The 70,752-nt window shown below is 33.2% G+C and overlaps 5 protein-coding genes and 1 long non-coding RNA gene across 9 annotated transcripts; 2 read left to right on the top strand and 4 right to left on the bottom strand.

Moving 5' to 3' along the window:
• Window positions 1–18,536: 18,536 nt before the first annotated feature.
• On the bottom strand, window positions 18,537–25,333 carry LOC115709557 (glutamate receptor 2.1). Its single transcript, XM_030637690.2, has 5 exons — window positions 24,984–25,333; window positions 21,096–22,456; window positions 20,228–20,540; window positions 19,672–20,078; window positions 18,537–19,192 (listed from the first exon to the last, which is right to left on the bottom strand). The coding sequence occupies exons 1-5, from the start codon at window positions 25,318–25,320 to the stop codon at window positions 18,638–18,640; spliced, it is 2,973 nt and encodes a 990-aa protein (XP_030493550.2). The 5' UTR covers window positions 25,321–25,333; the 3' UTR covers window positions 18,537–18,637.
• Window positions 25,334–29,210: 3,877 nt separating this feature from the next.
• Window positions 29,211–34,671, bottom strand: LOC115718766 (glutamate receptor 2.8-like). The gene is made up of 5 exons (XM_061105748.1): window positions 34,479–34,671; window positions 31,645–32,960; window positions 30,879–31,191; window positions 30,016–30,422; window positions 29,211–29,771 (listed from the first exon to the last, which is right to left on the bottom strand). Exons 1-5 carry the CDS (start codon window positions 34,669–34,671, stop codon window positions 29,211–29,213), a joined length of 2,790 nt encoding a protein of 929 aa, XP_060961731.1.
• Window positions 34,672–43,299: 8,628 nt separating this feature from the next.
• Window positions 43,300–50,047, bottom strand: LOC115709680 (glutamate receptor 2.1). The gene is made up of 5 exons (XM_030637847.2): window positions 49,788–50,047; window positions 47,336–48,708; window positions 46,602–46,914; window positions 46,030–46,436; window positions 43,300–43,975 (listed from the first exon to the last, which is right to left on the bottom strand). Exons 1-5 carry the CDS (start codon window positions 50,005–50,007, stop codon window positions 43,400–43,402), a joined length of 2,889 nt encoding a protein of 962 aa, XP_030493707.2. The 5' UTR covers window positions 50,008–50,047; the 3' UTR covers window positions 43,300–43,399.
• A 7,310-nt stretch (window positions 50,048–57,357) lies between these two features.
• Window positions 57,358–62,917, bottom strand: LOC115707493 (uncharacterized). Of its 4 annotated transcripts, none has more exons than XM_061105430.1 (7): window positions 62,248–62,371; window positions 61,581–61,614; window positions 61,429–61,495; window positions 60,770–60,877; window positions 60,152–60,355; window positions 58,300–60,074; window positions 57,358–58,082 (listed from the first exon to the last, which is right to left on the bottom strand). In XM_061105430.1, exons 2-7 carry the CDS (start codon window positions 61,586–61,588, stop codon window positions 57,551–57,553), a joined length of 2,694 nt encoding a protein of 897 aa, XP_060961413.1. In that variant the 5' UTR covers window positions 61,589–61,614; window positions 62,248–62,371; the 3' UTR covers window positions 57,358–57,550. The 4 variants fall into 4 exon arrangements, with proteins under 4 accessions (XP_060961413.1, XP_030491358.2, XP_030491342.2 ...); XM_030635498.2 differs by having other exon boundaries at window positions 62,253–62,323; XM_030635482.2 differs by having other exon boundaries at window positions 61,429–61,614; window positions 62,253–62,917.
• A 1,824-nt stretch (window positions 62,918–64,741) lies between these two features.
• LOC133031951 (uncharacterized) lies at window positions 64,742–65,165 on the top strand. Its single transcript, XM_061105747.1, has 2 exons — window positions 64,742–64,975; window positions 65,073–65,165. Exons 1-2 carry the CDS (start codon window positions 64,742–64,744, stop codon window positions 65,163–65,165), a joined length of 327 nt encoding a protein of 108 aa, XP_060961730.1.
• Window positions 65,166–66,642: 1,477 nt separating this feature from the next.
• LOC133032468 (uncharacterized) lies at window positions 66,643–67,058 on the top strand. Its single transcript, XR_009685099.1, has 2 exons — window positions 66,643–66,756; window positions 66,836–67,058. It is a non-coding gene; the product is annotated as an uncharacterized LOC133032468 (long non-coding RNA).
• Window positions 67,059–70,752: the final 3,694 nt, after the last annotated feature.

Raw genomic sequence — 70,752 nt, 5'->3', positions numbered from 1 at the left:
ACGAAAAAGATGAAGGAAAAGAGGGAGAGAGGTTTCGGCCAAGGTAGAGAGTGAGGGAAGGCTCAGTTTTTCTGAAGAGAGAAATTTCTGTCAGAAAGGCTTATGAAAACTTATGATTTGACTGAACCATCACTTTCTATTTATAGGCAACTTACTAGGTTTAAGTTTAGAATTATTTGGCATTAAAATAATAAAATAATAATTTGAAAAATCCTTTTAAATGGCCGGCCATAGGTGTTGTAATGGGCCCCACTTAATTTTGCAATTTTATCAAATTTTATCTCTATTTTCTCAAAAATGCCAATTTTCCAATTCTAACCTTTTAAATGCCAAAACTAATTATTTAATAATTAAAATACATTATTAAATAATATTGTCATTTAATTTAATTATTAATTAGACATATAAAGTCCATTAATAAATAAATAAACCCAGAAAACTCTTTTCCTTACAATTTCACCCCTGAATTAGTGAAAATCATAAAATCAGACATAGTCTAACTTTAGAATTATAATTGATCAATCACGAATCAATTAATGAGTCTTATAAGCAGAATGTTCTCAACTAGAATGGGGACCATGGATCTATATGCTGAGCTTCCAATAAGTGAACCAAATTTACCAAGTAAATTCCTACTTATTAATTCTTCGTTGAATCCACTCTTAGAACTTAGAATTGCACTCTCAGACTTATATAGAGCATATTGTATGTTTCACGATACCAATATACTATCTCATTTAACCATTGTTATAATCTTATTGTGATTTAAAGATCCTCTATATAGATGATTTACATCGAGATGGGATTTCTTTACCGTTCTCACCCCTCAATGTATTTTGCCCCTTAAAACACTTAGCTACCTGTAAATGGTGTTTAATGATCTAATAATTAGTCAGTTAAACAAGAGCTCATCCATTTACTTCTATTTGCTAAGCTCGAAGGGAATCATCACTTAACTTCTATACACCAGTAGAAGCTATAGATTCCATATTTATGTTCAGCACTCCCACTCAATCATACTTTCATGTTCCCAAAATATACGTATCACCCTGACCCAAAAGTAGGCTTAACTAATAAATCAAAGATCATGAATAGCACTCCTGAGTTGAGCCCAAGCATATCAGGATTTAGATTCTTTTCAATCTTAAGATCAACTACTGATATTGACTTGGAAAGATATGTATAACGGTAAGTTTGTAATATCTTAACTTAGTTGCAATATCGGTCCAGTCCAATGTATACTCCATACATTCGAAACTAGTATACTTTGCTAATGTCCTGGAAAGAACATAACACTTACTCCAAGTGTAAGTACACATCATCGCCGATTATCACATTAGTGTAAATCCAATAACACCGATGAAACAGGACCAAAACTTTTGATTCATATGATCACAATCACATTCCACTGTGTTGACGATACTGTAATTGTGAATAAACATATGATCTGGATTTAACTGATTTTGTGTGTATGAATGTAATAAACATATTAAACATATTAAACCATTAGCATGTAAAATTCATGCAAACATCAATCACTTCAAATTTCTTATATTGATAACTAATCAGATTGTAAAGAGTTTTATTTAGGGCATAAAACCTAACAAACTCCCACTTGCACTAATATAAAACAAACTGTGCAAATAGGTCAATCTGATGTCTTGATCTTTAGATCAAGTGTAGTATATTTGAATCCACCCAAACTTCTGGAAACTAGTTCATAAATACTCTTATGAAACATCCTTTACTATATGCTTTACTCATCAAGGGATACTGAAATCTTTACTGTTTTAAAAGTACATCTGAATTAACAGAGGACATATCTCTCATATTTTAAAATATGTAATTGAGATAATACAGTGTAGACTTTTCTTCAGTGATATAACTTTCTGGTATTTTCGAATAGACCAAGTTATAGTTCTTCTCTGGTAGAGCTTGAATTATTATACAATAATTCCTCCACCCCCAAAGTAAGCACCATCTCATATAAATCGAAATTAGATGGTGAGATACAAGGACAACTGATACACAGTTCCTTAATATCTGACATATAGATCACTTTCATAAATCCTTCTTGAATATCTTCTAATGTTCCCTATTTGATTACATCTCGTATAGCTCCCACTCAATAACGTATGTCCGGTTAAATAATACTTTTAACCTCTCGATTGTTTAGAGAGTTACCTAGTTGTGACTTTTGTATTAGTCTGAAACTTTAAGTCAAGACTAAGTCATCAACATAGCAGACTAGTATTTGAAGTGAAAAATACATGCCAGAGATTAAGTAATCAAAATTAAGATACCATCAAATTTTATGAGGATTAAGAATTCTATGTTCAAGTCATTTGAATGGACTGAACTAGAGTTCTTTATCTTATTCTCATAATTCTGATAAGCTATACCTATCCATGTGAATGGTTAGATTTGCTTTTCAGCAGTGTTCTTAAGTACCTATCACAATTATCAACCTAATGAAGATGGGTATAGAACTTTAAAATTCTCCCACTCAATTAAGGTAGTGTGAAACTTTAACAAAGAACTTTCAAAGGTATCAAACTCTTACTTACAACAGTAAAAACGAAATGGAACATACAATCAAGATCAAGAATTTATATTGACAATAGCTGACTCATTATATTACTTCTATGTTTAAACAAGATATGTGTTTCATAGGGAATTGTGGAATAGACTCCACCCCTAAGTATATAGAGATTATGATCCACCCCTAAAGGTTGTAAAGATCATTATTCTCTAAGTGTGATAGAGTTTATGTGGAGTTGAATACTATCCAGAGTTCATTAGATATAAAAGATCGTTGAACTGCATAGTTTTCTTAACTTTTCTCCACCCATATCAGATCATAAGATCCTTTTATTAAACAAATTCTTAATAATTGTATGAGAATGAACAATTATTGATAAACATAGAAATAATTTCTAGTGTTTATATAATATAACTCTATGAAGAGTTGTAAATATTATAGAATTTGTATCAATAATAAAAACACTTACACATACAAACATATAAATATAATGTGGTAATAATTGATGAAGATAGAATTAAATGAAGCTCAATCTCATAAATTGCAATAGGGAATTTCGAAAAAAAAATAAAACTTTATTAATAAAAAAATGTATTGCAACAATATGAGAAAACAGGGATAAATATCCCTAACTAAAATTTGAAATCCAAATTGTTTTTAAACAAAAACAATTAATTCAAAAAATTGAAGAGCTTCATCTTCATCTGGACGATTTCACCCTTGGTCCAGCTTGCTGATCCAACTTAATTGAGTTCAAGTAGCTTGGCCTATCAGAAGAAGAAAACAAATAAACAAAATTTAGTCCAGAATCATAAATCCAATTGGATAACAATTCACTAAACTCTTAAAGTTTATAAATGGAAATACCTTGTTTCTTTGCAAGAAGTTTAGGACACTGGGGTTTCCAATGACCTTTCTCATTGCAGTAGAAACACTTTCCTTTAAGTGTAGCATCACCAGAAGGAACAACCTTTTTCATGACTTTTGTTCGCTTCTTGGTGTTCTTCCACTTCTTCTTCGATTTGGGCTTTGAAGCAGAGGCGACATTTGCTTCAGGTTTTATCGTCCCATTACCATTACCAGGATTGTGAGGTTTACTCCCTTTCTTCTTGGGTCCTCCAATCAAATTTTCATAAGTTTGAAGGTCATTGACTAATTCATGAAAGTCAATTTCCTTCTTATTCATGACATAATTTGATGTGTATGGTAGAAATGCTGGAGTCAGGCTATTCAAGATAAGACTAACTTGAGTAGCACTGTCCATTTCAAACACCATGATCCCGGGCTTCTTGGAAATAACCGGACATGAGGAGAACATGATCACGCACGTTTTGATGAGGTTCCATCCGTGCGTTAATGTACTTCTTAGTCGCGTCAAAGCGTGATCGAAGTGATGCCTTACCGAATAGCTCATTTAACTTCGTCATAACTTCAAAGAAATTTTCCTCGCCTTTAGAAAACCGAGTTTTGAGGGTGTCAACCATGCTAGAAAGCATAAAGTATAGAGCTTTGTCATTTGCCTTCGCCAACGCTCATACTTTTCTTTCACAAATTTTGGATGCATTATCCCTGTGCACTTCAGGTGACGGCTCAGTTAAAACAAACAAGGCACTTTCTCCTATGAGAGCAATATTAATGTTCTCATTCCATTTATTAAAGTTAGATCCATTCAGCTTATTTTCAGTCAACAGTGATAACATGGGATTCATTTTGACAAACAGGATACTACAGAATAATAGAAATCAACAAATAGAAATTAATAATGGTTTAACACACAAAATCAATTCAGAAATTATAAGCACATAGCAAGTAGGAATGATATGAGAAAATACTTAAAAAAAATCAATCCTAAATAATTTCCAAGGTTTTCAACAAACTGATATCAGTGTCCCGTTTAGGCGAGAGTCAAAGCTATCATCCATTGAATAGAGTTGTCAGCTCATCTAAAATGTTAAACATTCTAGCAACCTTTTATTCGATCAAGATCAGAATCCAGCGTTGTCCCGTTTAGGCGAGAGTCAAGGCTATTCTATCTTATGAGCTTCTACCATTGTTTCGCAATTTGCAAGTCAAATATGGTCGCCACCATTAGGGTGATCTATACCATATAAAACACTTACAAACCGCTTATCATGCGAGATTAAACGGTGCGAAATTGCTAATGAACGTTCCTCCATTAGGGAGGATTACTCACTAAAACAAACGCGGTGTAAAACCCACAATGGAGATCGAATATCTTAATAATAATAAAGCTCATTGTTTAAAATGTATTTTCTTATTATTCTAATAAATAAATCTCATTAAATTCTATTTAAGAATTAAAATTCAAAAATAAGAATTTAATATAATATTTATAAAATTATACTAGATGGTGATTGAAATAAAATTAATTATTTCCATCTTAGTAATAATCTTAAATATAAATATTAAGGAAATTAATTTAAGATGAATTAAATAAATAATTAGCAACTTAAAAATTTCCTTTGAGAATATATTTATTGGGTTCGAAAATTAAGTATAAAAAAAATATACAATTTTCGAAAAATAATAAAAATAGAAAAGAAATACTTCAAGCAAAAATATCACCTATCTAGATATTCTTTTGACTAGTTAATTCAATTTCTAATAATATATATATTTTAAATTCACTTATTTTAAATTAATCTATTAAATGAAAAAATCATTGACTTGAGTTGGTCCAAGAATTAATTAAAATAATTAATTAATTTACAACTCAATCTATTTTTCAAAAAAAAATCGAAAATATTGCATAATTAAAATGCAATTTCGAAATTGATTAATAAAATAAAGAAAAATATATATTTTGAAAATTATTTAAATTTAAGTTGAAAAATTAAATTTCAACCTAAAAATAATTTTCGATTTAATTAAGTGTCATGAAAAATCAATAAATATTTAAGTATCATTATGAAAATCAACTTAGATATTTAGATTTTTCAAATTAATTAATTGTATTAAATTCAAGAAATAAATAATTAAGTGTAGAGAAGCCTTAATTATTAATTTCTATTTAATACTAGGAAAAATATACTTAATAAAATTGTACCAAAATTAATTATTTAAATAATTAATTTCACAAAAGTATAATATTTTCCTATATAAGTATTAGAAATAATAAGTAGTCTAGAAATTACTATCTAGAAAATATCTTATTTGACTAAGTATCTTTTCAAAATTTGAAAAATATCTAATTTAAGTTATATAGAAAAAATCTAAAACTTAAATAATTTCAAATCTAGATTTAATTAAATATCACAAATTAAGTTGTAACCACTTAATTTGAAGATATCTTTTAAAGTTAATATTTGAAAAGATATTAACAAAAATATCTAAGATATTCCATTTCAAGTTAATATTTGAAAAGATATTAACTTAAAAAATATCTTAAGAATCTTTAATAACTAATGCCTAAGATTCCTCAACTTGATTTAAAATTTAAATCAAATATTCAAATTTAAGTTAGTTAAGAAAAATCAGTTGATACAACTAATTTATAACTTAAATAGGAATATTTAATTAAATAAGCTCCAGAAAGAATCTTAGTTAGTTAAAATTCTATATTTAATTAAATACAAGAAAAATACAAATAGTTTATCTAGAAATAATATCTAAACTAAAAGTGTTTTTCTTAAAATTAACTTTAAAATATTAAAATGAAAATAAATTTTCATATATTTTAAAAGTTAATTATGTTGCTAATTCAATTTTATTAGGTCAAACTATTATAATTAACCTAGTACAGTTATTCAAATCAGGCAAATGGGCCTTCACAATTGGGGTAGTTCATGTGAGGGGGTGCTGGGTTCAGTATGTCGTACCCACTTCTATGGCACCCAACTCTCACACAAGGCCCAAAAGAGAGGAATTTAACCTTAAAATGAATAACTCTGTTATTAATTGAATAGGTTCAATAACTAAATGGACCTAAATAAAATCTATCATGGTGTGACATTTTATTTAGCAACAACCTATATGCATCTATATAATAAAATAAACATATATGCTCACACAGCACACTTTGGATGGATCCTATCATGTTGCTAGGTCATACACGTATGAAAGAAGATTGTAAAATTTACCTGTTACAAATTATTTACTTGACCAAGGGAGCCATCAGATCATTAGATCTGGCAAAAAGTAACCATGGCTATTTGCAATCAAGTAATAATAGGTTTTTAAAACTTACATACAAGCTAAAAACACATACTTCTGCAACAAGGTTAAATTTGGATAGTTGGAAGTAGGATTTATTTAATTTTAAATAAATAATTTCGAAAAATAAATAATTAAATAAAATATTTTAATTAATTTCGAAAAAAAAAAAATTAATTAATTTCGAAAAAATAAAATAAAATAAAAAATAAAAAAAATATTTAAAATTTCGAAATTATTTTAAAAAAAATTTAAAATTAAACCTACTATTTGAAAAATTAGGTTTCAACCAACCTAAATATCATTTCAAAATTTGCTAACTACTTTTTAAAAATTAAATGTTATTTTAAAAATAAAAATTAAATAAAAATTAGAAAAGATAAATAAAATATCTTTTCAGATTTTTAAATTTAATTTAAATAAATAAAATAACAAAATTTAAAAGTTAGCAAAATATCTTATATCTATTTAAAATTACATGATTATAAATATCTTATTTTAAATTTAAATAAGGTCAAAATATCTAAAAAGATTTAAAAAATCTTAATAGATAAGATATTTTTAAAATATCTTAAAAGATAAGATATTTTTAAATATCTTAAAAGATATTATAAATATCTTTAAAAGATATTATAAATATCTTAAAAGATAAGATATTTTTAAATATCTTAAAAGATATTATAAATATCTTAAAAGATATTTTAAATATCAAAAAATATCTGACCTTAAATTTAAAAAAAAATATAATCAAATTTAAAAATAAGATAGATTTTTAAGCAAAAAGATAAATACTAGTTCTATTCAAATTCAAATTACACTAATATCTTGAATTAAATTAATTCAAAATGATAATTAGAATTGAATTAGGAATAGTAATAGTATATATATAAAACCATACAAAAAATTGGAAGTTAATTCCATGAAAAGGTATGAAAAATTGAAGAAAATTGAAAAAATTCGAAACTGTACGGACAGCTCTGCGATCGCAGGAAACTATCAAGACAAAATTTCCGATTTTGTCAAATCTTCCAAAAATCATAACTAATTCAAATAAAATCCAAATTGAGTTCTGTAAAAGGCTAACTTGCTTAATTTTTTCCATACTATCCAATAAAAATAATTCCAGAACCGAAATAACAATTATTTTTCACGAAAAATCCATAATCATCAATCAATCATCAAATAACACTCAATACAACATAATACCATCCAAAGAACATACAAACAATCGTTTTAAAGTCCAAATTACATGCAAGTAAATCAATTACCATGGCTCTGAGGCCAGTTGTTGGGAATTATTTTACCAGGATCTTAGATCTACTCACAAGTATGTTTATTAACATCCTAAATATGAACTTTCTAAAACGATAAAATAAACACATATAAAGTTAAGAAAACCTTACATTGATGCAGCGGAATAAATGTCTCCTTCCACTCAGATCTCTAACCCTTGATTCCTTTCTGTAGCAGAGTATAATCAAGATCTGAGCCCGAATCTCCTTCTTCTTCAAGCTTTGATCCTTCACAGTCTTCCAATCTATGATTGAGTTACTGCTTACTGTGTGTGGGCACTTACTCTTTCACTAGGGTCACGAAAAAGATGAAGGAAAAGAGGGAGAGAGGTTTCGGCCAAGGTAGAGAGTGAGGGAAGGCTCAGTTTTTCTGAAGAGAGAAATTTCTGTCAGAAAGGCTTATGAAAACTTATGATTTGACTGAACCATCACTTTCTATTTATAGGCAACTTACTAGGTTTAAGTTTAGAATTATTTGGCATTAAAATAATAAAATAATAATTTGAAAAATCCTTTTAAATGGCCGGCCATAGGTGTTGTAATGGGCCCCACTTAATTTTGCAATTTTATCAAATTTTATCTCTATTTTCTCAAAAATGCCAATTTTCCAATTCTAACCTTTTAAATGCCAAAACTAATTATTTAATAATTAAAATACATTATTAAATAATATTGTCATTTAATTTAATTATTAATTAGACATATAAAGTCCATTAATAAATAAATAAACCCGTAAAACTCTTTTCCTTACAATTTCACCCCGAATAGTGAAAATTCATAAAATCGTACATAGTCTAACTTTAGAATTATAATTGATCAATCACGAATCAATTAATGAGTCTTATAAGCGAGAATGTTCTCAACTAGAATGGGGACCATGGATCTATATGCCGAGCTTCCAATAAGTGAACCAAATTTACCAAGTAAATTCCTACTTATTAATTCTTCGTTGAATCCACTCTTAGAACTTAGAATTGCACTCTCAGACTTATATAGAGCATATTGTATGTTTCACGATACCAATATACTATCTCATTTAACCATTGTTATAATCTTATTGTGATTTAAAGATCCTCTATATAGATGATTTACATCGAGATGGGATTTCTTTACCGTTCTCACCCTCAATGTATTTTGCCCCTTAAAACACTTAGCTACCTGTAAATGGTGTTTAATGATCTAATAATTAGTCAGTTAAACAAGAGCTCATCCATTTACTTCTATTTGCTAAGCTCGAAGGGAATCATCACTTAACTTCTATACACCAGTAGAAGCTATAGATTCCATATTTATGTTCAGCACTCCCACTCAATCATACTTTCATGTTCCCAAAATATACGTATCACCCTGACCCAAAAGTAGGCTTAACTAATAAATCAAAGATCATGAATAGCACTCCTGAGTTGAGCCCAAGCATATCAGGATTTAGATTCTTTTCAATCTTAAGATCAACTACTGATATTGACTTGGAAAGATATGTATAACGGTAAGTTTGTAATATCTTAACTTAGTTGCAATATCGGTCCAGTCCAATGTATACTCCATACATTCGAAACTAGTATACTTTGCTAATGTCCTGGAAAGAACATAACACTTACTCCAAGTGTAAGTACACATCATCGCTGATTATCACATTAGTGTAAATCCAATAACACTGATGAAACAGGGACCAAAACTTTTGATTCATATGATCACAATCACATTCCACTGTGTTGACGATACTGTAATTGTGAATAAACATATGATCTGGATTTAACTGATTTTGTGTGTATGAATGTAATAAACATATTAAACATATTAAACCATTAGCATGTAAAATTCATGCAAACATCAATCACTTCAAATTTCTTATATTGATAACTAATCAGATTGTAAAGAGTTTTATTTAGGGCATAAAACCTAACAAGTATCGTGTTGGACACGGCAGTTAGCTTTATGTATGAGTATTTTTATGCTTTTCTTACTGAGTCTGTCGACTCACAGTTTATGTTCATGTGTAGGTAAAGGCAGGGCTATAGCTGATGGACCGTGAGCGAGCTTATGAGATTGTACATGTCGGAGCGGTTAGGCCTGGAGCGTACGATCCTCGGGACAGCAAGGCTGAGATTTTTGTAACTGTCGTTAGACGACTTTTATTTTGATGTAATAGTTAAACAGTTAAACTTTTTGTAAATATTTTTATAATCGGGATCCCGAGTCTTTTGTAATATGTTTTACAAGTTTAATCAAAAAGCAAAATTTTAATTAATCACGTTTTTCCATAAACCTCGTTGATTAGCAACGAGCTGCACAGTACGTTTAAAAAATCACGTAATACGCCTAAGGTAGTTAGGGTGTTACAATTTGGTATCAGAGCCGCCAGGTTGTCTTCCGAAGATCGTCACGACATGTACAATCATCATCAGCAGTTAGCTCGTTTCACGGTTCAGTAAGCCTTTATTGCTTTAGTATTTTATTTTATTCAGTTATGAAAAAGAAAAGCCTGTTAGGAAGCATGTTAGTAGCCTGATAGTAGAATAGGCGCATGTTTCGTTTTTAATTTCCAAATTAAGCGGCATTAGTAAGCTCTCGATGATCGTGACCTGAGTGCCAACTCAAGATTTCGAGGCGGTTCAGACTAGATGGACGCCAGACGAAATATTAGGAGTCAGGGCATCTCAGTCGGGTCAGAGCAAGGTCGAGGAGCTCAGTTCCCCTCAAGTGTTATGGGCCGAGGTAGAGGTCCCAGGGGCAGGGTTCGCGGTTGGAGTGATGTTAACTCGCCGCAGGCTGCCCAAGTCAATCAGGAAGCCCAAAATTGGGAAGTTACGGTTTGCGGAAATGCAAACCCGGATAGAAGAGCAAGATCTCGAGATTCAGAGGTTGAGACAGCAGGGTGCTCTTGCAGTTCCAGTGCCCGTAGTTCCAGTGGCACCTGCCCGCCGCCTGTGCCGAGATAGTGGTGGCGGCCATTAGATTGGAACCTTTGTACGAGCGGTTCCGGAAACAGGCACCTCCGGTTTTCTTGGGAGGTCCGGACGTGATGAAAGCCGAGCAGTGGCTGACGGTGATCACCAAGATCTTGAACTTTATGGGTGTCACCGGGAACGACAGTGTGGTTAGTGCCACTTTTCAGTTTTAAGAAGACGCTCTGGTCTGGTGGGACATGGTGTCTCAGATCCATGACGTCATCACTATGACCTGGGAAAGGTCTTAGGAACTCTTTAGCGTTAAATATTATAACGAGGCGGTCAGAAGCGCCAAGAGGAAAGAGTTCGCCCACCTGACCCAGCGAGAGAATATGAGCATGACGGAATATATTACTCAGTTCAGCCGGTTGGCGAGGTTAGCCTCGGGATTTGCGCCAACCGATTTCAGTAAGAAAGAAAATATCTCGATGGACTTACGGTGAAGATCAAGTATGATCTTATGATTACTACCGACGATAAGACCATCTAGGCTGAGATGGCGAAGAAAGCATGGTGAGCTGAGGGCGCAACTAGATGTATGTGGAATCAGTTAGGACTTCGGAATGTGGCGGGGCTCCTACCCCTTCTGCGTCAGGTTTCAGCAGGGGAGGTAGCGGTTCGGCCATGGACTGGAGAAGGAAATCATCCACTGCATCCGGTGGCTCGAGGCAGAACAAGAGGTTCCGAGGGAACCAGAATCAAGACAGTCGTCAGGCTAGTGTTGAGACCGTTATTCCTAATGGAGTGTCTCGTTAGTAAGAGGCATCCTCCGGGTGAGTGTTTAGGTCAAGAATGTCTTATGTGACAGCCAAAGTCTTTAGAAAATTGGAAAGACTGTATGATAGATATGAATCAGGGTTTGGAACCCTGTTACCTGGCGGAGAATTGGTTATCTCCAATAGGTGGATTAGGTCTATGCCGATCAGGATAGATGGTAGAGAGTTAAGCGCTGATCTGATAGAGATGAGTTTAGTCGAATTTGATATTATTTTAGGAATGGATTTCCTATCTAAATATTCGGCGAGCATTGACTGTAAAAGGAAGATGGTGGTCTTCCAACCGGAAAGTGAAGAACCGTTTGTATTTGTTGGTTCAGTTCAGGGATCTCGGATCCCGGTGATCTCGGCTATGTCAGCGAGAGAATTGTTGCACGGCGGTTGCTTAGGGTTTCTGGCCGTGGTGGTGGACACCACTCGGCCAGATACCATTCGGCCAGAGAACATTAGAGTGGTTCGGGAATTTTTGGACGTTTTTCCCGAAGAACTTCCAGGGTTACCACCTCAGCGGGAGATTGATTTTGTGACTGACTTGGCACCAGGGGTGGATCCGGTTTCCAAAGCCCCGTATAGGATGGCTCCAGCTGAACTTAAGGAATTAAAGATTCAGCTCCAAGGGTTGCTTGACATAGGGTTCATTCGGCCCAGTGTGTCACCCTGGGGAGCCCTGGTTTTTGTTCGTCAAGAAGAAGGATGGATTTATGAGGATGTGCATCGACTACAGGGAGTTGAACAAGCTGACGGTGAAGAATAAATATCCATTACCTAAGATCGATGACTTGTTCGATCAGCTTCAGGGGAAGACGGTCTTTTCTAAGATTGATCTCCATTCGGGTTATCATCAGTTGAGAATCCGAGAGGAGGACATTCCAAAGATGGCTTTCCGCACTAGGTATGGACAATACGAATTTCTGGTTATGTCATTCGGACTAACCAATGCTCCTGCAGCATTCATGGACCTGATGAATAGAGTATTTAAGGATTTCCTCGATATCTGTGTGATTGTGTTATCGACGACATCCTCGTGTACTCTCAATCAGAAGAGGAGCATGAGCTACATCTTCAAATGGTACTGCAACGGCTTCGAGAACATAAATTTTATGCCAAGTTCAAGAAATGTGAGTTCTGGCTATCTTAGGTGTCCTTCCTAGGGCACATTGTAAGCAAAGATGGGATCAAGGTGGATCCCGGGAGGATTGAATCCGTCAGGGATTGGCCGAGACCGAAGACAGTGACAGAGATCAGAAGCTTCTTGGGATTAGCTGGGTACTACTGTAGGTTCGTGGAGGGGTTCTCCAAAATTTCAATGCCCCTAACCGAGCTTACAAAGAAGAATCAGCGGTTTATCTGGTCAGATAAATGCGAAGCTAGTTTTCAGGAGCTGAAACAGAGGTTGATTACTGCTCCGGTGCTAGCTTTGCCTTCGGACAATGAGAAGTTCGTAGTCTACTGTGACGCATCCAAACAGGGTTTGGGGTGTGTATTAATGCAAGCCGATCGGGTTATCGCTTATGCCTCCCGTCAGTTAAAGGATTATGAACAGCGATACCCGACTCATGATTTAGAATTGGCCGCAGTGGTTTTTGCACTGAAGATTTGGCGGCATTACCTTTATGGGGAGAAGTGTGAGATCTATACCGACCATAAAAGTCTCAAGTATTTCTTTACTCAGAAAGATTTGAACATGAGACAAAGGCGTTGGTTGGAATTAGTGAAGGATTATGATTGTGAGATCCTCTATCATCCTGGAAAAGCCAACGTAGTGGCTGATGCCCTGAGCAGGAAAGGGTCCCGGGCAAGTGGCTAGTATGGTTCAGATCTCACCTCAGCTAGCAGAGGATATGGTTAGATCCAGCATTGAGTTTGTGGTAGGTCAGCTTCACAACTTAACGCTGCAATCTGATCTGTTGGAAAGAATAAAGGTCGCTCAGATGACAGATCCGGAGTTAGTGAAGATCCGAGATGAGGTATTGGCTGGTCAAGCCAAAGACTTTTCAGTGTCAGACAGTGGGATGCTTTTGTATAAAGCCAGGGTTTGTGTTCCGAACAGTGTGGAACTTAGAAATGAGATCTTTGAGGAGGTTCATTCTACCCCGTATTCTCTGCATCCCGGCACCACCAAGATGTACCAAGATTTGAAACCGTACTTCTGGTGGAACGGTATGAAGAAGAATTTGGTAGAATTCGTATCGAGATGCCTCACTTGTCAGCAGATTAAGGCTGAACATCAGAGACCAGCAGGGTTGTTGCAGCCTCTAACCCTACCAGAATGGAAATGGGAGGATATTACGATGGATTTTGTGGTCGGGTTACCTAGGACCACGGGTATGTATGATTCCATCTGGGTAGTGGTGGATTGATTTACGAAATCTGCTCACTTTCTGCCGGTTAGAACAACATTTTCAGTGGATCAGTTGGCAGAACTGTACGTCAGAGAGATAGTGAGACTTCACGGGGTACCGAAGTCTATAGTTTCGGACAGGGATCCGAAGTTCACCTCCAAATTTTGGCAAAGTTTGTAACGGGCAATGGGTACGAAGCTAAAATTCAGTACAGCATTCCATCCTCAGACAGATGGTCAGTCCGAAAGGACAATTCAGATATTGGAGGATATGTTGAGAGCCTGTGTTATGGACTTTGAGGGTTCATGGAATAAATATCTACCGTTGATAGAATTTTCGTACAACAACAGTTATCAGAGTACGATAGGGATGGCTCTCTATGAACTGTTATACGGTAGGAAATGTAGATCCCCTATCCACTGGGATGAGACAGGGGAGAGGAAATACCTAGGTCCAGAGTCAGTTCAGCGGACCAATGAGGCAATAGAAAAGATAAAAGCTAGAATGCTTGCCTCACGGAAGCGGCACGAGAAGAGCTACGCAGATCCGAAACGCAGAGATGTTGAGTTCCAAGTAGGGGAACATGTGTTTTTACGAGTATCTCCGATGAAGGGGATTAAACATTTCGGGAAAAGAGGCAAGTTATGCCCTAGATTTACAGGACCTTTCGAGATTCTCGAGAAGATAGGTCAAGTGGCATACCGGTTAGCATTGCCTCCAGCCTTATCAGCAGTGCACAACGTATTCCATGTCTCAATGTTGAGAAAATACGTTTCAGACCCCTCTCATATACTCGGCTATGAGAGTCTTCACTCGGCCGGACATGTCATATGAGGAACAGCCAGTGCAGATCCTGGATAGAAAGGATAAAGTCCTTCGGAATAAGACCATAGCATTGGTCAAGGTTCTCTGGAGAAACAGCAAGGTGGAGGAAGCCACCTGGGAGCTAGAGTCAGATATGCGAGCTCAATATCCAGAGTTATTCAGGTTAGATTTCGGGGACGAAATCCTTTTAAGGGGGGAATAGTTGTAAAGCCCGCTTAGTTAATTTGGAAATTAGCAGTTGTTTATGTTTAATCATGAAATTATTTATAGCTATTTAAATAATCTATGGTACTGTTATTTATGGAATTCAGAAATGCATGGTTATGTTATTCAGTAGTTTTTATATTTCGCATTTCCGGTGTCCGGTATTTTGGAACTCGGCGTTTGGCTCAGTAGGAATCACAACTTAGTATGTTAGTATTTGGGGACGGGTTTAGACATTGGGAATTTCGGGGATGGCCGGGAATTTTGAATGTCCCAAAAATACCCCTTTAGTATGATTTTCATGATTTTATGGTGGAGGGGCAAAATGGTCTTTTTGCCCCATTAGTGTTTTGTCTTATATGAGTTTATTAAATGAAATAAATGTTTATTTTATGCATGTTATTTGGCTGAAAGAAATTAGTGTTTAAAGATTCCTTTTTATTCATTTTTCATTCAACTTAGAAAATAGAAAAAAATTTCAAAAAGGCTCTCTCTTTTCCTCTCTTCCTCTCTCGGCTGGTAGGGTGATTCTAGGGCTGGAATTTCTGAATTTTCAAGCTACTTCTCTTGCATTCTAAGTGTTCTTCATCCTTGGTAAAGTCTCTAAACTTTTCCCTTTATAATTCAAGAAAATGTGTGAAAAAGTGATGATGCATGTTTGATTTTAATGTGATTCTTGCTGCTGTGAATTGAGGTTAGTTTCAGAGGTTTAAGCTTGTTAGATTAGGGTTATTTAAAGTTGTTTTGATGCATGATTATTAGGTTGAGCAAGCCATAACTTTTTATATGAAAATATGTGACTTTTGAAGATGAATTATGTAATCTGTTGCTGGGTTATTGTTGAGGTTTTTGTTTGATTTCAGAAGCTATTTCAAGCTTATTTGAGTAGAATTAACTAGGTTTGGATGCATGTTTGTGGGATTTGCTCAAGCTTGAGTTTAGAACTCAAAGCTTGAGCTTTAATGGTGAATTTTGCCTCTGTGTTTTCTGGGTAGTTTTGAGGCCTTAGATTTGTTCTTTGGGGTGTTTAGAACAGGTCTGGAAAGTTTGGTACCAATTGGGGTTGAATTGGTCGAGTTATGAATTTTTGAAGTTGCTGCCTGCGAGGAACCGGAATTCCGGTTGTGCATCCGGAATTCCGGATGGGGGTCCTGAATTTCCCGTAACCGAATTCGGTTGGGCAACCGGTCTACCGGTTGGGGGATTTTTCAGAACCCTAGTTTTCCTCGTTTTTATGTTTTTAGGGGTATTGCCATGCTTTTTATCGATAGGGAAACTTTTAGTTCCAAGTTTTAGTCCCCGGGAAGTGATTTAGCGTGTCACTTATAGCGTTGTGATTTTTATGGTTTAGGAGCCAGTAATCCGCCGCTCAGCTTCAGTTCCAATCAGGTTGACCGGCACACCTGAAATCGGAATCCAGGTAAGATTAGTATAACAGTATGCATATGTAGATTACATGTTTAGCGTGCATGTAGGAAGCCTATTAGATTACATTTGTTGTATGTTAGCTTCGAACCATCCAACCCTGTCACGTCGGTACAGGCTGGAGTATGACCAGCAGCCGGAGTATGACCGGTTTGACCGATCAGTCGACACTTGGTTGGTGGTTCCGTGCTATTGACGTATCCCGTCGGTACAGCCGGAGTATGACCGACGGCGGAGTATGACCGGCTCGACCGATCAGAGGATATAGTAACACGTCGGTACAGGCTGGAGTATGACCAGCAGCCGGAGTATGACCGGTTCGACCGATCAGGTTGTTACGTGTCAATAGTACCGTCCCTATGAACGTTCAGAACTCAGTACCATGTTGGACATGGCAGTAGTGGCTCAGTACCATGTTGGACATGGCAGTAGCGGGACTCAGTATCGTGTTGGACACGACAGTTAGCTTTATGTATGAGTATTTTTATGCTTTTCTTACTGAGTATGTCGACTCACAGTTTATGTTCATGTGTAGGTAAAGGCAGGGCTATAGCTGATGGACCGTGAGCGAGCTTATGAGATTGTACATGTCGGAGCGGTTAGGCCTGGAGCGTACGATCCTCGGGACAGCAAGGCTGAGATTTTTGTAACTGTCGTTAGACGACTTTTATTTTGATGTAATAGTTAAACAGTTAAACTTTTTGTAAATATTTTTATAATCGGGATCCCGAGTCTTTTGTAATATGTTTTACAAGTTTAATGAAAAAGCAAAATTTTAATTAATCACGTTTTTCCATAAACCTCGTTGATTAGCAACGAGCTGCACAGTACGTTTAAAAAATCACGTAATACGCCTAAGGTAGTTAGGGTGTTACACATTAATTCCGCTGCATCAATGTAAGGTTTTCTTAACTTTATATGTGTTTAATTTATCGGTTTAGAAAGTTCATATTTAGGGTGTTTAAACAACATACTTGTGAGTATATCTAAGATCCTGGTAAAATAAATTTCTAACAATTTATACACGCTCCTACCACCACACATTGGGATGCTTGCAAAAGGCTTTTCAGATATTTGAAAGGCACCATACATGAGGGACTTTTCATCCAACCTGCTGCTAGACTTGAACTTACTGCTTACTCGGACGCGGATTGGGCAACAAGCATTGATGATAAAAGATCAACTGGTGGTTATGCAGTATTTCTCGGTGGAAACTTGATCTCTTGGTCAGCCAAAAAGCAACAAGTGGTTGCTCGATCAAGCACGGAAAGTGAATTCCGTGCATTAACAAATACTGCTGCAGAAGTCAATTGGATCTGCCACTTACTCAAAGAAATACAAGTCTCTTTACCAGCTTGTCCTATTATTTGGGTGGATAACCAAGGTGCTGCATCTCTTGCAGCTAATCCGGTCTTTCATGCTCAATCAAAGCATATAGAAATCGATCAACATTTCATTCGAGACCAACTTCTAGCCAAGACACTTGAGGTTCGCTATGTACCATCTGTTGATCAAACGGCAGATATACTCACTAAATGCCTCTCTACCGATCGGTTTCACTACCTCAAAGACAAGCTCAAAGTGTGTCCCTCACCCTTTCGCTTGAGGGGGGATGATAAACAACCTTTAGAGATAGTTACAGGCAGTTAGGATTTGTTTGTTATATACTGTTAATTAGTTGGTTGTAATCGTTACAGATTTCTTTAACTGTTTTCTTTCCTTCTCCTTGTAACAAACTCTGTAAATCATCCTCTTATAAATACCAATTCATTTTTCAAGACTTGCAATTTTTGCAAAGTCTTGTAATTCAATTCTCTAACTGTGTCCTCCTAGAATTACATAGATAAGTTCACTTGTTTTACATACATTATAATATATATATATATATATTAAATTAAATGACTTTTTTTTTCATGATTGGTATTAAATCCTTTCATGAAAGAGCATGACATTATACATGGACCAATTTAATCTTATCACTTCTTTTTTTTTTTGATATATATGCGTGAGTGTCCAATAACATACATTAAAAAAATCAGCAATATAAATTATTTACGCATATATTAAAAAATATATGATTTTTAATTATTTTCTCTAGTAACTTGGTAAGCTAGTGATCTTCATTAATTTGAACAAGAAGCTCATCAATGGTCGGCACTATAGTTGATCTTTGTTCTTCCATTGAAACTGGCAACGAGTTTGAGTCTGATGGGCTCGGAGGGCACTCGGTATTATTATTTGATAACTCCACCATGTCCATCCCACCACATCCATTGAGTTGATTATTATTATTAATATTGTTGTTGTTGTTACTCTTTCTAAAATGATGGAAGTTGAGGTCTTTTTGGTCAAATTTCTTGAGAAAAACCTTAATTCTTTTCTCAAATGGATCATTAGAATCTAACAAGACTTGTTTGTTCTTATGAAGGAACATAACAACAAAGATTATGAGCGCAAATAATGAAGAGACTCCGGCTATTATGAATAGGCCCCAAAAGCTACCAAGACTGAGTCTGTTTGGTGAGATTTTTGGGTTAGAGTCTAGACAACTCTTGTCTGCTGGCTTGAACCATTTGTTTTCGATGTTCTTCATGTCATCTCTTTCGGTCACGTTAAGAATGGCTGTTGAAATATCACCTACAAGTGGAGACCCTTTTGGGAAAGCCTTAAGAGAAAATGATACACATAATTATTCATTTAGTAATTAATTAGGAGGGAATAATATAACAACAATGATATATATACATATATATATATATATATATATATATTTATTATTGTAATTTATAAATTATATCCTATGGTCAAAAGAAAAAATATGACAATATTACTATTAGGTATGTTATAATCATTCATAAAAACCACTAGTTTAATTTGTTTTCAAATTTTAAATAACAAAATTATATAAAATGTAAGAGAAGGTTATAACTAGCATTACAAAGGTGTCATATTGCTATTGATACAATTAAGTATTGGATCTTAAATGATTTTTATAAAATATCGTTAACTATTTTTAAGGTGTCACCTCATAGTAATTGAGGCACCACTAGTGCCTAATAACAATGCTCAAAATATAAATATTGTTCTAAAGCGAAAAAAGAAAGCGAAGGTTAATAATTAAGATGAGAAAGTGAGTATACTTACAAAACCAAAACCAGTGGTTTTGAATATAGGCCCAATCATGGTATATTTGGAGCAATATTGAGCAAGAAAAACCTTCATATTAGGAGTTTCATCAACAACAGCAGCAATGCCACCTTTTGCATTTTTTATGGACAAGAGTTGGTCACAATGTTCAATAGAATCATAAGCCACAATTTGTGAATCTGGAAAACCCGTTTGTCTCAACAATCCATACACAAAGGATTCTCTTAAATACCCAACTCTTTCTCCACTCTTTAACACTTGGTTTATATTAGTAAGTGTTGGTTCAAGTTGTTCCACAGTTAAAAGTGATGTTAAACTTGCTGTGTAACTTTGTGTCAATACTAACACCACAAATACCCATATGATCACCACAAATCTACCCAAGTTACTCACTACATTCTCCTCTGTACACAATAACGCAAATTATAATTTTAATTAAAATTAAGTACTAAAATAAAAGACGCTTACTGAGAGAGACAAAAGTAATGTTCCTACTAGCTATAAAATTTTTATATATGTATAATCAATGACGGTGATTAATGGAAATACATACTATGTGCAAAAACCATGGTGGAAAAGGAGAACCAAAAGCTTGTGCCGATTTGATGAGAAGGTGGTCCGCGAAAATCTTCGTTAATTCTGTGTTCTAGAACCCAAACAACAAAACCAGTGAAGAGGAAGAAGCCAAGGCTGGTAACCCATAAATCCCAAGTCAAAGGTTTTAAGAAAATCCAAGGACTTTTCCTCTTATGATCTTTCATTGGAACCACCATTACTACACCTGAATCTGTATATGGCAGTGTAAAATCTACATATTGCGACCGATTTGCTCTAATTGTTGTGTCTGCCACTACTGCATCATAGTTCTATTAAATACAATAGCTTTAATTAGTCAGATTAATTATGCATATGATTATATAGTCTTACATACATATGTAGAGTAGAGAAGTGTTTAGTTAAGGGCATCACTTTTGTTCTTATTGTAAGGACATTTTTTTTATTTCCAGTACTTACAGAAATTATACTGTAATTTTGTTTATAAGGGATTATATTTTATAGTTATAACAAATTATATTTAGTATGTTTTCAAAAAATTATGCATAATTTAGAGTATTGAAAATAAAGTTTAAAATAGTTTTTTACACGCGTATATGAAGAAAAAAATAGAGATACATGTATCTTACTGTTTGAATCTTTATTTCAGCATTGTAAATTATTCACAACTATTGAGAAACAGACATGATGTGCCTACTATAACTATAATGTACGTTGCCATATAAGAAATTAAATTAAAATTTCTCTTTATACCAAAAATAAAAAATACTCGCTCTTACGATTAAAGCAAAAGTAATAATGTTCCTACCTAAATATTTTCCAATAAATTAGACAAAGTCAAATTAATCTTTTAGTAAAATACTTACACCGAGAAATACTTGATAGACCAAATCATCATACGTTCCAGCACTCGTGCCATCAGGTTTGACAAACGGGAAAAAATCGTAAGGAAGAGCATATGGTAAAACATTAAGTGCAGCCATAAACACATCAATGGTGAAGCCAATAGCATCAGATTTGTTTGTACTTGAATCAAAGTTCATCACTTTTACAAACTCATTAAAACCACTTTTAATAGGAATTCCAATCCTTAACCTCTTCCCATTTGTTGGGATCTCCCAACCTTTTGGAGGTAAAATTGACTCTCCTGGCCATATGATAAGACCGAGATTCGATTTTGAAGTTGAATATTTGTCATTATTGGATTGCAATAATAACTTTCTTAGTAGGCCATTTTTTCGTGTCCAGAACCCTATTTCTCTTCCTCCACCGTTGACAATATTTATTATTTTAAACGTCGATGTTTCTAATTGTCCATTATTATCTAATATGAAATTTCCAGCGATGCCCTTAAATTTTGTACTTGATATAGCTTCTAATAAGTTTGGACCAATTGGTGACATCCTAAAACTATAAAGATCTATTAAGCTACCACTAGTAGTAACATTACTATTTAATGTGATTGTATTACTAATTTTCTCTATTGCTAAAGCTAATGCATAGACTGAATCATAAGCCCACATGCCCATAATGTTGAGTTTGGCATCAAGAAAAGAAGGGTCATTATTAGTATCTTTGTAGAACTTGGTTCTCCATCTAGTTTTAATGTTATTAAGTTCTTTTGTTTGTGGCACAAAACTCATAATTCCCAAAACCCCTTCCATTGAATTCAATTCCATGGAATTTAATGAGCTTAAAAGATTGGTGAAATCTTGTGTTATGATCCAAACATAGTCTTGTTCCAACATTCCAATCTTCTTGGCTATGGTAAATAGCCTTGATCCTAGGTTATACCACATGTGCACAATAAAAACCCTAGTTTGCATTGTCTCTAGTTTGTAAAGCTCAACTTTGATTTGATCGTCGGTGGCAAATGGAGAAATGACACTTCGATAGGGTATTTCAGCATTAACTGCTCCTAAGGCATCACTTAAATAAGGAAGGATTCCTTCTCCATATTCGTTGTCGGTGTAGATGGGGACAACTTTTCGCCACCCAAAAGCTTTGACTATGGAACTAATGGCCATGACCTGAGAAGAGTCACTCGTCGCTGTTTGGAAAAAGTACGAGCTTTGTTGACTTGACGTTTTAAGAGAAGGACTTGTTGCTGAAAATGATATTATTGGCACTTGAGCTTTCTGACCTAAGTCGATAATGAATTTTGCTTGAGTTGAACTTTGTGGCCCTAGGATTGCTTGCACTTGGACATTTTTTATGAGATCTAAAGCTGTTTGTTTGTGCATGTTTTAAATTGTAGAAAAGAAAATTAATCACTAATATGTAACTTATAACAAATGTAGATTAATATTGAAATTAATTGCATGTCTCTAAGATACTTTTATTAAATATTTGTTACTTACAATGGTAAACTTTTTTAGGGTATAATTTAAGAAGTTAAGGCTAACTGTCTTGTATAAATTAGGGTATAATTATCTATAGTAAATTATAATGTTTTGGTATCTTTAATTAATTAATTCATTATAATATATATATATATATACCAATAGGTTTACTCTATTTTGGCATAAATTATAACCAAAATATATATATGTATATGTTTACATAATGTTAGCAAACATACATATATTGGAAAATACTAAATAATTTATCGTATGAAAAGATCAAGGCTTCAAATTTACTTATTTATTTTACACGCATATAAAATAAAATATTTTTTAATAATGTAAACCTTAAGCTTTATGTTGTTACCCTAAATTATTCAAAAAATTTAGAACATTAAAAGATGCTTACATTATACATCGTCATATACAAAAATTTACTTATAATAATTGGGTGCCAAAAATAGAGAATACCTACCAATTGAAGTTAAAGTAACACCTACTAAAATCATATAAAAATAACACCATCTAATATTAATATATATGAGCATATTTGGTATTGTTTTCTGTTTTTTATTTTCGAAAGAGTGTTTTTAGAAATGAGAAAAAAAAAACAATTTTTGAAGATTTCAAAACACAAATAGCGTTTGGTTAGTGTACGTTTTCTATAAAAACAATATTGACCAAATTAAAGTGAAATATTTTTTAAAACAAAAAATAACATTTTGTTGTTTTCAAAATTCTTCTTTTCTATAACTTTGTTTTTTGAAAACTGTTTTCAAAAAATAAGGCCAAACAAGCCTAATTGTTTTCAAAAAATAATTTTTTATTTTTAAAAACAAAAAAAAATATTTTTTAGTTAAGTTGTCAAACATGCACATAGATTTAGTGCAACTATAATCGAGACAATTAAAATATTATGGTTTTTTTTTTTTGAAAAACAATTTAATTAGTTTTAAATTGTATAGTCATAGTTAGGGATGCACATGGAGCGAGAAATTGGCAGGGAGTGCTCTCCCCATCCCATCCCCGTTAATAATTTAAATCCCCATCCCCGTTTATTCCCCATCGGGGATGGGGCGGGAAATTCTCTAATGGGGCCAGGGACAGAACGGGGAATCCCCTAATAAAAAAATAAAGTTTATGAGAAAAATTTAAATATATAAAAATATTAAACTATAAAAAAATTAAAATATTACACATTAATTGTTATTCAATAACTAATTATTATTTAAAATACAACTTAAAATTCATAAAAAAAAATACTAATATACTAAAAAATACAAACATAAATTAAAAAAATATAAAATATTATTAGAAATATAAAATAAAATACTAAACGGATCGATCTCCGTCGGGACGGGGAGTGTGATCCCCGTCCCCGTCCTGTTTAACATTCGGGGATAAAAAATAATTATTCTCATCCCCGCTTTGTTCCCCACCTAGACAGGAAATCCCCGCCCCATTAGGGCGGGTCCCCACAGGGCCCATCTCCATTGGAGAAATGTGCATCTCTAGTTGTAGTAGGTCCTTTCCCAATTTTCAAAAAAAAATTCAAATAATTGACAGTGACCAAATCAAAGTTCAAACAATTTATTATAGGTGAGCTTATTTTTATTTTTATCTTTAACACTCAAAATTATTAAGAATATCTAAAAACTTTAAAGAAGGTGTAATATATATGTTTGCAAAAAAAAAAAAAAAACCATCATAAGAAAAAAAAAAAATCTCAACTAATAAGTTTGTGTCCTACAGATAAGAATTTTTTTGCGAATCTATAATATTTTCTCTCTCTATATATATAATCTTAAATTTATATAAGTTTAATTAATAATATAAATATATACTATATTACATTACTGCTTCAATACTCAACTAAAAATGGTCAAAAATACTTGCTTAAATACCCAATTAATATACCTATCAATAAAAACAGTACATGCATGCTAGAACTTTTTTTTTTTTTTTTCATGATGATTTGTAAAGAATATATATATTAGCCCCCTCAAAACAATATTCTTCTGCCTTCGTCCCTCCAAATTAGATAAGATTAGTATATTTGTTTAATTGTTTTACGGTCTAATTAATTAAGAATTATATGTCATTAGGCTCAAATCAACTTGATGGTATAATTTTTTTTTTTAATGAATGAAACAAAATTCAAGTCCAAAAACTTACATAAACTCTTGCATGCCTTAGAGAGAAAGAAGGAGTTTGGCAAGGTTAATTATGAACTATATGAAAGTCGCAGAACGATTACAAGACAAAAATTTAAAAAAAAAAAAAAAAATTGATGATAATTAAGACTAATTACATAACAGCTTTTCTTTATTTTTTTTCTTTTTTATCTATATATCAAAATAATCTAAATATACATAAAAAAAAAAAATTAATATGTTATTATTAGGTACGTACCTTGGGAAGCTGCAGTGACGACATCTTCTTTAGAATCTCTAATATTGAGAATCAATCTTGTCTTAAAATTGGGATGAGAGCCATAAAAATCTGAGAGACCCAATTCAATACAACTTAACCAAATCTTACCAATCTGAGTTTCCATGTCCAAAACGACACCAACTTTCACTGGAATAGTGTCGTTTTGAGCCATGCAACTACAACTTATTATTGCAACTAATACCAAAAATAATAAACGATTATAATTCTTTCTCCTCATCATGGTCTTAATAATTCGATTATTTTCAATACTACTGCTAATTCTTTTCATTCTATATATGTCTATATATATATACATATATTATAGGTGTACATGCATGTGGGTCCTGAATTAATTTGTATATATGCAAATGCAATGCAACAACGTTTCATGCTTTATGTATATAAATATATATAATTGAATACATATCTTAATTATTAATTGATATGATAATATAATTATATTTTACGTACAATGTCAACGTATATATGGTCGTCTTATGTAGGAAGGAAGAAGATATAGAAATAGAAAATTTGAGGAATATTAATTAATATTTTCTTCCTAATGGTTGCAATGAATGAAATAAGGAAATTGGTTTATTTATTGTAACATTACTATATTAATCTTTATTATTAATATGAAAACTATTGTGTAAAAATCTTTTAATTTTTGTATTTCACTTTATTTTTTTAATTTTAAGAGAAAACAAAAAATATGATCTAGATCCCACTCAATTTTCTTTTGCACAAACATATATAAGGATAAATTAAAAATGTTATCTAATATCATATATATATATATATATATAGGGATATGATTTTGTCCCGTTATTGTACTTTCACGGATTGTAATCCGTGATGTACGGCAGCTGTCAGATGAGGGAGTTATTTGATCTGACGGCTGAGATTGATCTAGGGGTAATTAGGATTAAAAAGTAGAAACGTACACTCATTTAATGTACCCTGAGACTCATCTAATGTACCACGAAATACATTCCGTGAAAGTACCTCACGGAAAAAAATCATATCCCTATATATATATTATATAATACTAAAAGCCTCGTCATACACATACGTATATAGCTAGGGTTTAGAGAAACAATAATATTATAGCTGTGTTATTGAATTTATTGCTAAAGACAGGTTCAAATAATAGGACAATTAATATACAATTAATCAATGTATATATTAATAAAATCTTACTCTTCTATAATTATTTAAATATAATTAATTACTTCAAGTTCAAAGTTGTATATTATATTCTCCATTAAGCATTAATTATATACGTAATCATTCTAATTTAGTATATACATAAACACATCCATCGTACCTAAATTATAAAGTAGAACATGTCAAACTATAATGACTCAACTTAAAACACTGTAATTAATTATTAATATAGGAAATTTCCTTGAATTAAATAAGTTATGGCTTTCTATAGTACTTCAAATCTACATTGAAACTTATTGGAAAAGGCCCCAAAATTAAGCATCATTTTGTATCTTAAGGTGTCTAATAACAATACTCCAATAATAATTTAATTTATTGTTAAGGATTAAATCACGCGAGTTCAATCTCATTACAACTCGAACGTACTTATCAACATCATTGGAGAGATGACCATCTAGACAAGCTTGATACTTAATTAAATAATAATAATAAAAAAAACCTAGGGTACATGAGGGACTAATCTTCTAGACTTATTAAATAGTTAATGAATGTATTATAATTCTACATGCAAAACATTATAATAAAATATTTAGTTCGTTTAGGGTTCGTTTAGTATGTTGTATACACCGCATTGCATTATATTGTATTGTATTATATAGTATTGAATTGTATTTTATATAATATTTATATGTAAAACTATATGTGGTATTGATTTTTATGGGTATATAAATATATAGTATAAATTAAAATTTAACATAGTATTATATAAAAATATGATATATATATATAACTCAGTTTAATATAATGTAATACAATACAATATAACATAAACGAGCCCCTAGTGTGTTAACTAAGCTCTTTGGTAACTTAGGTAGCGTTTGGTTGGAAGTAATAAAATAGAACGGAATAGAACAGAAATTATTTTTATTTCATTCCTTTGTTTGGTTGCATTCTGAAGTATTGAAATGTTATTCCAATGGAATGAGTTTTTCAATATTTTAGTAGAATGACTATTCCATTTTAAAATAGAAAGAATGATCATTCCAATGCAAGATGAGAAAAAATTAATAATTTTTTATCAATTTTTTTATGCATTGTAAATTTGATTCCATTCAAAACTTGTTCCCATTTCTATTCCTATATTTTCATTTCTCCTAACCAAACACCACCTTAATGTCTTTATAAATGTATATCACTCTCTTTTGGTGTGGAAGATTTTAGTAACTTGGTGGTACTGCTACTATTAGTCTCTTCTAATGACCTGTTAGATTTGTTAGATGTTGCAAGTTTGTCCAGTTAGCTCCTGAGTTAGTTTTTGTTTTTTAGTTATAACTAACTCGGGTACCCCTTATTTTGAGTTACCTATATAAGGCTTCGTGTACTACTTCTTTAGGTGACGATCTAGAGAGAAATTTAGATGATAGTTATATTTATGCTAAGTGAGGAGGGTTAAAGAGGATGTTTGATCACATCTCCCTCAAGTGAGTTGATTTGTAAGGTGCAAGACACCATTGTTGATGAGCTCAACTCTTGTATTCTCCTCTGTATTCCTCTATTAGTGAAGATCAAATAAAGCTTGGCCAAAGGGCAGTTCCTTCCGGGAATTAAGAGTCACCACAAAAAGGGTGATGAACCTCATTATATCTTGTTTATTTCATTTAGTTTATTCCATATTTATTTTTGGCTTTTGTCATTGTTTGATTCATCCATTCTAGTTCTTCAGTTCTTGTTTTATATTCATTCTTGATAGGTGTTAATTCACCACAAATAGTATCAGAGCGTCACGGCTAGTTCGAGGATTCAAGAGTCAAGTTTTGAAGTTTCAAGAAGTCATCAAGATTCAAGAAGTACTCATTTAGAATGGCTACTACCAGATATGAAAAAGACAAGTTTTTTAGGTTTTAATGACTTTGAGATATGGAGGATTAAGATGAAAGCATTCTTTGTTCATCAAGGACTTGCGTATGCAATCATGGTGACCAGTTCTAAGGAAGAAGAAGATGTCAAGAATGTTTCTCAAGAGATCAATGTGAAAACACGTAGTGCTATTCTTTTAAGTTTAGGAGATGAAGTCCTTAGAGAAGTTGCTGATGAAGAATCTGTCCTGGGATTATGGAACAAGCTTGGATCAATTTACATGTAGAAATCATTGGCCAATAAGCTCCATTTGAAGAAAAGATATTACACAATGAACATGGATGAAACTAATGAGCTTCGAAGGCATCTATATGATTTCAACAAGTTAATTCTAGACCTGAATAATATTTAGGTCAGAATTAAAGAAGAAGGCTAAGCAATACTTCTACTTAGTTCACTCCCTAAGGTATATGAACACTTTGTCGATACTATACTTTATTGAAAAGATACATTAACTATGTTTGAGGTTAAAGCAGCCTTCGATTTGAAAGAAATTCAAAAGAAAGTTTATGAAAGACCTGAATCAAGTGGTGATGGTCTGTTTGTTCATGGAAGAACATAAAAGAAAGAATTCAAGAAACTCAAGAATGGGTACAAGCCAAGGTCAAATTCAAAAACACCAACTGGAAAGATGTTTTATTACTGCAAGAAAGATAGACACTTCCAAGATGAATGTCAAGCATTAAAGGCTAAATTGAATAGAGATAACACTCAAGGGAAGAACAAGAACAAGAACCAATGAGAAGTTGATATTGCATATGGATATGAATCTGTAGGGGTTCTAGTTGTAGAGGTGTTTATCGGACCACATCCAATGTATTGAGGCGTATCCAAATTTGATCCAATTATATGTTAGATTTTACCATCTGCTCCGATCCAATTAATTTCAGTCATCCAATTGATCCAAAGGCTCTCTATAGAGTGTTATTAGGATGTAAAGGAATTGATGTTGCAATACATCAAAAAAAATAATCGTATCACCTCTTTTTTCTTTTTCTTTTTCTTTTGTCTTTTTGAATATACGTCTGTCCAATAACATAGAGTAAAAAAAAAAGAAATATAATTTTTACACATACATAAAAAATATGATTTTGAATTATTTTTTCTAGTATTCTGGGTAAGCTAGTGATCTTCGTTAATTTGAACAAGAAGTTCATCAATGGTCGGCACTATAGTTGATTTTTGTTCTACCATTGAGTCTGTCGACGAGTTTGAGTCTGATGGGCTCGAAGGACACTCAGTATTATTATTTGATAACTCCACCATGTTTGTACCACCATATCCGTCATTGTTAAGTTGATTATTATTGTTGTTGTTGTTGTTGCTATTACTCTTTCTAAAATGATGGAAGTTGAGGTCTTTTTGGTCAAAATTTTTTAAAAAAACCTTAATTCTTTTCTCGATCGAATCATTAGAATCTAACAAGACTTGTCTGTTCTTATGAAGGAACATAACGATAAAGATTATGAGTGCAAATAATGAAGAGACTCCGGCTATTATGAATAGGCCCCAAAAGCTACCAAGACTAAGCCTGTTTGATGAGATTTTAGGGTTAGAGTCTAAACAACTCTTGTCCATCGGCTCAAACCATTTGTTTTCAATGTTCTTCATGTCGTCTCTTTCTGTCACATTAAGAATAGCTGTTGAAATATCACCTACAAGTGGAGACCCTTTTGGGAACGCCTTCAAAAAAATGAAACACGTCATTTAGCAATTAATATAATTAAGGAAAGAACATAATTAATAACAGTGATTAAATAAAGAAATTATGAATATAATGTCTATGAAGTATCATTTTGAAAAATAAAGATCTAAAGTGTCATTTAACAAAACAAAAAGTCCAGTTAGTACCTTTTGCAAAACACATCGTCTAAAATAATCATTACTCGTAATTTATTAATGAAGATGAGAAAGTGAGTATACTTACAAAACCAAAGCCAGTAGTTATGAATATAGGGCCAATCATGGTATATTTCGAGCAATATTGTGCAAGAAAAACCTTCATATAAGGGGTTTCATCCACAACAGCAGCAATGCCACCTTTTGCATTTTCCATGGACAAGAGTTGGTCACAATGTTCGATAGAATCATAAGCTACAATTTGTGAATCTGGAAAACCTGTTTGTCTCAACAATCCATACACAAAGGACTCTCTTAAATACCCAACTCTTTCTCCACTCTTCAACACTTGGTTTAAATTAGTGATTGTTGGTTCAAGTTGTTCCACAGTTAAAAGTGATGTTAAACTTGCTGTGTAACTTTGAGTCAATACTAACACCACAAACACCCATATAATCACCACGAATCTACCCAAGTTACTCACTACATTCTCCCCTGTACATAAATTATATTTTAATCAAAAAAAAAAAACAATCAAACTATAATAATATCTATATATATCCATATATAGAGTAACTATAGTAGAGGTATCATTTTGGTTCCTATCGGAAAAAATATTTGGTATTTAAGGAAGTTATCATCTATTTTTTCTTTTATATAATTTCAATTTATATTACTGTATCGAAAATTGAGTTTGAAATAGTCAATTGCACTAGTGCCAATTGAATATTTAAACTTTTCTTTCGACAATGTAAATTATTTTAAATTTTTTAAAAATAAGTGAAATGTATAATATAAATACAATGCACACATTAATCATATATTAAAATTTAAATAATATTTTCTCTAAATGCTAAAGTAAATGACATATCCTTACCGATTGAGATAAAACAATGCCCTACTTTAAAATTTTCCTATATATGTATAATGGTAATAAATGGAAATACTTACTATGTGCAAAAACCATGGTGGAAAAGGAGAACCAAAAACTTGTGCCAATTTGATGAGAAGGTGGTCCGCGAAATTCTTCATTTATTTGGTGTTCTAAAACCCAAACGACGAAACCAGTGAAGAGGAAGAAACCAAAGGTTGTAACCCATAAATCCCAAGTCAAAGGTTTCAAGAAAATCCAAGGACTTTTCCTCTTATGATCTTTCATTGGAACCACCATTACTACACCTGAATCTGTGTATGGCAATGTGAAATCTACATATTGCGACCGATTTGCTCTAATTGTTATGTCTGCCACCACTGCATCATAGTTCTATAAAGTACAATAGCAAAGATTAATTATACACATTACTATAGTTACATGTATACTATAGGGAAACTTCTTTAGTAAGAGTACCATCAGTTTTGCTCTTATCATAGAGGTAATTTTTAGTATCAGAGAAATTTTATTTTATGGAATTATAAATTATAGCTATTACTAGAGTACGTCCTATCTATTTTTGAAAAACTTTGATAATTTAAAATGCTAAAAATAAAGTTCAAAATAATTAACTGTACATTTACTGTTTGAATCTTTTTTTAGCATTTTAAGTTATTCAGAATTTATCAGAAAATAAGTAAGATCTCCCAATTATAACTATATATTGAATTATAATTGATCCATATAGAAAAACTAAGAAATGCTGCTACAATTAAAACAAAAATAATTTTCCTTACCTAAATATATTAGACCAAAGTCAAAATAATATTTTCACAAAATACTTACACTGACAAATACTTGATAGACCAAATCATCATACGTGCCTGCACTCGTACCATCAGGTTTGACAAACGGGAAAAAATCGTAAGGAAGAGCATATGGTAAAACATTAAGTGCAGCCTTAAACACATCAATGGTGAAGCCAGTGGCATCAGATTTGTTAGTACTTGAATCAAAGTTCATCACTTTTACAAACTCATTGAAACCACTTTTAACAGGAATTCCAATTTTTAGCCTCTTCCCATTTGTTGGGATCTCCCACCCTTTTGGAGGTAAAATCGACTCACCTGGCCATATAATAAGACCTAGATTCGATTTTGAAGTTGAATATTTGTCATTATTGGACTCCAATAATAACTTTCTTATTAGGCCATCTTTTCGTGTCCAAAACCCTATCTCTCTTCCTCCACCACCGTTCACAATATTTACTATTTTAAACGTCGACGTTTCTAATTGCCCATTATTATCCAATATGAAATTTCCAGCTATACCCTTAAATTTTGTACTTGATATAGCTTCTAGTAATTTTGGACCAATAGTTACATTACTATTTAATGTGGTTGTATTACTAATTCTCTCTATTGCTAAAGCTAATGCATAGACTGAATCATAAGCCCACATGCCCATAATATTGAGTTTAGCATGAAAAGAAGGATCATTAATAGTATCTTTGTAGAACTTATTTCTCCATCTAGCTTTAATGCTATTGAGCTCTTTTGTTTGTGGCACAAAACTCATAATTCCCAAAACCCCTTCCATTGAATTCAATTCCATGGAATTTAATGAGTTTAAAAGATTAGTGAAATCTTGTGTTATGATCCAAACATAACCTTGTCCCAACATTCCAATCTTCTTAGCTATGGTAAATAATCTTGACCCTAGGTCGTACCACATGTGCACAATAAAGACCCTCGTTTGCATGGTCTCTAACTTGTAAAGCTCGACCTTGATTTGATCGTCAGTGGCAAATGGCGAAATGACACTTCGATAAGGTATTTCAGCATTAACTGTTCTTAAGGCGTCACCTAAGTAAGGAATAATTCCTTCTCCATATTCATTGGCAGTATAGATGGGGACAATTTTTCGCCATCCAAAAGCTTTGACTATAGAACTAATGGCCATGACTTGAGACGAGTCACCCGTTGCTGTTTGGAAAAAGTATGAGCTTTGTTGACTTGACATTTTAAGAGAAGGACTTGTTGCTGAAAATGATATTATTGGCACTTGAGCTTTCTGGCCTAAGTCAATAATGAATTTTGCTTGAGTTGAACTTTGTGGCCCTAGGATTGCTTGTACTTGTACATTTTTTATGAGATCTGAGGCTGTTGTGCATGTTTTGAATTGTAGAGAAAGAAAATTAAGTCACTAATCTAACTAAATAACAAATGTAGAACAAATATTGAAATTGCTTGTCTAATAAAGTTCATGTAGTTTAATCTTCTAACTTTTATTGGTATTCTCTGATTTTCATAAAAACACTACAAAAAATTTTATTTTTAGTCACAACAAAATTTATGACTAAAAATTAAAAAGTTGTGACTAATTATAAATCAATATTCCTATGTTAAAAGATCTGTGGCTAAATGTATTTTTAGTCACAATACTTGTTGTGACTAAAACTAAATTAATTAGTAACAACTTATATCTAAATACTATGTTTTAGTCACAAGTAATTTTTTGTTGTGACTAAAAGTTACATTTAGTTACAAAAAATTTATGTTGTAATTAAAAAATTATCTCTTAAAAATAATTGTTTTTTGTAGTAATATTATGTTGCAAGCATCCTGTAATTTTTTAAATAATTTACGATGATAAAATAAGGTATAAAATATACATCATCATATAAAACCTACTAAAAGCATACAAAAAACACTACTAAAATCAATATATAGGGACAAAACCTTTGGTAATTGAGATAATTAAGATATTATTTTGTTCAAAAACAATATATGAAAGTGTTATAGTAAGTCCTCTTTAATATTTTTAAAAATTTTGTATACCAATCAAAGTTCATTCTAATACTGATTGAGCACAATAAACTATTCAAAATTTCTAAGAAAAAGTAAAAAGATTTACTATATATAATTGCAAAAAACATCATCATAAAAATACATCAATAAAAATGTGTCCTATCGATAGGAATTTTTTGTCAAACCCATTATATATAATATCTTTTTGGCATCCAAATAATTTTACTTTTAAATTTCTTGTATAACAGTATACAATTTTAGTTATTTAAGATGTCTTGTAATTTTTTTTAAAAATTCATAAATATTTAATATACCGAAAAGAATATTCAAACAATCTATATCTTATATACGTGCCACTTTTATTTTATACGTATACACATGTAAAATAGATTGATTGAACTTTATTTTCATATCGTAAATTATTCATAATTTTTTAAAAACATTTATAAAATATTTTAAATATTTATGTTGTACATTATCATATAAAAATATTATAAAATTAAAACTATCTAGATTAAAAAGAGTATATTGGTGCAATCTTTTTTGGGATGCACATCTAGAAACTAATATTTTATATATATATATAGGAGGAATATAATATATATTATATGTTACATTGCTTAAATACTTAACTAAAGTTACGTTAGTCAAAATACTTGTTTAAATATACCTATCAAATTCAGTCAATAAAATTATAACTCAATTTATAGGTTATATCTCATAGCAGCTCAAATGATGACTAAAATTTAATAATTAAGATTATAATAACAATTATTTTTCTTCTTTTATCTATCAAAATAATAAAATTACTTACAATACGATCTAATACAATGTATCTAATAAACCCTAATATTATTTCTACGTACGTACCTTGGGAAGCTGCGGTGACAACATCTTCGTTAGAATCTCTGATATTGAGAATCAATCTTGTCTTAAAATTGGGGTGAGAGCCATAAAAATCTGATACAGCCAATTCAATACAACTTAACCAAATCTTAGCAATTTGAGTTTTCATGTCCAAAACGACACCAACTTTCACTGGAATAGTGTCGTTTTGAGCCATGCATGGGATCATGACCATCATCCATGTTGAACTACAACTTATTATTACAACTAATACCAAAAATATAAGATTATAATTCTTCCTCCTCATCATGATCATCTTAATAATTTGATTTTTTCGATACTACTGCTAATAATTTTTTCATTCTATGTCTTTATATATAAATTTATATATTATATATATGATAGGTGTACACGTACGTGTGGATCATGTTATATTAATATATACATGCAACAAAACATTTCATGCTTTATATATAAATGTATATGATTGAATACACATCTTATAAATTGATGTGATAATATAAATTTAATTACGTACAATGTACAATGTCAACGTTTTCATTATAATAATTCAAATGTAATATAGTCGTCTTATGTAGCTAGGAAGGAAGAAAATATACATAAATAGGAGAGAAAAAATAAATAATTTATAAATATATGAGAAATAGAAAATTGGAGGAATATTATTTTCTTCCTAATGATGATTGGTATGAATGAAAGGAAATTTGTTTATGTATTAAGATTACTATATTATTCTTTATTAATATGAAAAATTTTGTGCAAAAATATATTTCATAATTGTATGAAAATTTTCATTTTATTTTTCTAATTTGAAGAGAAAAATATAATTTGATAGATACCACTCATTTTCCTTTTGCACAAACATAACGACAATGTATAATATAAAGATGTTATAATATCTTAAGCAAAAATAAAATACAAAAATGTTAGAATCTTATATTATTATTATTATTATTATTATTATTATTATTATTATTATGTTTATTATGTTTATATTCATAAAATATTGAAAGTCTTGTCATACACATACATAGTTTAGAAAAGAGGATTGCTATTGTATAATGTTCTATAATTTGTTAACGATATTTATTTCTTAAAAGTTAAATTATATAGAATTCAATACTATTACACCAATAACAATATAATATCAATAAAAATACGTTTTAGCAATTCTCTTTAAAAAAAATAACCATTATTGTTGTACTTTTTTTTAACAAAAAAACATTATTGTAGTTGTGTTATTGAATTTATTGTGAAAGACAAGTAGTTCAAATAATAATAGGACAATTAGTATACAATCAATCATGTATTAATAAAATCTCACTCTTCTTTAATTATTTTGATATAATTAATTACTTAATAAGTTCAAATCTATCTTTGTACTCAACGTCTCTTATATATCATTTCAAAAAAATTAAAAAAAAAAATCTCTTATACATATTCTCAATTACACGCATACGTATATGCATTCTAATTTAGTATACATACATACGCGCCTGCATAAATTATAAAGTAAATGTCAAACTATAATGACTCATCTTAGAACTCTATAATTAATCATTCTATATATCTCTATGTGAGAAAATTATAACTACACTCGAGAATTAAATCAAACTAAAATTTAATCAACAAATAATAAATGGAGATAAAAAAAAAAAAGGAATGAACAGAGTATTAAAATCCAAACGATTAAAGCAACAAGACAATATATAAAAATAACATCAAGAAATATACTGGTACAAGTCATATAGATCGATGTGACCTATAACTCTACTCCAATTCTGAAACACCTCCAAAATCTTTTTTATTGATTAAACAAGAATATGGTACAACTACAATCGAGATTAATTCTCTGTTGGATTCTCTCAAAGTTTTATCTCTCACACTCTTACACAAGAATCTTCTTCATCTACAGAAGATTCTTCATACAAAATTCAAACTCTCTCTCTCTCTCTCTCTCTCTCTCTCTCTCTCTCTCTCTCTCTCTCTCTCTCTCTCTCTCTCTCTCTCTCTCTCTCTCTCTCTCTCTCTCTCTCTCTCTCTCTCTCTCTCTCTCTCTCTCTCTCTGATCAGGATCACCTCTCGAAACTCATCTGATCTCGTCCTCTCAAAATGATAAGTGTTGGTGGTATTTATAGATATAGGATATATATCCTAAATTCAGTGGCTACAAGTGAAAAGTTGTTAAGTTAGTTACGACTTAACAAACTTAACAAACTCCTCGTAATAGTATCTTCACGTCAGCATAAGATAAAGTGCTCCCAAATGAGACGTACGCTTCTTGGAAGAAAGACCAAAGCGTACGTTGAAGGGACTTCCCGAATAGGAAAAGCAACAGCTGGAGTCGATTATCTGAAACTCCCTTCCAGAAGGAACAACTAGCCATCTGAAACTCATTTCCAAAGGAAGACTATATTTCTTGAAGACTGCTTCTGGGTGGACACGATAAACATTTAAGAATGCCTTTCTGGAAGACATCTAACTTTTCATAACCTGAATAGCTTTTAAAGATCTTTTTATTTGGAGGAACTATAACACAAATTCTACCTAGTTTCTTCAAATTAAAATATTAACGGGAATGAAGAAAGAATGTAACCATCATGGTTGGTATTCCAGATATCTCAGTATACTAACACTTAAGATTGATCAAGTTCAAGAAATGCTTGAACTTGTAAACTGTTAAGACCTTAATCGCAACATCAGTAGAATTATCTTCTGATCTAACCTTCTCTGATTCAACCAATCCCTCCTCTGTCTTCTTCTAATCCAATAGAGTCTTATGTCTATATGTTTACTCTTTTCATGTTAAACTAGATATATTCTTACAAAGATTAATGGATGAATGACTATCCGAGTACAATGTCACTCCACTTTTTATTTGTTTCAATTCAAACAGAATATCTTAAAGCCATACTAATTCCTTGAATGCTTCTGTATTAGTCATAAATTCTACTTCCATGGTAGAAAGGACAAATACAGACTGTAACTGGGCCTTCCAGCATATTATAATATCTTAAATTTAGAAATAGATTAGCAATCTTAATTAGATTAATTAAGAATAAATGTAGGATGATATTATAATATAATCAATTTTATGATATAATTTGAGAATATTTGAAATTAAGACCTCATTTGTGTGGTAAGGGTATTTTTGTAATTTTGACATGAAAGGGGTAAAATGATAATTTTGATATATTTTGCTAATATACTACATTATTATGTAGTATGTTCACTTTATTATGTTACATGTGAATTTTGATAAGCTAGCACAGTATAGTCACAATCGAGTATTTTGGCTCGAACCGAGTCCGGGTCTAAAATTTATGAGTTATGTGGTTAAGGTAATATTATGAAACATCTAAGAGATTATAAGTATATGTGTGATGTGAAATGATTGAATTACCCTTGATTACCAAATATGGTTATTTATAGCCCTAAGGGCAAAATAGTCTTTTGACCAAATTTTAGTAAAATCAAGTTATATGAGTTTAATGAGATAAAGACCATTTTTTTTCTGTTTTTGGAAACCCCACCACCCCTTTTCCTCTCTTTTCCTCTTTGTTGAAGTTTCTTTGATTTTGTGAAAAAGTGTAGTAAATTGAAGAGGTTTTGGTAGTGTTGCTAGAAAACGTAGCTTGAAGATTAATTGAGGTAGTTGAAATCTTTCTATTGTTTTAATTTCTGAATTTTTATCTTCACTTGCTGAGTTTGCATGTTGTGGTTACTAAGTGTTTGAGTTATAGTTTTTGGTATGTTATTAGGTGGAGTCAAGGTTTTGTGTGATGATCCCTTATGATAATTTAAGCTAGACCTAAAATTTGAGTTTTGAATTGTGCATTTGCTGTCAAAATGATGAATTTTGAGCATGAGATTATATATATTTGATGTTTCTAGAGTTTTGATTGTGTAAGTTAAAGGATATTTGAATCGATTGAGGATGTGTGGTTAAGCATATGTATGATTTATGCTTATTTATACTCTGATTTAAGTATGACATTGATATTCTTGATGTATATGAAGTTTGATTAGAATAGGTAATTTTTGAGTTTGGTAAAATTCTAGATTTTCTAGGTTTTCAAGCTCAGTCGCTGTGACCAGATTTATAGTGGTCACGGCGAGACTTTACCCAGAACAAGAGATTGCCCTTGCCCAGTTTTGGTCGCGGTGACCACATGTTTGGTCGCAGCAACAATTAGTCATGGCAATCTCGAGGCGACAGTTCAATTTTTTCTAATTTGTTTCGAGCATATCTTTTGATTTTAAACTCCGTTTTGGATGCTCTTTATATCGTTGATAAGAATTTTTTTTCAAGCTCTATTATTTGATTTAGAGCTAGAGTCCTTAATGTGAATATTATTAAATGTGATTTTAAGATTAACCCTATTGTGTAAAAACTCGAGATTTGTGACTAGGAATACTGGTAGTTGCTCAAGATCACCTATGGACTGAAAATTCTCCTTATACATTAGAATTTAGGTAAGACATCGAATTAAACACATAGAGTATAGCGTAATAGCATTTGTATGTGATATGGTTATTTGGATAGAAATGCAAATTGGGCCAATACCCTAAGCTTTTTATGATTAGCCATGTGTTGATGATATATGCAAGTAAACGATAAGAGTTGTGCGATAAGACATAACAAGGTTAGACTTGATGATTAAAATCGTGAAAAACCCTATTAATACAACAAAAAAAGGAGTAGGCTATTACCATCATCACTGGGTCGAACTTCTATAACAAATTCATGTTCTTATTGCTCAATAATTGTTATTAGTTGTTTCTAATTACTTTAATTGACTCATTGTCGTTGGCTAAAAGTGAGGTCAACATCTAGTCTTGTACCTTATAAGGTCTTTCTCAGTTTTACCTTCCTTGTACTTGAACAACCATTTGCAAGTAATGATACTTATTCCCTTAGGTTTGAGTACCATTATCTAGGTCTTGGACATCATTTCCTCATCCATTTCCCTAATTCATTTCTTAGCTTTCTTTTCTTTAACTACTTCATCACATGTTCCAGGTTCAGCCAATCCTGAGACACCAAACTAGGCATAAGCTAAGACTTCTTCCCATACATTTAGCATGAACTTTTGATTAGGCTTAGGAATCCTTTTGGCCCTGTCTCTTCTGATTTGGTAATCATCAAGTGTTTCAGTTACTGGTTGTTCTTCTATATTAGGTTCCACTTGATTGTAGTCATCTTTCATGGGATCATTCTGAAGTGGATCAGTCTGTTTTATTTGGTCTTGAGTATCAAGTTCCATCTGATCAGTGTTTGGTGCTTATGTTTGATTAGTTGTATGATGTGTATTGGAGTGATAGCCTACTATGGTACATGCACTGTTAGTTGGTAAAATTGTTCCTACTCTAGAAACTGTTGGGTTTTATGCCCTAAATAAAACTCATTTCAATATAATCAGATTTACTTATTAATATAGATCAGAAATAACATTTAATGTTGCATGGTTCACATGATTTATTTCATGATTATATGTACATAATGTATAAATTCATCTGAAAACCTTTTCACATACTTGATCCTGTTTATTGTGTCGTCAACACATTGGAAAGTAAACATGACTATGTGAATAAAGTTTCCTAGATTTATCAGACACAGGGTTTTACTGATATGATAATCTACAACAAGAGTTTACTTGTATTTGGAGAAATACTATGTTCTTTCCAGAACATTGGTTAAAGTAAAGCTCAGGTTGGATGCATGGAGTATGCATCGGAAGGGACCGATATTGAACTTTGACTTAGATTTATTAAACTTACCGTAATATCTATTCAAGTCAATATCGCCTAGTTGATCCTAGATCAAATGATCTTAATCCTGATATGATTAGGCTCAATCTCGAGAGGCTATTCGTGTTCTTTGATTTGTTAGTTAAGCCTACTTTTAGGACAGGGTGATACGTACATTTTGGGAACACGGTAGTGCAATTGAGTGGGAGCGCTATCATAAACATGGAATCTATAGCTTCTATCTGGCGAATAGTAAGAAAAGAATGATCTCCTTCGAGCTTGACCAAACGAACATAAATGGTAAAGTACTCATTTCACATAAGCTGAAATATCATTTATACGGGGTCAAGTGTTTTAAGGAATAAATACATTGTAGGGTGTAACGGTAATTTAATCCCTTTACAGTGTAGATCATTCATATAGAGGATCATTGATCACATTAGGATTATAACAATGGATAACTAATGATGTGTCTATATGGTGGAACATATAGAGCATTCTATATACTGAGAGTGCAATTCTAAGTTCTATGCGTGGATTCAACGAAGAATTAATAAGTTAGTGAATTTTAGTGATAAATTCTTGATCTACTTATTGGAAGCTCGGTTATATAGACCCATGGTCCCCCCACTAGTTGAGATAATATTGCTTGTAAGACTCATGTAATTGGATTTGATTAATCAATTATAATTCTCAAATTAGACTATGTCTATTTGTGAATTTTTCACTAAGTAAGGGCGAAATTGTAAAGAAAGAGTTTATAGGGGCATATTTGTTAATTATGATACTTTGTATGGTTCAATTAATAAATATGATAAATGACAATATTATTTAATAATTATTTATAGTTATTAAATAGTTAGAATTGGCATTTAAATGGTTGAATTAGGAAATTGGCATTTTTGAGAAAATCAGATACAAAAGGTGTTAAAATTGCAAAATTGCAAAGCCCAAGGCCCAATCCACTAATGCTATGGCCGGCCACCTATGTAGCTATTTTAAGTTGATTTTTTCATTATTTTAATGCCATATAATTCAAACCCAACCCTAGTGGAATGCTATAAATAGATAGTGAAGGCTTCAGAAAAATAACACTTTTCTTCTGACACTTTCTGAATCAGAAAAACTGAGCCTTCTCTCTCCCTATCTTTAGCTGCCACTTCTTTCTCTTCCCTCTTGATAATTTCGAAATCCTTAGTGTATGAGTAGTGCCCACACACATCAAGCAATACCTCAATCATAGTGAGGAAGATCGTGAAGAAAGATCATCAGCAAAGGAGTTTCAGCATCAAAGATTCAGAGAAAGAGATCCAGGTTCAGATATTGATAATGCTCTGCTATAGAAAGGAATCAAGGGCTAGATATCTGAACGGAAGGAGTCATTATATTCCGCTGCACCCAATGTAAGGTTTCTTAAACTTTATATGTGTTTAATTTATCGTTTTAGAAAGTTCATATTTAGGATGTTAATAAACATACTTGTGAGTAGATCTAAGATCCTGGTAAAATAAATTCCAACAAAAACATCATTAGTAACACAAGGAAATACATCCTTTTCAAAGATTACATCTCTATTGTTAATAGGAGTTTAAATGGGTCAGGTCGGATCTAATCCGGCTATGATCCGACCTGATCCAAATCATGTAAGGATCTGCCCCACCCCGCCCCGTTAGATCAGATACTCAGATCGGATCAGATCCGAACCAACTCTTTTTTTTTTAAGAATTTTAATATTAACTTATAATTTTGTATTAGTATTATTAAATGCAATATTATGTTTGGTATTGACATGTATTAATAGATTGTGTAAAGATAATATACTTTTAATAAACTCTACCCCAACACCAACAACAGGTCGGATCCGGGTCCGAGTCAGGGTCTGCGTCTCGGTCCGGGTCTAGGTTTGGATCCAAGTTTGGGTCCGAATTTGAGTCTAGGCCCGGGTCAGGGTCCGGGTCCGGGTCCCGAGTCAAGGTCCGGGTTCGGGTCCCGAGTCAAGGTCCGGGTCCGGGTCCCGATTCAGGGTTTGAGTCCAAGTCTGGATCGGGTCCCGAGTCCCCAGTCCGGGTCCGGATTTGAGTTTGGGTCCCAGGTCCGAGTTCGGATCCCAATCCCGGTCTGGGTGCAAGTCTGAGTCCCGGTCCCAGGTCTTGGTCTCGGCCCTAGTCTTGGGTCTCGGGTTCAGTCCTGGTCTAGGGTCCGGGGTCCGGTCCCGGGTCTCGGTTCAAGTTCGGGTCCGGGTCTAAGTCTTGGTCCCGGGTCCTAGGTCCCAGTCCGGGTCTAGGTTTGGGTTTGGGTCTCGAGTCCCGAGTCCCAGGTCCGAGTTTGGGTCCCGGTCCAGGTTTGGGTCCCAGGTCCGACTCCGGGTCTCGGTCTGGGGCTGGGTCCCGGGTCCCGAGTCTGAGTCCGGGTCTGAGTTTGAGTCTCGGTCCGGGTCCAGGTCTGGGTCAAGGTTCGGGTCCGGGTGCCGAGTTAGGGTCTGGGTCCCGTTCTCGGTCCTAGGTCCCGGGTCTGGGTTCCGAGTCCAAGTCTCGGGTCTCGGGTCCCAAGTCTAGGTCCGAGTCCAGGTCCTAAGGGATCCGAGTCTAGGGCCTGAGTCTTGAGTTAAGTTTTTTTGAAATAAATTTAAATCGGGTCGGATCAGATCCGATCCAGAAAAAATTAGGCGGGGCAGAGCGGATCTGATCTAAGATCCAATAAGTATCTAAATGTTTCGGATCAGAGCTCCAACCCGCTCCAACTAAATGGATTTTTTTGACATGCCTAATTTTTAATAGTTTTAATACTAGGTTTATGTTTAACCCATAACTTGTCCCTTAGTGCCATCAAGATAACTTAGAAATACACATTTTTAACACTTTCTTTACCTGACCATACCTCTTTTGGGGTCTTGTAATCAATGTCACTTTTTGGACATGTATTGATTAGGTAGGCAACAGTCACTTGTAGAAAATTTATATGGTGTTCCTCTGAATTCAAATCATGCATGCATGACTTCGCAATTGCATAGAAGTGTTTTGTAGTTGATAATACAAGTAAAAATATATATACATTATGGCTTCAATATATATACACTAAACAAATAATAATATATACATTAAAAAATAATGTGGTTTTACAATTTTCTTCACAAATTTAATGTGGCAAGTTTGAATCTCCCATAAAAGAAATAATTAGTTGTGAGTAGTACTAATTTGAACAATATGGCCATCATGATTGGGTGGAGAGGCTTGAGCACTAGAAATTAGTATTGTTCCTAATTGTTCTCCCATTGGCATTGGTGAATTTGAGCCTGTAGAATTACTAGTTGATGGACTTGGAGGACAGTTGGTATTATTAGCTGAAAACTCCACAAAATCTGTACCATATCCACCATAAAATTGATTATTACTTCTCTTTTTAAAGGTGTGGAAGTTGAGGTCTTTTTGGTCAAAAATTTTAAAAATGGCTCCAATTCTTCTTGGAATAGAACTATGGGAATTCGACCAGATTTGCTTGTGTTTTTGAAGGAACATAATAGCAAAGATTATGAGTGTTGATAGTGAAGAAACTCCGGCTATTAGAAATAGGCCCCAGAAGTTGTCGAGACTTAGACTGTTGGATGAGATTTTGGGGTCAGAGTTTAAACAAGTATTTTGTTCAGTAGTCATGAACCATTTGTTCTCGATCTTTTTCATTTCGTCTCCTTCAGTCACGTTGAGAATTGCCTTTGAAATATCATGTGCTAAAGGAGACCCATTTCGAAAAGCCTAAAACAAACAGAGCGCACATACACAATCAGGGACGAACTTACATAGAGACGAGGGTGGACAAGCGCCACCACTAAAAGAAATTAACTGTGTAATTACTAAGTAGGGTAATTACTAGGGTGGTAATTACACAGTATATTAATTACACTATATTTTAAAATGCAAGGTGTGTTTGGATATGAGGTGGTAATTATATATGAATTCTTAATATCTTGTTTGGCAAAATAGTTAGTAATTACATGAGAAAATAATATTTTTTAGTAGCTAATGTTTAATATGGAAAGTTTTTAGTAATTACACAGTGTAATTACATCCAATTCTTATGGGGGCCATGAGAATTAAATAGTGTAATTGGAACCCCTCAATTACTTCTAATTACACAATACAAACATGTCAATTGTGTAATTACTTCCAATTACACACAAATCTAATTACATTGTGGTTTTACAAACGCACCATAAATACCTATTATGTATTTTAATCAAAGCTAATTAATTAATAACAAAAACTATTTTTTAATATACCATTTTTTTTATTCAAAAATGCTTTGAATTTGAACAATTTTTTAATAAAATTTTGATCAAACACACGCACATCATGCTCAATCAAAAACAAAACGTACATTCAACCATTCTATTTTAAAATAGAAGAAGAGACTATTACAATGCAATTTAATAATTTTTTTTATTATATTTTTTATACATTTTAAATTTTATTCCATTCCATTCATATTTTTATTCTCTTGTTTCTATATTTTTATTCCTTCCAACTAAACACAACCTAATTATTTTCTTTGTAATTAGCTAAATCTAAAGGGAAATTTACATGGTATACTAACTTTTGCTATTTTTTTTATAAAAATACTGCCAGGCGGTATTTTTTACTTTTTTACTGTGTTTTTTTATAAGTTTCATACTGCAGTATACTGTGTTAAGTTTTCACTGGTGTTCTACTGGTGTTTTACTAGTGTTCTACTGTTGTTTTGAGTTATACTGCTTTGTGTTTTACTGGTGTTTTATAAAAACACAGTATTTTTGAAAAAAATTCCGTGTGACAGTATTTTTGTAAAAGTTAATCCAAATTTCAGTATTTTTGTAAGTTTCCCAATCTAAATGAATATTGAACACTTTAAATAGGTCCACAATCGAGAGGCTAATTTGGACAATCACCAAACTTAACTAATTAAAACAAGGGATTATTTCACACATACACAAAAAATAATAAAAGATTACAAAAATACGGTTTTACGGAATTTTAAATATTTTTACGCGCGATTTTTTTATTTTATTTACAGAAATACGGTCTTTTTATGTTGTACTCTTTGTATGATATTTTTTGTTGTTGTTTTGATGTTATTTAGTTTTTATTTTCATGTTACTTTTATGTAGTTTTCTTGTTGTTTTTGTGTTGTTTCTTTAAAAAAGTTCGTAAAAATGTAAAAAAAAAAAAAATAAATTAAATGTAAAAATATAATTTTTTTTTACAAAAAATAGTATCTGATGTAATTATCCCTTAAAACAATAACCACTCTTATCGTGCCAACTATATTATCGATCTCGACCACTTCGCATTCATTCAAGAAAAACTTTTCATTTTTATGTAACAGCTTTAAATTATATTTAATATTATAAAAATAAATATTTGAATAAATTTTTAATATATTATATTATTTTATTAAAAAAAATTATTTCCTTGTGCTAAATCCTAAGTTAGACACTGTGCACACATTATAAGTATAATCAGTCTGGAGTAAGGCGAGTCAGACCTACACTTAAGATCTACTAAGATTTCAAAAACAAATTTTCTTTTAAAAAAAAAAACACAAAATTCTTTGGTAAGAACAAAAGGGACCAAGAATTAATTTTTTCCAAAGACCCAAAAAGTTTTAGGGTCGGCCATAATTATATGTTAGCAATATTGATTTTCTATTTCCATTGTATAAAAGAGTAAATATATATTCGCGGGCAAAAGTTTTTATTTTTAAGAAAATAAAATTTTTTATAAATAAAAATCAAATACATGTTTATTTCTACATCAAATAAGAGTATACTTACAAAGCCGTAGCCAGCAGTCTTGAATATCGGCCCTATCAATGTATACTTGGAGCAATATTGAGCAAGAAAAATCTTAGTATTAGGGGTTTCATCCACATATGCAGCAATACCACCTTTTGCACTCCCAATTGATAAAAAATGGTCACATTGTTGAGTGGAATTAAGCAATACAATCTGTGAATTGGCAAAACCTCTTTGTTTCAACAACTCATACACGAAAGAGTATCCCAAACACCCAACTCTTTCTCCACTCTTTAATATTTGGTTAATGTCTTTAATTGTTGGTTCGAGTTGTTCCACTGTTAAAAGTGATGTTAAACTAGCTGCGTAACTTTGAGTCAATATTAACAGAACGAACGCCCAAACAATCACCACGAATCGAGCCAAGTTACTCACTACTCTCTCCTCTGCAAACAAATCCTATCTTTCGTTAAAGAAATAAAATTATATGTGGAAAAAATTTTAGGTAAGGCATCATTTTTAGTTCTACTGTAGGATCATAATTTGTTTTCAGTATATAAAAAAAATTAATGTGTAATTTTGTGATAAATATATTAGAGAAAGATACTTACTATGTGCAAAAACTATAGTGGAAAAGGAGAACCAAAAGCTTGTACCGATTTGATGAGACGGTGGTCCGCGAAAATCTTCATTGATTCGGTGTTCTAAAACCCAAACGACAAAACCAATGAAGAGAAAGAAACAAAAGGTGGTTACCCATAAATCCCACGTTAAAGGCTTCAAGAAAACCCAAGCACTTTTAGTCATGTTGTCCTTCACCGGCACCACCATTGCCACACCTGATTCTGTGTATGGCAATGTGAAATATACATATTGGGATCGATTTGCTCTAATTGTCACGTCTGCTACCACCGCATCATACTTCTGTCAAATATAGTGATACAGTTAATTAGTGAAATATATATACAAGATAATTATAGTATGTTACTTTTGTCGGTAAAGATATATGTATTTTCAGTATTTAGAGAAATTATAGCTCAATTTTTTTACATGTCAATCGATATTATAGTTATAACGGACATTTCATTAGCTTTTGAAAAATTCTAAATAATTTACTATACTAATAATAATTGTGCAACTGAATATTTGAACCATATTTTAAGTACAATACATTATTCTAAATTTTCTAAAAACATATAGAATGTGATGTATGTTATATCTACAATATACACAATCATATATATAAAAATTTATAAATTATAATTTCTCTAAATACTAAAAATAAAAAATTATTCTACCGAGATTGACCAAAATAGTAATATTAATAAAAATATATATTACGTACCCCAAGATATACTTGATAAATCAAGTCATCATACGAACCATCACGATTGACATAAAAATCATAATTAAGAGCATATGGTAACGCTCTAACTGACGCTTTAAATACATCGATGCTAAATCCTATGACATCTGATGATGACAAAATGCTAGTGTTTGCATCACAATTTATCACATTTACAAACTCTCTATAAACACTACTGTTTGGAATCCCAATCCTCAACCTCTTCTCATTAGTTGGATTCTCCCAATAACCTTTGGGAGAATTAGTAGACTCTCCCGGCCATAAAATAGGTTTTAGACTTGATTTTGAAGTTGAATATTCAACACTCAAATCTGCCAAATTTCTTACTAGCCCATTATTTTGTGTCCAATACCCAATTCTTCCTTTACCACCATTCACAATATTCACTATTTCAAAAATTGGTGTTTTTAGTTGCCCATTATCTAAGATGAAATCTCCAGCTAGGCCTTTAAATCTTGTACTTGATAAGGTTTCCAATAATTTCGGACCGATTGGTGACACATTAAAACTATCGAGATTAGTTGAGCCACTAGTATTTGCGACACTATTTAACGTCGTTGTATTAATGACACCACCACTTGTACTAATAAGTTTCTCGACAGCTAAGGCTAATGCATGGACCGAATCATAAGCCCAAAAACCCATGACGTTGAGTTTGGCATCGAAAAAAGTGGGATTTTTGCCAATTTGATCAATATTTTTGTAGAAGTAATTGGCTTTCCACCTAACTTTAAAACTATCAAGCTCTTTTGATTGTGGTACAAAAGTCTTGATTCCTAAAACCCCTTCCATTGAGTCGATGATCGAGGAATTTAAGGAGTTTAAACGATTGGCGAAATCTTGTGTTATGATCCAAACATAGCCTTGTCCCAACATTCCAATCTTATTAGCTATGGTGAACAACCTTATCCCTAGGTCAGACGACGTGTGAACAACAAAAACCCTAGTTTGCATTGTGTTGAGTTTGTAAAGTTCGGCCTTAATTTGATCATCAGTGGCCGAGGGTGGAATGGCGCTACGATAAGGGACTTCCGTGTTCACTTCTCCTAAGGCATCAACCAAATAAGGAATAATTCCTTCTCCATATTCGTTGTCAATGTAAATGGGCACAACTTTTCGCCATCTGAAAGCTTTGACTATGGAACTAATCGCTAAGACTTGAGATGAGTCACCAGTCGCCGTTCGGAAAAAATATGTGCTTTGATTTGAAATTTTAAGAGAAGGACTTGTTGCTGAAAATGATATTATTGGCACTTGAGCTTTTTGTCCCAAATCAATAATGAATTTGGCTTGAGTCGATTTGTGTGGTCCTAGTATTGCTCGAACTTGTACGTTTTGTATAAGATCCAAAGCTGTTGTACATTTGTTGCATTGAAAATAATTCAGTCTCAAAAAAAAATTGATGTAGAATATTAAAGAAATAATGTAATATATAAGGTTGTTTAGTTACATTTTAAAATATTATTCCAATGTATAGAATGATTTTTTCACTATTTTAGTAGAATAAGTATTCCATGTAAAAAAAATGAAAGATTATTCCAATACAAGATAATACTAATAATAATTTTTTTATCAATTTCTTTGTATACATTTTAATTTTTTATTTTACTAGATTATTTTAAGATTTTAAATTTTTAATTGATTTAATAAATATTTATTTTATTAAATTATTTTAAAATTTTGAATTCTTACTGGTAGTCATGATATAATCATATCATAAATTAGCTATTTTGGACTATTAATTTAATTAATATAAAATGCGAGATTTTTTAAGTAAAATATATTTATTTTCGTTAGACATGTGATGTTTGATTGGTAATAAAACAAAATGGAAAGGAAATGAAACAATATTTATTCTATTTTTTTATTTGGTTACATTTTAAAGTATTAGAATGTCATTTTAATAGAATAGTCATTTTATTATTTTAGTAGAATGACTATTCTATTTTAAAATGATCATTCCAATGTAAGATGATAAAAAATTTGATAATTTTTTATCAAAAGAAAATTTAAATTTAGTTTCATTCTATATTCTTATTTCTATAATTTCAATTACTATTTTTATATTTTCATTTCTTTCAACCAAACCAAAGGTAATATGAATTATTAGAGTTATTGTACTAAAAGTAAAAGATTATACACTAAATTATAGTGCATAAAAAATTTGTGTGTTATTAAAGATAAAAACATTATAAAAGTATATAATTAACCATCATGACAAGCTTAATTAATATATTATCATGATTATAATAATAAGTTATCAATAACACTAATTAATCTTTCTAAAAGGCTATCATAATCAATATACAAAAGAGCAAATTAAAAATATATATAATATAATTAATCAGAAACAATGGCATGCCATACTTATTATTTTTATTAAAAATTAAAAATATATATGATTAATATATTATTATTATTAGGTACGTACCTTGGGAAGCTGCAGTGACGACATCTTCTTTAGAGTCTCTAATATTGAGAATCAATCTTGTTTTAAAATTGGGATGAGAGCCATAAAAATCTGAGAGACCCAATTCAATACAACTTAACCAAACCTTACCAAGCCAAGTTTCCAGGTCAAAAACGACACCAACTTCCACTGGAATAGTGTCGTTTTGGGCCAAGCATGATGTACTTGAACAATTCACCATTAATAATATTAACAAAAATATAGCACAGCTATTATTATTATTATTCTTCTTCATCTCCATAATCTTTCATTTTGAATCTTTTACATATATATATATATAGAGAGAGAGAGAGAGAGAAAAGTGGTCCTGGATATAGTATGATTTTCTATATGTTTCGATATAGAATTGACACCTTCTTGATTTTAAAATAATATTTAAAAAATCTATAATTGAGAATTTTCTTCAAATTTTATGACAATAATTTGTCAAACATGTTTCTCTTACACTCTCTTAATATTTATTATTTTTGTCACAGCCGATTACTTTGACTAAACTCAAACTATATATTTATACGCGTTTAAAAAAAATACATAATATTTATAAATTATATATAGTGCATTTATAAAATACAATTGGTGTAATTACATGTTTACATTGTATAATTACACATAATTGAGATATTTTAATCTCTCTAACCCTTACATTTTACATGAGAATGAAGTGTACATTACTAAAAAGTTCATTTCAAAAATTAATTATCAAACTATATTATTTTTATTATAATTACTATAAATAATTTAAATATAATGTAATTTTATTCACTAGATTATTACCTAATAATTACACGACTTAGTATACCCTATGTTATTATTGTGTGAAGACATATGTGTATAATTTTAATATTTTTTGGCAAATAGAGAAGTTATAATCTATTTTCAGTTGATATGATTGTATGTGTACATTGTTGTTATTATATTCCATATTTTTAACTAGTAACTTAAAAAGATTCTAAATTATTTAGAATTTTTCAAAATAAACAAGAGATCTACTATAACTAAAATATACATTGTCATATCACATATACCATATAGTACTCTTTGTTGAAAAATTATTTTGTACAAAAAGTTTACAAACATTTTCATTTTATTGTGGAGAACAAACATTGCTCTTCATTTAAAATTTGAAAAATGGTTTTGGTTGTGTGACCCTTGACCTTGCAGGAAAACTGATTGAGCCTGTTTCAATTAGTCGCGGTAACCTAAAATTGCACAATTGATAGGGGTACTTAATTTAATTAAGTTGGATAAAGGTTGGTTTGATACGGTGGTTGAATTGGATGCTTTGGTTGTGGTTCAACCAGTGAACAATTTTATTCATATGTCATCACAGTTTGGTTTGTTAGTGAGAGATTGTCGCTTACTAATTTCTTCTCTTAATAATATTTTATTATTTTTTATTAAGCGATCTGCAAATAGAGTCACCCAGGGCTCGTTTGGTTGAGCATATAAGGAGTGTATTGTATTAAATAATAAATAACTTTATGTTTGAATAAAATAATGTATTGTATTAATTATTATAAGTAAAATTTTTAATACAATGTAAGTTGTATTATTTAATACATAAATGGTCCGTATTAGCTTGTATTATAATATTTACAAAGGATCCAGGGTCAATCCAATTCTCTGACCTGGACCGAGACCCAGATGTAAACTCGGGACTCGGACCCAGAACCCAGGACCCAAACCTAGGACCCATACCCAAAACCTAGGACCTAAACTTGGGACCCGAACTCGAGACGTAGACCTGGACCTTGAACCAGACCTGAACCCGGGATTCGGGACCCGGACCCAGGACCCAAACTCGAACCCAGACCCGGGACCCAGACCCGGACCCAAACACGGGACCCGAGACCCAGGACTCGGACCCAGGCCCAGACCCGTGACCCAAACCCAGACCCGTGACCCAAATCCAGACCTGAACCCAGACTCGGGACCCAAACCCAGACCCGGACCCGAATTGGACCTAGGACTAGGGAAACAGACCTGGTCTCGAACTCAGACCCAAGACTCGGACCCGAACCCCAACTCGGGACCCAGACCTAGACTTGGACGCGGACGCAGACCCAAACCCGAACCCAAACCCGGGACCCAGACCCAAATCTAGACCTAGGACCCGGGACCCGGACTGAAAAACGAACATGAACCCGGACCGAGAAACAGAGCTGGACCGGGACCCGGACCCAACCCATAGTCAGTGTTAGGGTCGAGTTTATTGAAAATATATTATATATTATAACATTACACAATTTATTATACAAATATTCAATGCCAAACATATTATTGTATTAAATAATACTACTATAATACAATTTAATAAAATTCAATACAATACAATACGACATACCAAACGAGCTTTAATTATGTTGTTAAAGGACCTTGTTTTATGTGAGATTATAATTTTAGTGCGTTGAATGCTCATTCTGCTTTAACGAACATTGTAATATCTGAATTTTTCAGAATGAATGACCATCCTTTCTATTGAAAAGAAAATTCCATCGCTCTTCATTTAAAACTTGCATTTTTATGATGGATTTACATTAAACTCAGTTAAACTTGTTTTTATTTATTTATTTTTTATTTGACTTTTTCCCCTACTCATTTATATATAAAGATATATATATATAATAAATAAAAATAATTATCGCAAATTTTAAATATTTATAGAGAGAAACAAATTACTATACATATGTGGTTATAAATATAACACGTATTGTGTGTTTAGAAAAATATTATTTTCTTATATATGTTATAGTATGTATATACGTACGCCTAATTAATTAAAGACTGGTTAGATAATAGATTGTTTGATCTTGAAAATCTAGAATATATAATCAATCAAACCTTTTCTAAATAAAGACTTCAAAGCTATATTTTTGGATTCAAAGATCTTATTATATTATTATTTTTGTATATATATATATATGTTAGAATAAGTCAAGTTATTATTTATTAATTATATAATTACGTATTTAATTAATATTTATACTCAAATATACTCGGAATTACTAAATAGTGTCATCAATAATTATACAATAATTAATTAATCGCATGAAATTATAAACAATTAATCAGACCTATATTCTAGCTCTCACTATAAAAAAACAACTACTTTTAGTGACAATTTTTTAGTTACAATATAATTTTTTTTGTGACGGTGACTTTTGGTCACAACAAAAAACTACTTGGGACTAAAACATAGTATTTAAACACAAATTGTCACTAATTAACTTTTAGTCACAATAAGTATTGTGAGTAAAACCACATTTAGTCACAACAAATTATAATTTTTGTAACTAATTCTTTTAGTCACGGACTTTTTAGTCACAACATAAGAATGGTAATTAATCATTAGTCACAACTTTTTTTCCTTTTAGTCACAAGGTTTGTTGTGACTAAAAGTAAAAAAAATTTGTAGTGTCTTAGGAGAAATTGACAATATTTCATTTAGAGTAAATATTATTTTAAATTTTGTATTTTGTAAAAATTAATTGAATATATTTTATTTTAATAAATAATAAATTAAATCTTATAATTTTTTAAAATAATATTAAATAGTACCTTAAATAATAAATTAACGTTTATTTTCGACATCATAAATTATTGGAAATTTTTTAAAAATTGGCAAGTAATTTTAAAAAAATTGAACGTACACAATCATAACTAATAAAAAGTTTTTTTAAATGTGAGAACATATTTAAATCTGTCAAAATATGCTTTTTAAGGAAATGTACTATAAATTTATTCATAATTAATTAGACAAACCTTTTTCATATATGCCAAAACATTATATTAACCTTTTCATCATGAATTGATGGTCGACGTGGGCACAAGCCACAAACTACAACAGGCCCACTTGGTGAATCAGTCAGAATCTTGGAATTCAAGTTAATTAATAATAATAATAATAATAAATGACTGAGTATTGTTATGACATAGTCTCTAGCAATGTATTCACAATAACAATCATATGTTGTTGAAGTTTTCTTCAAGACTTTTTCAAGATATTTTAGTTTTAAACATTGTTATTTGGCATCAATACTCGCGCCTAACATTTTTTATAGGTGAAATTTTACGATTGGCTGACAATATTTTCTAAAAGTTATTTTTTTATATTATATAGAACATGTTACTTAATTACACTAATAGTAATATGACACTAAAGAAAGTATTAAACACTAGTAGTGTCTTTTAACAATTCTCTTTAGTTTGTCTTTTAATAAGGAAAATATTAAAAGACACTAGTGGTGCTTACCACCCTCTTAGGTGTTAATATCGTTATTGGTCTAACTAAGTATCAAGTCTCATACAGTTTAATACAATAATTTTTAAGGAATATCGTTAGCCAATTGTAAAGCGATACATCTAAAATATGTTAAGCACCACCGGTACCCAATAACAATACTCTTATAATAACTTTAGTTTGGCGAGTCTAGTGCACTGTCGTAGAAACTTATAATATGACAGCTCATACATTAATGGTTAATAAGTATGCGTTATTGATTACTATTGTGGACATTGTCCCACATGGAATAAATAGTAGAGAATTGAGCCATATATAAGAACATGGGCTACTCCACTCATTGCCAGTTGGTTTTAAGATGGAACCCCATGATTCAAGTTAATTAATAATAATAATAATAATAAATGACTGAGTATTGTTATGACACTAATAGTCTCTAGCAATGTATTCACAATAACAATCATATGTTGTTGAAGTTTTCTTCAAGACTTTTTCAAGATATTTTAGTTTTAAACATTGTTATTTGGCATCAATACTCGCGCCTAACATTTTTTATAGGTGAAATTTTACGATTGGCTGACAATATTTTCTAAAAGTTATTTTTTTATATTATATAGAACATGTTACTTAATTACACTAATAGTAATATGACACTAAAGAAAGTATTAAACACTAGTAGTGTCTTTTAACAATTCTCTTTAGTTTGTCTTTTAATAAGGAAAATATTAAAAGACACTAGTGGTGCTTACCACCCTCTTAGGTGTTAATATCGTTATTGGTCTAACTAAGTATCAAGTCTCATACAGTTTAATACAATAATTTTTAAGGAATATCGTTAGCCAATTGTAAAGCGATACATCTAAAATATGTTAAGCACCACCGGTACCCAATAACAATACTCTTATAATAACTTTAGTTTGGCGAGTCTAGTGCACTGTCGTAGAAACTTATAATATGACAGCTCATACATTAATGGTTAATAAGTATGCGTTATTGATTACTATTGTGGACATTGTCCCACATGGAATAAATAGTAGAGAATTGAGCCATATATAAGAACATGGGCTACTCCACTCATTGCCAATTGGTTTTAAGATGGAACCCCATGATTCTCAACATGGTATCAGAGCCATATCCCTTGCGGGCAAGTGATCCTATCCGATCCGCACCTATACAGATAGTGACCATGTCCACTCTGATACGGTTCAAGATTGATGAGCAAAAAATAGCCATCATCTTGAGGGGGAATATTGTGGACATTGTCCCACATGGAATAAATAGTAGAGAATTGAGCCATATATAAGAACATGGGCTACTCCACTCATTGCCAATTGGTTTTGAGATAGAACCCCATGATTCTCAACAATTACTGTTAGCAAGGTTTGGTGGCTCGACTATCCTCCTATTCAATCTCTTATTTTACATGAGGCAATTAATAAATGAATGCAGGTTTTATGTCGGCTTCTCTCTCTTAGAAATTATCTCTAAGAAGGTGAAGTCGTTGGCACCGTTTCTCACCAAAAAAAAATGTCTAGTACTATTTAAAAATAGTGTGATATTCTATAATAGTTTAAATTTAATAATATAAAATTTAATACTTTTAAGTGGTATTAGGCACCATATTTTTCCTTTTATAAAGAGAAGTCAAGTCATATTATATATTCACTTGAATTCAAGAGAAGCCTTTAATAATAGTTAATCATGTCATTGTAATAAATTCCTAGCTAGTTTAGAAAATCTTAATTATAATATCTGAACCATTGAAGGTTAAGTAACTGCTCTAGAATGGCCACCACTTATAAGTAGTCATCTTGTAACAATTTTTCAAAAATATTGTCTATATATATTTTAATTTTTAAGGTGTTGTCTAACTTAAAAGTAAAAATTTAATTGTCTTAAAAGAAGAAAATAATTTCAATTGTAGAGTTAAAGCTCTATACTTTCACCAAAATATATATATAAGCAGCAACAAAGAATATTGTTGAACAATTTAAATGCTTATATATTATTAAGTAACAAGTAATGGTAAATAATTATCAGGGGGTAAGGTAGTAGAGACCTAGAGCCATCAAAGTCTAAAAAATCTTTTTTCTTCGATTATTTTTTTAAAATATTATAATTTTAAATTCTTACTACTATATATAAAAAAAAAACATATAAAGTATTTCATATAAAAAAAATTCAATTATGTTTTTTGTTCAAGATCTCTAATTAGTTAGAAACGGGCATAATTACCTCAATTAATAAATTACCTTGATAGATCATATTACAAAGGCCTTATATGCAAAAATATAAAATTAATTCGGATAATAATTTGCATTACACATTTACAATTATTTAAATAACTCTTATTTCCAGTACATTGCATTAAATATGTTAACCATACACTAACAAATTAAGAAAATTACATTTTAGTCCTCATCAAGTGAGTTGGGACCAAACTCGAACCCAGACTTGGGACCCAGACTCAGGACCAAACTTGGACCTGAGACTCGGGACTCAAACCCGGACCGACCTTAGACCCAGACCGGATCCAGGACCCAAACTCAGACTTGGACCCAGAACCCAGACCTAAACTTAGGACATGAGACCCGACCCATAATCAGGGTTTGGGTCGAGTTTATTGAAAATATATTATAACTTTACACAACCTATAAATACTACCAAACATAGTATTGTATTAAATAATACTCATACAATACAGTATAATACAACATACCAAACAAGTTTGAGACTTTCCATCCCAAAGCATCATTTTATACTTTGGCTAGCTACTTTACAAAGACTGTAAACAAGTGATAGACTAATGAAATTCAATATCTCTCAAACAAATTCTTATTTATTGTGTAATGTACATGCTGAAACTGTGGAGCACCTTTACTTTAAATGTCACTTTAGCAGGATTTACTTACAGGAGATTAAAAAGTGGTTTTGATGGAGATGTTTGAGCACAGATTTGAAATCTATCTTAAGATGGATTGATACAGCGAAAATCTCTAAATTTCGAAGGCAAGTTTATAGTGTATCTATACCAGTTTTGGTTTACCACATATGGATGATTCAGAATAAGGCTCTTTGGTTTCAATATGTGCAAGTTATTATAGTTAGTTGCAATAGAATTCAGCAAGAAGTCAAAACTAGAGTAGCCATGGTTACTCCAAAAAAGTTGAAGGAAATAGATGTTCAATAGTTTAAGCAATTGTAATTTTTTTAGTTAGTTCTTGAATTGATTGTATAGAAGAATTTAAGGCCTTTTTTTAAGGTGGTGATAGATTGTATATGATATGTTGGTTGAATATACTAAGTTGAAGTTGATTTATCAAAAACAAAAATACAACATACCATCATTGTTATATATTTAGCTTGATACATAAAACTCCACATAAACCCTTCCACATTCTCTTCCAAAAGGGACTATGTGTATCTATACAATAGTCAATTTAGCAAATACACCAACTTCCATGCTTTGCTACTTCTGTAAGAGTTAGAAAATGGTAAATTCAGGTCCGGCATTCAACGGCAAGAGACTCCAATATGCGCCGTGATTATCAACGAAACAACTAACCCATTCAACTCTGTAAGAACCTGTTGGAAATCTCGAAATGTCAAGCAAGCAACTCGAGAATCCCTGCCCTCTCTCGTCTGCTTCGAAACAAACATATGTCTTCACAAACCCGCATTCAACATTAGTATTGGTATTGATCGTATTTTTCGTTTCATGTTGTGTCACGTAATGTAGAAGCTTTTCATTCATTTCTACCATGTCAGCAGTTTCCCAAACTTGATAACTGCTTCTAGAAGAATTCTCCTTAGTTTCCGAAATTGGTTTTGGCTGCTGAAAGGATACTCTGCTGTAGAGCATGGTAAACAACTTCGTGGGCCGAACTGGAAGATCGGTAGGAACATTTCTTAGCTGAAGACAGAGACTTAAAGAAAGGCTGTCACCCTGTGAAACAAAAATTCCATCTGCATTTTTCCCGACATTGACAGCGAAGAGTTCTGACCCAATGCAAGGCCTGAAATAACAAAAGTTCAATTCTTTATCACAATTTCGGGTGCCATTTAAATGGTGTTTGACTACTTTGAAATTTCACAAATTATGGAAGACTTGCTCTAAAGCACAATTTAAAGTAACACAAACTATACTTATGATAAATCAATCTAAGAGCTAAACAAAATCAAGAGGTTAAAACAAAATAAATAACTTGATAATGAGAAAATTTGCTCAATTACCTAAATCGGAAGAAGTATTTGGGGGTCCTGAAAGGGATTTTCATCCATTTGATAAGAATTTTGAATATGAACTGTAAAACATTCTTAGTAATTCGATATGTATCCTCCTCGTTAAGAGTCCCGCTTGCTTCACTTTGCAAGCAAGCTATATCAAACACAGCAACACGACAAATATCAAGAACATCCCTTGCTTCATAACCGACGTTCCAGGCTTGATTTCTGAACTTCAAGTTACTGTTACAGCAATCTACATTGTTGTGGTCATCGGTATTCATGATCTGATAAAGTTTTGCACTGACTTCATTGTCCATGTGCAACAACTTCCCAGCTAGGCTATCTATTAGATGAGCATGTAAATTGTTGGTCGAGTTTTTCGAACAAGGATCGTGAAGGTTAGGAATGAAAAGAGAAGAACCCGTTATAAAGGACAGAAGTGAAGTACTGAGTGCAAGGCCTGAAATGATTTTCAAACTTTCGTTGTCCATGTCTACGAAGGATGTACTAAAAAGATCGAATTCCTTTACCAGCTTCTCCAACCTCAAAGAGACTTGAGCAATTTGTTCTAAAGAGAACAAGCAATCAGCCAGGGAGCCGCTTTTACTGCTTTCCTCAGATATTGCACCTAGAATTTTGAGTACATCCGCCACACCTCTTAATGTTTTTGCTCGTAAAGACAAAAACCATCGCTGAAAGAGAAACGCTTGACATGTAACATCACCTTCTAATGTTTTCTTTGAAGAGCAAAGACTGTCATAAGCACTGAAAAGAACCTCATCAAAATCGGCTTCAGCTAGAACAGTGTAGGAATGAGGAATATAGGGTCTGATTTTCTTTGATCGATCTGCTAAGAAGTAACCTTCATTTTTCAAAACCAGCAACATGACTTTCTCCTCAGATTTAGCAAATTCAACTAGTGATTTTAACAAGCAACTGCAGGAATTGGAATGAACAAGCGTAATTAGCTGCTGAAATATGAAAGAAGATGTGAGCCATGAACCCTGACATGAAGAATACATTCCAACTTTGTAAGCCAACCAATTCCTATTCTCTGCCAATATCTTCTTTGCAAATTCAAGTGTAACCGATTCATGCTCAACTGAATACGAATGCTGCACTATACCCGACCTATCGTCAAGATTGCAACTTTCCTCACTCTTATTCGTATTGTGACCCCAAATGGCAGGAGAATGTAGCAGTAGAGAGTAGATTGTGTGTGTATAGCAATCAAAATCTTTGCATTCACATACATTTTCAACAAGAAGCTTCACTTTGTCATATACAAGTACATCGACAACACTGGCTTCTTTACTTTGAAATTCAAGACAGGTTACCATAAATCTATAAACTTTATAAACAAGCTTCAATCTGAGTACTGTGTTGTTGTTCATCTCGGAGAGGTATTTCAAAAATACAATAATCTGATCAATAAGTAAGCCAACTGAATCCGGGTGTGCATCGATTATAGAAAGAAGAAGATTGAATAATTTATTAACTTCTTGAAACACTGTAGAATCAGGACAAGTATCAAACAATGGCTTCACCTCTAAGGTGATCCAATTGAAGATTATTGAAATCGCCCCGGAAGTAATTGAAGGACATGACCAGTTGGAACCAATATCTCTTCTTCCCTTGAATTTATTTGACATCTCAACCAGAATACAAACAGCCAGCAAGCTCTTCGACATAAATGGTGACATGGATGCATTCTCAGCAACAGTCAAGAGCTTATCGAGATCAAGTATGTCACTCGGTAGACTATGCATGTATAAAACCATCTGCAATTGTCCAATGTAAATCAAAATAATTTATATTTGACAGCATTAAACAAACTTATACATAATTTAGAAACAACCTTATGCAAAATCCTTAAAGCAATGCACTGAATGTTTGCTGGAACTAAAGATTCACCGAGGGTGCTGAACAATGCTTCGGCCAGATTCACATTAGCCGAAAAATTGTATGCTCCTTTATTAAACATAAAACAAAGGCATTTTAGTGCAGTTGCTTGTAGCTTCAAAGTCTTATCTGGGCTGAGAAACAATAAAAGAAAGCCAACCTGTATTCAAATGTCAATAAGAAACGCCCATTAAGGATCCACATAAACGGTAGGCACAAGAAAGTATGGAATCAAATGGTGTCTGTTTTGATATCAAGAAACATACAAGTTTCTTGGGAACTCCAAACACAGAGATAAATATCTAGACTTCACATATTAATTCACACCTCTGTCAACAGCCCATTTGGCCATTTATACATTTAGTTAGGAAACCTCAATGACATGGACATAGCTAATTAAATTTTCAAGTCAGCAATACTAAAAAACCTCTCATTAATCCAGTTAGCAGTACAAGTGATATAAGAACCAGTCCTATTCATACAACTGGGATACTAAACATAGGTAATAAATTCTCCTTCAGTATGTGTACTGAATAGGAGCTATTTGTTCTCGGTGTTGGAAGCAGGAGGATACCTGGTCAGATATAAGAACTGAAAATGTTGATGCAATTTTTGACAGTGACAGCAGCATTGCAATCTGATAATTTTCTTCTGGGGAATCTAATACTAGCTTTAGACCTGTCTGCAACCATTTGTTAGAATCACCTTAAAATCACTAATGATATTAGTAAGAGTATATACTACATACAATCAAAGAACACGAATGTAAGACACGAGAGCAGAGCAGTACAGAATAAGGGGGAAGGAAGGACCAGAGCTAAAGCAACACATTTTTTTTAATCAAACACAGCATAATGTATGAATTATGATTGTTTCAGTTGGACAATGTAAGTACAATGGAATGTGCTGATTCCTGTTGAATTTTGTGCAAGATTGTACCAACAGGAATATATTTTAACAAAACAATTACTAATATCAAGACTATGGTTATGTTTGGTAGAAGGCAGAGTTATATTGTGTAAAGAAAAAATGGAATAGAATCTAGCACTCGATACAAGTGGCCTCTTACGAGTTTGTTCAAGTAAGCATAGATAGAGCCATAAAATTTTATCACAAACCCAAACCATGTCATAGCATAGAATCATGATTCATGATATGACCAAAACACTTTAAAGTTAGATCAAGGCTTTCACCAATGTCCCCTTACTCACCAATATAAGTTTTATATTGTACCTTATAAGCTCTAATTGCAGTTGAATATGAATATCTCAGTTTCGCATAGACTCTAGCTGCAGCCAATCTAACAGGTAACAAGGTTTCAGTTGAGCTCATCATATTAACAAGAATCTCCAATACAATACATGGAAAGTCATCTGATAACTCACAAAAGCATCCTGCAGCAAAAAGAGCTGCCTTTACCTGTACAAACCATATAATACAAAGATCAAAAACCAATTCAAATAAAATAAAATAGAGAAAATCAAAAATCAAAATATTTTAGGGTAAATTCTATAGTACACTTCCAAAAGAGACGTTTCGACACACCCCTAACTATTTCAGCATCAAGAAGAGATTTTTAGCCCTTTTTTCTTTTTCTTTTTTTATAATCATATATGTTGTAGTTATCTAGAACTACTTATAAACTTTATAAAATTTCGAATAATTTACCATGCTAAAAATAAGATTCAAATATTTTGTTGCACGTATAATTATTTTATCTTATACGCGTGCTAAGCAACTGTTTAAACTTTTATTTTAACATTGTAAACTATTCGAAATTTTTTAAAAATTTACACGTGGTCTTAAACAACTACAACATATATGATCATGAAAATAAATAGACTAAGAAACTCATCTGAATGCCGAAACAAACCAGAGTACCGAAACAGCGGGTGTACTACAGACTTTTTCAATATTTTATACTAAAATCTCCATGTTTAAGTTTCTTCCTAAAAAATTCTATAGCAATAGAAAAACCACGCCAAGAAATCAACACAAATGCTAAGAAATACAGAAAAATTAACCATGAACAACACTGAAATTACTACTAACCTCACCTCCAAAAGTTGAGAAGAGACCAAACTCGAAAGCACCAAATACCGAATATGAGAACTATCCTTAGCAAAATCAGCCCAACAACCAAAAAGAGCCAAAGCCAGAGCCTTTGAATCACAATCACCATTATCAAACACAACCTTAACTCGACTCAACAACTCACTACGATTCCAAACCCTTCCCTTAGACAAAAACCCTTTATATCTTCTCCCATGGCATTTCTCCCGTTGCTTGTACTCCATTAAAAACACTTTCACAACGCAGAGCTTGGTGTGTTGGTCTCCAGAATTGAAAGCATCAGCAAGGCGCAAGAGAATGGCATTGGAAAAGAGACGATCTTCTCCGGGAATTAGGTCGAACATGTGGTGTGCAGCGAGTTTGGGCGGTGATGGCTCGTGACTCCATCGAAGGAGTCTGGGTCCGAACTGTAGAATGGCTTGTGTGGAGAGAGCTGGTGAGTTTGAGCGAAGAGCTTTCTCTAAATCTATGCTCCATTCCATGGCGTGAGCTGCTGAATTTCTCTCCATTGTCAATCGGAGAGAAGACACTGAAACCCAACTGCTGCTACGTCGGAGAGGCTGAGCCGGCGGCAACTACCTTGTAGCGTGGCGCTAGAAACAGAAGACGGCTATGCAAACTTTTAACATTATTTTTTCGACGATTCTTTCTTGTATTTTTTTTTTAGAGGAATGCTAGTTATGTTAGGGAAATTTCAATTTTTGCCCTTAATAATATAACCTATATCAAAATTTATGCCCCTTTATAATTTGTACAAATTTATTCCTATAATTTTAAAAGTTTCCTAAAATACCCCCTAAATTAAAAATTCCCTCTCTCAGACGTTCCCTCTCTCTTTCTGACGCTCCCTCTCTCTCTCGCTCTTCACGATCACGAACCCCCCCCCCCCACATTTCCCTCTCTCAGACGTTCCCTCTCTCTCTCATTCTCTCTGTTTTCCTCACGAGCACGAACCACAACCCACAAGCCCTCACGAACCCACAACCCGCTCCCACACTCACGAACCCACAAACCAGACTTCCCCTCTCTCTCTCTCTCTCTGTTCTCCTCACGAGCACGAACCCACAACCCCTCACGAACCACGACGAGGACGATCCAGGACCACGACGACGACGAAGCACTGAACTTCACTGAAGTGAACCATTGAACCACGAAAAGGTAAGTTTTTTTCTGTTTAAATTTTAGAAATTTCAATGCGAATTTGTGTATGTGCTTCAGATTTTGTGTGTTTTAGATTGTATATGCGAATTTAGATGTCAATAGTTGCATGTTGTATGTGTTGGATATGTTTCAATGGTGTTTTCTCGTGTTTTTACTTAGTTGTCGATGAAATGTCGATAGGATGTCGATAGGATGTCGATATGTGTAGGTATCTGGTTATGTGCTTCGAACATTGTTGTCGACGGGTTGTCGACGTAATGTCGACTACTTGTCGATGGTTTTACCTTTGTTTTGATGTCGTGTGGTTTTGCTCCTAGAATGTCGACAATTTGTCGACCGTATGTCGATAGTTTGTCGATAATAAGTTGCGCTCATTCTTTTGCAAGTTTACTGTTAGGATGTCGACAATTTGTCAATCGTATGTCGACAGCTTGTCGATTATAAGTCCCGCTCATTTTGTTGGTATAATGTCGACGATTTGTCGACCGTATGTCGATAACTTGTCGATGTTGGTAGTTTGTCACCGCTCTTATGGTAATGTCGATAGAATGTCGATTGTATGTCGACCGTTTATCGAACCGTGCTATGAATGTTTGTTAATGTCGACGAATCGTCGACATGATGTCGATGTTATGTCGACATTTCTTAACTTTTTTGACATTTAAATTTGTTTGGTCTTTGATTTTTCGCATGGCTCCCGTACTCATTATTCCAAAGCACCCGAGCATTTCACTGGCCGCGTCACATATAGGGGCACTGGAATTTTTGCAAAAATCAAAGCTCGGCTTTGAGGAGTTCAACCTTAATAACACGGCGAAGGAAAGCCGTTTCGGGAGCTTCGGAATGTCGTACCACCGACATTCTCCTCGGTGTTATTTCACCACTCGATGCTCCACAAAATGAAAGTGGATGCTCGGGAGGAGTTGAGGATGAGGTTTTATGTTGGCTCGAAGGAGGTCCGATTCGGGTGCCGGAGTTTGCACTCATTACGGGTTTGGACTTCTCCTGGGCCAACAGAAGAGGAGAAGGCCGCGCAGTCGCGCGCTCGGGGTCGACCGATTGATCAACAAATATTTCAACCGGTCGATAGTGTGAAGACGAAGCACTCCAACTTCGCTCACAAACCGCCGTAACCCGGAAGACTTGTACAAGCTCGCTTGTGCTTGTTTGTGGAGTCGGTGCTTCGGGCCGCGAGGCCAACGCGCCGATCACGCCTCACATACTTAGATATGTGGAAGACCTCGAGTTCTTCTTCCGGATTCCTTGGGGGAAGCACTCATTCGCCGTACTCATGCACTCGCTTCGTAAAGACATGTTGAAACAGAAGGCCAACTACGAGAAGAAGCTGAGTTCGGATGTTCAGCACGAGTGCAAATACACAGCATATGGCTTCGCACCTGCAGTCCAATATTGGGCGTACGAGGCCATTTTGGAGGTTGGCAAGAGGTATGGCACGAACCACGGGATTCGGTTCCCCATGATGCTTAGCTGGACGAGCAAAGGCGATATTGGGAAGAAAGACGTCAGCGCATTATTTTCTAGACGGGTATGATTTTCACTTATGTTCTGAATAATTATTTAACATAAATGCTTGTAATAAATGCTAAATGGTTTTATTTTGATATTTTTTAAACCATAAACAGAATCTGGAAGTGGTGAAGGGGCTACTTCCACGGACAGAGGAGGAGGCATTTGTGAGGACAATATCTTACGATGGTGTGGAGAACTCCGGTTAATGATGTTGTGGATGACACAGAAGGCCGAGGTGCAGTAGTCGTACCGTAGACTCGTGTCCCGTACACTCGTGAAAGAGACACTCAGGTACCAATTTCTGGAACTTTTTTTTATGTCTTTATTTTTTATTATTTTTTTTATATAGTGGAGGGTATATCGTATGCTTACCGTATTTTTTTGATATATATTTTTTCAGGCCACTGCTTCAGAACCTCAGCCCAGTGCACCATCTGCATCAGGCGTTCGGGGTGCCGAGTACACTGATTTAGTGGCTCGGTTGGATAGGATCGAGGCTGACACTCAGGGTCTGTATGCTGCTCATGTCGAGCTGAAGAAGGCACGAGACCAGCCATGTAGAGCTGAAGGGTGGTCAGAACGTAATTATGGAGCAGCTCAGACACATATTGGCCATGTTGAATCGTCCGCCAACGACAGCTTCAGCTCCGGAGGCCCCAGCAGATCCATCTACCCCACCACCACCGCTTCACCCCCCAGAGAAGAGGATGAGGTCTTCCCCGACGATTACGATCCTTAGGAGGGAGCTCCAGCGACTCCGATCGAGGCACAACCTCTTATCCATGTACATGACACCGAGTCGCAGGGTGAGATTCTGTCCATAGAGGCACAACTCCGCAGTGGTTAAGAGCTCGGAAGAGGAAGAGAAAGCCTCCCGTATGGTTCGGTGACTATACGGAGATGAAGAGGAGACATAGGCCATCTTCGACTTTGATCCCCTGGAGCCACCGGATGAGAAATTGTTAACCACTTTCCGAAAGTGGTGTGTTGGACTCATTCCGAACCACCGACTTCAGGATTTGAGAAGTGGTGATTACGGTCCAGGATTCTTTTGGATAATGCTCACACCAAAGGAATGGCTTACAGATGACGTAAGTAAAGTATTTTATAATATTACTTCACTTTTCAACTTTATGTACAATGCAATTAATATATTTTTTTGTGTAATCGATATTTCCGTTTATATGCGGCATATAGATGCAAAGAATGCATATGCCGAGGAGGCGACGCACCGACTATCCACTGACATTTCCTCAGAAGGGTATCATTCTCTCCACATTCGTGACCGCCATGATCAGCAGTGCATGGACGAGCCACAAGGGTCCGAGGAAAAACTTTAAATGGGAGGAATATATCCTGGACTACTGCACAGGGGCTCATAAGGTATTGTTTTAGTAAGATTTTAAATGTCAATTGTTTGGGAAGATTATTATGGTTTGTTAATTGTTTTCGTTGTTCTCTGTAATTACAGTCCCAAGTCTTTGAGAGATGGAGGGGTAACGAGTTTATTTACTTCGTTCTGAACCTTCCCACGGCAAGGCACTGGGTCACAGTTGAAGTCGACATAGAGCTGTGGAAAATTAATGTCTACGACTGTGATTCCAGCGTCTGTCATTGGACCGCCATGGAACCCATCATGAAGGTTTGGGCAGTTAACCGCCGCCCTCGCTAATCCTTGCAACCGGAATTTCCACATAACAACCAGATCATGGCGTTAGCTAACGGTGACATCACGGTGCTTCCAAAAATGCACGCGACTCGAGCCACTCACGACTTAGTTCCGAAGTCAGCAACCAGGTACATAGCGATAAAAAAGTACTATAGTATTTAAATATATTTTACGTTAGACTGACTTTACATTTTATTTTGCATTTAGTGGTGATTGTGGCGTGTATTGCATTGAGTATGTGGAGCATCTCATGATGCAGCGTGGATTGACCGATGTGACGCCAGACCGGATAGCCATGTTTCGTCAACGGTGGTGTGTCGATTTATTTTACCAAAATGTCGGCTGATTATATGTGTAATTATTGGGACATTGTATATTTTGTGTAATTAACATTACAGTTATGTATATATAGATTTTCTTTTCGTTCAAATTTTGATAATTATACGTGGTTTCAAATATAAAATATCAACATTATTCAACAAAAATAACTATTAAACCTAAAAATAATTAAAATATTTGAAAAATATTCAACCTCAACAAAAATAACTATGACAAAATATGCATCATTACAATATATCAAATTTCCCAACGAATACGTACAAGACGCCTCAGATGCGGGCTTTGCATGTTGCTCTGTTGTGGCTCGAATCGCCACGGCGGCTGCAGCTTCGTGGTACGTAACCTTTTTATCACTCGTGACGGGAAACGGTTCTCCCGTCTTCTTCCAGCGTTGCTTTTTCTTGGACGACCTACAGGCTTCTTTTCCACAGGTACCCCAACTTCGAAAGAGGAGAACGTTGAGAACGTTGCATGACGAGCATGTTCTTCAGTTCTGCCTGGTCGACTACTGCTAGTTCCAGGTGTAGTGCGATTTTCACTACGAGGTTGTCGTTCTCGCTGTGTACCTTGGTTACTCGGTACACACTCTAACCTCAACAATGGTCCCGCTACGGGTTCATCGACTGCTAAATCATGCTCATCATCCATATTCAAATCTACAATAGGATCATTATTGTAGAAGGGTGTATCGAACTCTTCAAACTGATGAAATCCTGTCGCTTCTTGTTCTTGCCCTACATTGGTCGGAACCTCTAAATTGGTCGGAACCTCCTCATTCACACCAATCCCAACATCTGTTTCGGGAACGCAAGACCCTACCACACTCCGAGGGAGAGGATTAGTAGGCAGCGTAGGCTCCGAATTCCCAACTTTTCTCACCTTGGTCACGAATAATGGCATAAACTCTGTATTTGACATTGTTGCCCTCATCTCTAAAAACGTTCTCAGTTGGCGTTCTCTCTTAATAACCTCTGGCGCAACCATTTTTCCCTTCATGTACAAGGAACAAATCTCCAACTTTAAATCATACGCTACCGGATCAACTTCCAACTCTTCATATAAAATTTGTCGCAGTTCTTGTAGGGTTGTCTCGGTTGTAACTGTCAACGTCAAGCTGCTATTTGCTTTGTAGATCCAATTATAATTCTCACATAACCAAACACCATCGTACGATACAACAAGGAACACTTTGTCTCCTGCAATTGCAAACCAAAAAAACAAGGTGAGTAAAGGAAAAAACACCCAAAAAAAAATAAAAATCGACATCCCATCGATATCAATAGACATAATGTCGAGAAGCACAACATCAGAAATTAGGGCACTGAATGTCGACATTGTGTCGACATATTATCGACATACAATCGACAACAACAACAACCATGCTCGTCATCGACATAATATCGACATACCATCGACAATCAATCGACAATTAAAAACGGTTGCACATTTAATGTTAATAAATTTTACCTACGTTCCCAACAACCCTTCCCAACTGAAACGTTGCATGTCAGACACGTGTCCTATCGACAACATATCGACATGAAGTCGACATGTCGTCAACAAATGTGTTAGCAGTGACATTTAATTGGCATGTTGTCGACATCATATCGACATAGTATAGATATTCAGTCGACAAATACGCCATTTCATGCGTTTTCCCTGTACAGTTACGCATTTAATGACCATTAAATTTTCATACATTCCCAACATTTTTACTGCTCTATAAAAGCAAAGGGAAATCTTATTCATAAGTGCTCTTGTATTCTACCTATCTCTTACTCTTAAAAATTTCTCTTATTCTCTTAAGTTTGAAATATGGCCCCAAGAAAGAACGGCAAATTCCCCATCCTAACTCCTGAAGAGCTGAAGCAGGAGCCTGATGTTGGCATAGTTACTCCTGCAATGCAGAAAGTTTTGGACGCCGCTCGAGCTTTCGAAAGAGAACGAAATGGTAACGAGTTCAGGTTCATGCAACTTGAAAGAGAATTTTGCAAAACTGGTGTATGGCCGGCTCCACCACCTGGGTTCCCCGAAGGATGCCGTCGTTGCAAACTGGGCATCTTCAACGGTAAACCGGTGAAGCCTGGAACATTATGCAAGTATTGCAAGGCTCACCCACAAGCCAAAGAATTTAAAAAAAAATAATTTCTTATGTTATGGTTTGTGGTGAGTTTTATTTAATGTTTGTTTTTTTTTTTTATGAACTTTTATTTTCTGTTTTTTTTTTATGTTTTTTTATGTTATTTTTAATGAACTTTATTTTCTGTTAATGTTATGTTATGTTTATGTTTTATCCACGGTATTTTTCCATTGCATCGATATTTTGTCGACATCATGTCGACAAAATATCGACAACTTCTTAAAAAAAGAAAAATGCTTGTTGTCGACATTCTGTCGACAAAAATGTCGACAAAATGTCGACAACTAGATAATACCATGTTGGTTGCATGATGTCGACAACATGTCGACATAATGTCGACATAACGTCGATAATGGTCGTCACTGACCTATCCTTTGTCATCATCGACAAACCATCGACATATCATCGACATATCATCGATAACACTGGAAAACCCAAAAATCGACTAAAAACCAGATCTGCCAGATCTCAACAATTTCAGACCAAAAAACAACAGTTCCAACAATAAACACACGTATAACAATTTTAAACTACATAAAGTCAAACAAAATGCTTAAAATACAACTTACCCATTATAATGGTGTAAGATTCTTGAGTGATGTTGTATTGTGCTTCGGTTTTCCACCAACACCCACCGAGAAAACAACCATTCAACAGCAAATAAAGAGAGTGGGACGGATAGAGGGAAATTTTTTCATAAATTTTTCAATTTTTTTCTAGAGAGAGAGAGTGGTGCACGAGAGAGAGGGAAGAGGGAAGAGAGAGAGAGAGAAATACCACTTTCAGATTTTAGCTTTTTTTTTTTTTAAAAAAAAAGGGTAAAATGGGAAGTTCATGTAATTAATGGACTAAATTTGTACAAATTAAGGAAGGGTATAAATTTTGATATGGCTTGTATTATTAGGGTCAAAAATTGAAATTTCCCTTATCTTATTACAATTTCTCTACGTTTGAAATCACAAACCAAAATATTTTTTTTCAAATTTCTTTTCATAGCGATATTTACTGTAACTATAACGAAAACAGAGTTCCTGATATTCTAGTTTACCAAGCGCGTTCAAAAAACTTCAAATGTATTTTTGGCACTGTAAATTATTCAAAATTTTTTAAAAATTTATAAGGATGATGTTGTAAGTATAACGAACACCCGCGTAAAAAAAAATTGAAAAAAAATATTATGACATATATTTTCGAGCGTGAAAGTTGACTAAGAGGTTATAATAGGAGGTTGACGGTAGCATTCTCCTTTTTTTTTAATGTTCTTAATTAGTTTTTATTGATTGTTCACAATAATTATGAGTAACTAGATTTTTTATTAAGATGTTAATGGAGATTGATTTACACTTTATTTTGATTTAATGTAATTTAATTTTTCTCCAATCACCAATTATGTTTTATAATTTCAATACAAAATTTAAGAAGTGAGTATTGATTATGTTACCGTGAAAGAGACATAGATTTCGACATAAAGAGTAAATATATAGTTTCTGTAGGATTTAGGATGTTGTAGCCTAAATATAAGTTCTTTTTCGTAAATTCGCTATTATATGAAATTAAATTTTAAGAATTAAATTATGTTAAACCAAATAAAATAGATTCAATTGAAATTAATCACATTAAACTTTAATCATTGTTAATTTCACCA

Source organism: Cannabis sativa, chromosome X (genome assembly GCF_029168945.1).
Source record: "Cannabis sativa cultivar Pink pepper isolate KNU-18-1 chromosome X, ASM2916894v1, whole genome shotgun sequence".
Lineage (NCBI taxonomy): Eukaryota > Viridiplantae > Streptophyta > Magnoliopsida > Rosales > Cannabaceae > Cannabis > Cannabis sativa.
Note: the sequence above shows the minus strand (reverse complement) of the source record. Positions and strands in the feature narration are given on the sequence as shown.

Excerpts from the sequence above, each read along its gene's own strand:
- LOC115709557 (XM_030637690.2), bottom strand. The coding sequence starts at position 25,320 with ATGTATATATATATAGACATATATAGAATGAAAAGAATTAGCAGTAGT. Across the intron at positions 22,457-24,983 it reads CGTCACTGCAGCTTCCCAAG|CTTTAGATCTCATAAAAAAT; the intron begins GTACGTACCTAA and ends ACAAACAAACAG. Across the intron at positions 19,193-19,671 it reads AAACCACTGGTTTTGGTTTT|GCTTTCCCAAAAGGGTCTCC; the intron begins GTAAGTATACTC and ends TTTTCTCTTAAG.
- LOC115707493 (XM_030635482.2), bottom strand. The coding sequence starts at position 62,777 with ATGGAGAGAAATTCAGCAGCTCACGCCATGGAATGGAGCATAGATTTA. Across the intron at positions 61,615-62,252 it reads TCTCTTCTCAACTTTTGGAG|GTAAAGGCAGCTCTTTTTGC; the intron begins GTGAGGTTAGTA and ends TGGTTTGTACAG. Across the intron at positions 58,083-58,299 it reads AAATACTTCTTCCGATTTAG|GCCTTGCATTGGGTCAGAAC; the intron begins GTAATTGAGCAA and ends TTGTTATTTCAG.
- LOC133031951 (XM_061105747.1), top strand. The coding sequence starts at position 64,742 with ATGTTGAAACAGAAGGCCAACTACGAGAAGAAGCTGAGTTCGGATGTT. Across the intron at positions 64,976-65,072 it reads GCGCATTATTTTCTAGACGG|AATCTGGAAGTGGTGAAGGG; the intron begins GTATGATTTTCA and ends AACCATAAACAG.
- LOC115718766 (XM_061105748.1), bottom strand. The coding sequence starts at position 34,671 with ATGGCTCAAAACGACACTATTCCAGTGAAAGTTGGTGTCGTTTTGGAC. Across the intron at positions 31,192-31,644 it reads TCTATCAAGTATTTGTCAGT|AACTATGATGCAGTGGTGGC; the intron begins GTAAGTATTTTG and ends TGTACTTTATAG. Across the intron at positions 30,423-30,878 it reads CACCATGGTTTTTGCACATA|GGGAGAATGTAGTGAGTAAC; the intron begins GTAAGTATTTCC and ends ATTTATGTACAG.
- LOC115709680 (XM_030637847.2), bottom strand. The coding sequence starts at position 50,007 with ATGGTGAATTGTTCAAGTACATCATGCTTGGCCCAAAACGACACTATT. Across the intron at positions 48,709-49,787 it reads CGTCACTGCAGCTTCCCAAG|CTTTGGATCTTATACAAAAC; the intron begins GTACGTACCTAA and ends AATGTACAACAG. Across the intron at positions 43,976-46,029 it reads AGACTGCTGGCTACGGCTTT|GCTTTTCGAAATGGGTCTCC; the intron begins GTAAGTATACTC and ends TGTTTGTTTTAG.